General features: G+C 30.7%; 2 protein-coding genes and 1 long non-coding RNA gene across 4 annotated transcripts; 1 reads left to right on the top strand and 2 right to left on the bottom strand.

Annotated features, from left to right (window-relative positions):
- Positions 1-4,504: 4,504 nt before the first annotated feature.
- Positions 4,505-33,712, bottom strand: LOC122271448 (uncharacterized). 2 transcript variants are annotated; one of them, XR_011638083.1, is made up of 3 exons: positions 33,544-33,678; positions 10,035-28,357; positions 4,505-6,870 (listed from the first exon to the last, which is right to left on the bottom strand). It is a non-coding gene; the product is annotated as an uncharacterized lncRNA (long non-coding RNA). The 2 variants fall into 2 exon arrangements; XR_006226379.2 differs by lacking the exon at positions 4,505-6,870 and having other exon boundaries at positions 27,824-28,357; positions 33,544-33,712.
- Positions 33,713-35,265: 1,553 nt separating this feature from the next.
- LOC107456477 (uncharacterized) lies at positions 35,266-44,340 on the bottom strand. Its single transcript, XM_016074350.4, has 2 exons — positions 40,393-44,340; positions 35,266-35,850 (listed from the first exon to the last, which is right to left on the bottom strand). The coding sequence occupies exons 1-2, from the start codon at positions 44,226-44,228 to the stop codon at positions 35,847-35,849; spliced, it is 3,840 nt and encodes a 1,279-aa protein (XP_015929836.2). The 5' UTR covers positions 44,229-44,340; the 3' UTR covers positions 35,266-35,846.
- Positions 44,341-51,460: 7,120 nt separating this feature from the next.
- Positions 51,461-60,631, top strand: LOC107456478 (uncharacterized). Its single transcript, XM_016074351.3, has 2 exons — positions 51,461-51,505; positions 57,079-60,631. The coding sequence occupies exon 2, from the start codon at positions 57,169-57,171 to the stop codon at positions 60,484-60,486; it is 3,318 nt and encodes a 1,105-aa protein (XP_015929837.2). The 5' UTR covers positions 51,461-51,505; positions 57,079-57,168; the 3' UTR covers positions 60,487-60,631.
- Positions 60,632-61,209: the final 578 nt, after the last annotated feature.

The raw sequence follows: 61,209 nt of genomic DNA on the forward strand, positions 1-61,209 counted from the left end.
GCTTATGTGTCATGAGGATATTACTTTTCATTTGGAGTAATGAAACGAGGGAGAATGGAGAGATTATTCCTATTACAGATAAATAAGCTTAACTTAGGATTAAAACACGCAGAGAAGTTTTGGCCATCAGATTTCGTAAGAAGGCCAAGGTCCACAAAAGAGCTGGACCACTGGAAAGCTACAGAATTTAGACAATTTCTTTTATATCTAGCTCCTGTCTTCTTACGAGATATACTTACAAATGAAATATACGACTATTTTATGTTGTTTTCATGCGATAACCTATATGGTATCGAAAGAATACTGCATCAAATACGATAAAGCTGCTCAAAAGTTTTATCAGTGAATCAGAGGAGTTATATGGAGAGAATTTTATTTCCTATTACGTTCATTCACTGATTCACTTAGCAGATGACGTTTTGAATTTCGGGCCGTAGGACCGATTTAGTAGCTTTCCTTTTGAAAATCACTTTCAGATGTTAAAAAAAACTTAATAAAAACCAACCAGGATAGTAAAATGGTTTTTAGAGAAACCTGAAAACAAAAATGTTATCAATAATCGAGAAGTGTAGCTTCCTCTTTCAGTAAGAGAACACAAAGAATAATAAGTTCGAAAGGAAGGATTGCAAGGAGTCTCTAGTTGAAAACTGAAAAAGGGAATATTTTCTATCCAATCTGGCAGCAAAGATTTCTTCTTAATCTTGAAAAATAAAAATATGATAAAAATGGCTTTTATTTTTTAAGCATTTACTACGGAAATCTATGTTGTTGGAAGAAAATAGGAGGTACGACCATTTAAGAAGTGTTCCTATGCTGGCGGGACAAAAAATTTTCCTCCCTAAAAATAAGCAATGTGGAAGAAAATACGATCTTTTCCATAAACCAAATAAAGTGTGCATTAAGGCCTGTTTACACGGTCCAATTTCTTGGACAGAGATTGATTGATATTGATGGAAACTTGTTTTGCTTTGAGCTTGGATCGTGTAAACAAACATCCAAGAACTTGGACCAACTTCTTGGACGATAGTAGAGCATGCTCGACTTTTCATCCAAGTGTTTTCTCCCTTAACCAATCAGCGTCTTAGGTTTAATAACGTCAACAAGCCGGCATATATAATTGTTTCGTGTCAGTTTTCATATGTTCTGTTATTCTATATTCTGTCAGTTTTCATATATTTTAATCTCTCCCGATCGTTTTCGTCAATTTTAATCCTGTGGAATATAATTTTGTGATTGTTGCCTTCATGTAAGTATGAATTTTTAAAAATCTATTTTTTTTTTGGGAAATATTTTAATTTATAAATTAAATTATTGAAAGTACTTTCTTATTTTTATAGAATGGAATGGAATAAAAACGCCATTTACAAACTCATTGCTGAGTACAAGGAGCGACCGGAATTGTGGGACAGTAATATCCCATCATATTCCGATCGATACATAAGAGAGAAATCTCTGAATGATATAGCTAAGCTTTTTGGTACAGATGTAGATAATGCGAAAAAGAAGATAAACAATCTGAGGACGCAGTTTTTAGATAATCAAAAAAAAGTGATTGAGTCGAGGACAAGTGGAGCTGGTAAAATAAATATAATTTTCTTTCTTTTTTAAAGAATTTATGAAAATTTAAATGAAACATTCATGAAGCTAGCGAATTAAACAAAATATTTATCACTATAAGAGTTTTATTTCAATCTACTTCAATTTAAATATAAAACTTTAAAAGAAACGTTGTTAAGTTGTTCTTTTTCTCAATTTTTTTATTTCAATCTGTTAATACAAATAACATGGGATTTAAATGATTTTTATTTTTAGAGTTACTGTTTGCATAAAAAATTCCAGTACTTAACCAAATAATTTTATATATTATTAATATAATATACATTATTACCTAACTTTAAGTTAGTATTATTAAAATATTTTATTTTTGATGTTTTAGGATTATAAATAAAGTAAACAAAATATGTAATTTCAAAGCAAACGATTCTTTTCTTTTGCTTTCTTTAAACAGAAATATAATCAATACTTTTAATATATTTCTGCCCAAGTTCCAATCAATTAAAACTATATAATTTAAGCATTTTTTTTTTGTTGATAAAACTAAAGAAATTTTCATGAATTATTTCCCTGGACAATACGAAACTGTACTGTTCTTCAGGTACAAGTTATTGTCAATATTCTAATTAAAAAATATTTGTCATGATTTTTTCCAAGTACAATTTGCTGTTTCTGCATCTTTTATTGAACTAAATATGTAAATTCAAAACAATTACTTATTACTTTTATTTATATACTTTCATCAATATATATTTGCCTCAGTTTCTGTTCATTTTATAAAACTAAAATAATTAATTTAGATTTAATTTAAAAAAGAAATGTTGTTGAACTGTTTTCTTGGTGAAATTTTTTAATATTTCAGCCTCATAAATTTAATCTTGAATTACTGACATTATTTTTGCCTATTGTTTGAAGTTAGAGCATAAGTTAATACAAAGCAAATAATTATTATTCTAACTAAATTTGTGTTAAATGTATAAAATGAAAAGAATTTATTTGAATTTTTACTTAAAATTAGAGAAATGTTGGTGGAATTAGAACAATTATGAATTAATATAATTGTAAACAAATCTTCATTTCAGTAAAATAATTAGTGCCATTTACTATTAATTTCAGCTGAAGTTCAATTTTTAACAGCTTAATTAACTAAGAGTTTCTGAAGCCACATATAATTTTAAATACAGATAAGGTTATTATTATATTTTATTACAGGTCTCGACGATGTCNTTTACTATTAATTTCAGCTGAATATAATTTTAAATACAGATAAGGTTATTATTATATTTTATTACAGGTCTCGACGATGTCTTTGAACCAAAGTGGGTGTACTATAAAGAGTTGATGTTTCTAAAACAAAGTACCGTTCCTCGTGACAGTAGGAATAATTTAAAGGTTCGTATAAAAATAAGATTTTATCTTTAAAATTTGGCATTATGCTATTGCTTGAAACCCGATAAAATATTTGATTTACATCTCTAGTTTAAAACTATGAAATTAATATATATATTTTTTTTACTTAATTACAGCATAACTGTTGAAATTAAAGAAAAAAATTACTAAAATATCCTTATTAGTCCTATAATTTCTCACTATTGATTTTTTTATTGACACTGTAAAGTCATCCATGAGGAATGCAAGTTGTTTTGTTATGATGTTCGGGTAAGAATGTAATTAATCCTACTGATTTCAATTATACAAAAATTTTGTTGGGAATCTCTTATAAGGATTTTTCTTCATGGAACCACGTGATACCTTCTAACATTGTATTGCGAAATTCGGAGATACTTATATCTGAAAAAACACATTTCAGTTTTAATTGATGAAGCCTATATAAGTCAAAAGTTATTAAATTTAAGTGAAATCAACATCATTAACAAATTTACTTTTAAGTTAAATTATTGCTCCTTTAAACCTAAAAACACTATTAGTAATTTCCGTAGAAGCAGATTGATAAGTTACTTTAAAAGTCACATGAAGCTTTATTTCCTTACAGCAAAAACAGAAGGAAATTGAGAGAACGTTCGAAGATGACTCGACGGATGAAGATCCCTATTTGGAGAATAACCTTAACTCGCCAAACACCACGCCAACCCTGCAACGAAAAAGAAAGTGCACGCAGGAGGAAGATTTAATGGCTGCTGCAACAGCAGCCATTAACAATGTTGCCAGCAAAGATGATTTGGACTGTTTCGGCTCCTACATCGCAGCGGAGCTAAGAACTTTGTCACCAAGGAGCCGGACAGTTGCCAAATCGCGTATTTCTAATACGCTCATGGAGTTCAAAAATAATTAAATGATTTATTTAAATTCAGTTTTTTCCCCCATAATTTTAACCAGAAATCATATAATATCAACATTTTATATTGCCCTGGTTGTTGGATATCATTAATTTTCAGAAAAATAATGTATTGCAGACAACAAATTAAAAACAAATATCTCTATTAATGATGAATACAAAAAGCCAATATTAACAACAAAAAAAACATGGACCATTTAAATAATTGCAAATCAGGATAAAAGAAATGATAAACATATAAAGATTTAAAAAAGACTGGTTCTACATTTGCAATTAAACAAAAGATGATAGTGTGCTCAACTGTTGAAAGCAGAATTTAATCTGTCATGAGCACAATCTCAAACAAATGCCTTTATTGATCATCAATACTAAAAATTATAAATATATCAACCATTTAAATAAAAGCAAATCATAAAAATAAATGAATAGCATTTAATAATAAACACTTTAAGAGACTGGTGATACATTTGCAATTAAATAAAAGATGATAGTGTGCTCAACTGTTGAAAGCGGAATTTAACGGAACAAAAGGGGCAAGGAACAAAATTAAAGCTGGATAGGTTACAAAACTTAACAATTTAACATACAGAATTAACAATTTTAAAAAAAATGTAACATACTTCATTAAGAATTATTTTCAGAATGCTTGAATATTACTTTTTATTTCATAATGCTAGAAATTAATTAAAAAAAGAATTAATTCAGAATTATTTTTAGAATCTTTATACCTAACTGTTAAAAAAAGGAAAGAAAATTTATTTTTTAAACTTGAACATAGCTATGCTGGCATTAGAGGATATAATTTACCTAACGTTTTAAATAATTGAAATTTATGTAGAATTAAGTTAAAAATAAATTTAAATAAAAATATATGAATAGAGAATCGATTAATTAAACTGAATTTAATTTACATAAAATTGGAATAAAAAATAAATAAGATTTTAAACTATGAATCTGTCTTGCCATGGCACTTTGCCAACACCGTTGAAGTAAGAACAAAGTTCATCCCTTACTTCTCAGGCATTAAGAGATGCCTTGCGACACCTCTAATTCCAGCATAGCTATGATCAGGCCAGGGAGCCTGATTAATAGCTCCTTCCTGATTGTTTTCTCGATTAAAAAAGTTAGGCGGAGAGTACCTGCTGACAGAAGATGTTTTTCTTAAATAATTGTGCAATGCACAGCATGCCAGCACGATACTCTCAACTTTTTTAATATCGAGAGGGTTGACTCGTTGAAGGACTTTGAATCTGGCTGATAAGATGCCAAATGCATTTTCGACAGTACAGTCCTTCTAGCCCTACTCAAACAGTAATTGAATATTCTCTTTGTTCGCGTTTAATTCCGCTTGGGGTAAGGCTTTATCAAGTAAGATTTAAGTGGGAAAGCCTCATCTGCGACCATCACAAATGGGGATTCGCTATCATTTAATTGATTCACTAGCCTAGTAGGGCCTGGCACACAAAGTGCCCTGTTTTCAAGAGCACTAATTAAAGTTGATTTGGAAAGTATGGTGCTATCTGCTACCCTGCCATTTGTGCCCACATCTACATACAGAAAATTACAATTCGCATCAACTAGGGCAAATAGTACAATGCTGTTGGACAGCTTATAATTGGAAAATACTCTAGAGTGACCAATGCGCAAGCGATTTAATATTACTTCCTGCTTTCGACTAATGTTTAGACTTTTATAAGATTTAATAGAAGGTTTTTAATGTCTTGCAATTTATTATTTATTTCATTTTCCCATCATTTTGCCAGTGTAAATACTGTTCATTGTCAATTGCATTTTTGATATCTCTGTAGGTAAGGGGGTTGTTTGTTATATTGTTTGTTGACTTAGCCACTTTATCTGCTGCTTCATTACCCGAAATGCCAGCATGGCTTGGCACCCAACATAAAATTATGGCATATTCTTTGAGTAAATTGCTGTATAGGTTTAAAATATTATTTATAATAGAATGTGTATTCAGTTTTTTATTTTGCAAGGCAACTACGACACTTTTTGAATCTGAATATATCATCCATTTACTACAACCTTTGAGAAGAAATAAATTGAAGAGTCAGGTAAACCCCATGGCATTCAGGTGTAAATACGGAGCATTTTGAATGTAATTTTTCAGATATTGTGAAGATAGGGGTAACAACAGCGTTTGCAACATGGTCAAGGCCTTTAGACTTCCTACACGGACGTACTATGGAATTCCAAAGTGTTTCAATCACCTACATCCAATGTATGTGGACAATATTCTATTTACTTTTTACTGAAACGCTGTCAAGGCTATTCTATGTATCATATTTCAAATCAATTATATGAAAATGATTTTCAGATGTATCAATTTGTAAAGAAAAATATGGTGTAAGATTTGTGTTTAGAAAATTAAAAAAAAATTGAACTAAATCTAGTGTCTTTCATGTCATTATTATAAAATTTTACATTTATACAACAATCGTGAAGTAACCGTATCTCGACTCCGTTCTGTTACGAAGCATTTAGTAAAAGAAAACACGTTTAACGCATATAACGAAGTTTTTTTGAATTGTCAAAAGGAAGGAATTATTGAAGATCTTATTTCTTACTTTAGACCAGTATTATACGCATGATGGCATGGATATTAAGATTTATTCACAACTCAAGAGACAAAACCAATTTTCGAAAGGGAGAATTATCAGTAAAAGAATTAGATGAAGCTGAAAGTGTCCTCATAAAAAGAGTGCAAAAGTATTACTCCGCAATTTATCAATAGTCTAAAGACTTTAAACGTTTTTACAGATGAAAATGGAATTTATAGAGTAAAGACGAAATTAACTGACAGGCTTAACTGATAGAAAACCCAGACTGTTAGAATAGGCTATATAGTTAAGTTTGTTTCAAAAACTTCAGAAAAGGAGAAAAAGAAAATTGATCTAACTGCGGCAAAATTCTTTTATGCATGTGGAATACCATTTAATGTTGTTGAAAGTCGTGCATTTCATGATTTAATGCGTATCTTGAAACCAAGTTATAAATTGCCTTCACTTAAGGTGCCTCACTACCTTGAAAAGTCGAATTTCGATGAAATTTTCGAAATTGAGATTTTTTACTTTTAAAAATATTTGGAATCTTATCTTTCGATTGGCGGTAAAATTTCGTTGATACGATAATTCTAACCCGAGATACGTGCATTTGAAAAAGTATTAGTTTCAGTGAAAATCCACCGGAAGTGAAATTTCGAAACCGAAACTAATCATGTTTTTGACAGATTCAGTGCATAAATCATTGTTTTCCATTTTTTTTTGCTTTTAAAGAACTTTTTAAAGTAATTATAAACAATTCGAAATATTTTAATAGTCTGTATTGTTTTTATTATTTCAAATATGGCAACAAGAGATTGTTGTCATTTGGCTCTCTTGTGATTTCGATTGTTGTTTGGAGTTAGTTTTCTTATTTTGATTTGATTTATACAAGAATAAATAGCTTTATTTTGAATTATTTTATAATAATTTTTTTTAGCTGATATGGCAGGAAAAAATTATCGCAACAAAAAGCGAAAGTTCTATGGAAATAGGTATTCAAATTTACCTAACAAAAATAACGTGGATGGCACTGAAAAGGAGAAACTTTCTACTGCTAGTTTCTCTAAACTGAAAGATAAATTACAAACTGTCGAGTTTCAAATGCTAACAATCAAGGTAATAGAATAATATCGATTGAATTCCTTGTATGCTTACTTTCTGCCCTATCTTGTTCTGAATGTTTTCAGCAATCGCTATCAATAATTGAAGATTCAAGGTATGGACTTTTGTCAAACTTTACAGTGAAGTGTAACAGTTGCTCTTTTATGGTTCCTTTCCCAACATCAAAGAAAATTGATATATGCTCTGAAATCAACACTCTTCTTGTTTATGGGTTGCGATTGATTGGTAGAGGTTACACTGCAGGCAGAAAGCTATTTTCTATGCTTGACTTACCTTTCTTAGCGCCATACAGTTTTCAGAAACAAGTGAAAAAGTTATCTGATGCTGCTGTAAAACTGTCCAAAAGCAGCATGAATGAGGCTGCAAAAGAAATAATTGCAATGAAACAGTCTAATGAAGTTGTGACACCTTGTGGAATTTCTGTCGATGGAACTTGGCAACGTCGAGGTTATAGTTCATTGAATGGTTGCGTCTCTGTTATCTCCATTGATACCGGTAAAGTACTTGACTGTGAGGTGATGTCATCCTATTGTAGAATGTGCTTAGCATCAACAAATTCTACGAAACCTCATATTTGCCGAAATCATACGGCCTCTGCTGGAAGTATGGAGAGTGTTGGTGCTCTTAGAATCTTTCAAAGATCGGCTCTACTGAATAGCCTTGATTATAGAGAGTACTATGGCGATGGAGATGCAAAAGCATATGAAACCGTTAAAAACGTATATGGAAAAGACAGTGTTGTGAAGTATGAATGCATTAGACATGTGCAAAAGCGTGTTGGTTCCCACTTACGAAAGGTAAAAAAAAATACAAAAGGACTTGGCGGGAAAGGCAAACTGACAGATAAGTTCATAGGTAAACTACAAAACTATTATGGGATTGCAATTCGAAGCAATAGTGGAAATCTTCTGGAGATGCAAAGATCAGTAATTGCTGCTTTTTTCCACTGTTGTTCTAGCTCAAAAAAGCCAATGCATGTGCAGTGTCCTCCTGGCTTGGAGAGTTGGTGCAAGTACCAGCAGTTTCAGGCGTTAGGAAAAAACTATAAAGAAAATGTCCAAGGTTTACCTGAGAAAGTAATGGCGGCTATAAAGCCAACATACATGAAATTGTGCAATCAAGAGTTGTTGAAAAAATGTTTGCATGGAAAAACTCAGAATCAAAATGAAAGCTTCAATGGTGTTATCTGGCAAATCTTGTCAAAGAATGTTTTTGTTGGACTGGAAACTCTGCAGTTTGGTGTGTCATGTGCAATTTTGCAATTCAACGATGGGTCATGTGGTTTACTATCTGTTTTAAGATCATTTGGAATAAACCCTGGTTATTTCACTACTCTTGCATTCACAGAAATGAACAAACTGCGGTTAAATTCTGCTCACCGACATTCTTTACCGTCCACAAAAATTCAAAGAATAAAGTTACACGCTTCTAAAAAGCATAAACTTTCAAAAATCGAACTGACAGAAGGGGTTACATACCAAAGCGGTTGTTTCTAATATTTATAAGTGCCTTCTTTTGTTAAACTCTTACTTCAAAACTATTATGTTCTTTTTCTAAACTGTGTTTTTTAAATGTGTGTTATAATACTTCTAAGTCATTATCTTTTACGAAGTGTATGCTTGTTTTTAAAAATGTTATTGACCGAAACTATATTTTGTTTAATCTTGTAATATAACTAGCATTTCACTTTATAAGAAAGAAGTTCTAACTAGCAAATATATTAAATGTTTACAATGATAAATGATGTTTACAATTTAAAATAAAACATCAAGGTTACTCCTTATTCATATTAGTAAATCTGATAATTCTCATTGGTAAAAACTTAATTAATAAAAAGGAAATAATGTTTTTATGAAAATGTTTCTACTTGAATAACAAAAATGAAGGTGTAAAATATCATTGATATGATTTCCTTGCATATTTATTACAATAAAAAAAATTTTATGCAATTGTTTACTTTAAATGCATTTTCTGAAGTTTCGATTTTTCGCAAGCTTTGAGTTACGATTTACACCATAACTTAAAAAGTTTTAGTCCCAAAATCTTGAAATTTTGTGTACAGCTTTTTTATAACATTCTTTCAAAGATAGACTAATATCTTTTTCATAAATATGTAATTTTTTTTGTTTGAGCAATTTTTGTTTATTTTGAACTGTATTTTTTTCGAAATTTTTAAATGAAGCTATTTAAAACGCCATAACTTATAGTTCCTCTAATTTAGAGCTTAGCTTTTAGTCTGTTTTAAAGACACATTAATTACGAGCGTAATAGTGAAGAAAATTGTTCAATAACTTAACTTGAAAAATTTTTAGAGCGTAAACAGTGGTTTCATAAAAACAGCATTTTTTACCATATTTTTCCCCAAATTTACAAAAAATAAAATTTTTTTTGCTGAAACAACTGCAAAAAAGCAGTTTTTATACTACAAGGCACCAAAAAAAAAACCTTAAGGTTTCAATTAATAAGGATTTTTAAAAAAAAAGTTGTCGAAGGTGCCCAGATACCTTAAAGATTTATCAGGTGCCCTTCTACATTCAGTTCACTATGAAGTAGAAAATTTAATAGATGAAAGTTTACAAGGTAAAGAAGAAACCCCTGTTGTCGATGGGTGGAGTAGCATACACAACGAATATATAACTGCATCATGTGTTCAAGTTGATGGAAAAGCATTCATTGCTGATGTAGAAAATGCAGGAGCCCACAAAAAGACAGCAGAATACTTGCTGGCATAATCTACAGACACTATTACTGTAAAAAGGAAGTATAACTGTGAAATTAAAAGCATTGTGACCGACACTGGAAAAAATGAGAAGCGAATTAGAACAAAAATACCATGATGAAAATTTATATTAGGTTTCATATGGTTGTGGAGCTCATTGGCTAAATCTCCTTGGTGAAGATATTACACCTTCTAGTAAACATGTTGTGGATATTAGCAAATATTTTCGCAATCACTATGCTCCCTCAGCCAGGCTAAAAGAATGCGGTGATAGTTTTCTACCTCAGTTACCTGGAAGAGTTTTTTTTTTTTTTTTTTTTTATTTAGNTTGTTACTTAGATTTTTTTTTTTTTTTAAGAATCAGCCCGGACCTTCTAGTGATGGATCAGAGCACGTTAAAGGAGTACCGGCTCCAGCAGCTGAAGTGACATTTAACTAATGCTTTTTTTAATGTACTTTATTTAATGTTTTATTTTATAGACGGAGTTATATCTCATTTTTCTTTTGTATTCTTGATTATTTTCTTTAATATTTAATTGTTATAAAATTTTATTATTGACATATTTTTAGAATTAAACAAGCAGAAAGGGTCGGGTCACATTTTATTACTTTTTCATCATAGTTTAACTGTCCTTTGCTTTGTTTTTTATTATGCAGAATGGAAAACGTAAGACTGATGATGGTCCGCAGCCAAATACGGCTAAATATTTTGATAGATTGGAAAATGATAATGATGTAATTAAATATCTTATGATAATCGATATATAAAAATGAAATATGATGAATATAAAAAAATTTAATTCGTGTATTTTCATTTAGAATACGAAGCGGCGGAGATTGGAAAATATCGAGACCGAAGCTGAAAATGATGTAAGCATCATAAAATTAAAAGTTGAAAAAAATAAACTAGTAAAATTATGATTTTTATAGAAATTTATTTTAAATTATCCTTTTCAATATTGTTGAAAGTCGTAGAAGGATAATTCGAAAATATGAGGGGGAGGATGTGATCTACGACGTGAACTTCTCTACGCAATGACACTTGAGTAGGTTCTACTGATGTGTCATTGCGTAGAGTGCATGAAGGGATTGGCAAACTCTTTCAACGAATTATTGATCAAGCAACACGCGATCTGATCTCTCACGACCTGATCCACATAGATTTAAATCCTGGTGTTCTAAACAATCCCCTTTCCATCAGACTGACTCCCGTTTCAGAAATAACCCCTGAAAAGATCATCGCGGAGGTGGAGAAAGTTGCTCAGTCCGGAAAGGACATTAAATTCGACTCAACTTTAAAGATTGATGTCAAAACCATTCGAATACCAAAAAGAGGTAGCAGGAAAACTATCATAAATCTAGTTCAAGATGCTGTCTCAAAAAGATGCATTGTGCAGATAACCAACAACGACGATTTATGTTGTGCGCGAGCTGTTGTTGCCCTGGCTAATTTAGAGAATGACCTCAGAAAGAATTATATTCGAAGAAGTGCTAGGCCCCTTCAAAAACAGCTAGTTGTGGAGACGCACATAAGAGCAGATGTACCTTGTGGAACTGATGAAATCGAGAAGCTTGTGCAAGCTTTAAATGTTCAAATTCTCGTTGTAGATGCAGGAAATTTTAATAAGGTAAGATTTATAAACATATGTGTATAATATGCTGGCTGATTTAAATTACATTTATTAAATTTAGATACAGGTCTGTTTTTAATATTTCCACGTAAATTTTTTATCTTTTAGGTTGTGCATCGAGGAGTTGAGAGGGTTAAAAAGGTAAACATATGGAAGACTGGGGAACATTTTCATGCTATAAATAGCATGAAGGCATTATTAGGAACCGTCTATTATTGTTCAGTATGTGATCCAGGCTATAAAAATAATAAAGCGCATCGCTGTAATAACCGATGCCATACAGGCTTTAGCGACAATTGTGAGGTTGTATCGAGAATCACCTGCCCTGATTGTAACAAGATTTGCAAATCTAGAGAATGTTTTGAAAGGCATAAGGACATCGGAAGTAAACAAAATTCTCTTTATGACACATTTGGACTATGTAATGACTGTTACAAAATTTATAAAAAGAGAACACCCCACGTTTGTGGTCAAATGTTTGGTAAAAATTGTCATAAGAACTGCGACTTGTCTGATCATCTATGTTTCATAAAGGAAAAACAATGATTGTCTCATAATCATCATGAACATATTTTTTGATATTGAAGCGGATCAGTCATCCGGAGAACACAAGGCTAATCTAATTGTAATGCAGTATTTCGATGGTTCCGAAAAGACATTTTCAGGTTATGACTCCCTTGATACTTTCGTCAATCTCAAGGCCAAAATATCACCACACGACATGTAAGGCTATGACGGCATGTTTCTCATCAGACAATCAGTTAAACCAAAAGTAATCATGAGAGGATCAAAACTACTTTGCATCACCGTGCAGTCCTTCAGCATGAGAGTGATCGATTCCTTAAGCTCTTTTGTAATGGGTCTCTCTAAACTGCCGAAGAGTTTTGGTTTGAATGAATTGAAAAGGGGGTATTTTCCTATTTCCTCATCTCTTCAATTCAAGTTGAGTAATCTTCGCACTATATTAAACTCTGGTATTATGGCATAGGATAGTTAGAGTTTTATGACTCATATGGGAAGCTTCCCGGATTTTAGAACATGAATACCACTTCCTACACGGAAGTACTATGGAATTCCAAAGTGTTTCAATCACCTACATCCAATGTATGTGGACAATATTGTATTTACTTTTTACTGAAACGCTGTCAAGGCTATTCTATGTATCATATTTCAAATCAAATACATGTAAATGATTTTCAGATGTATCAATTTGTGAAGAAAAAATACGATGTAATATTTGTGTTTAGAAGGAAAAAAAAAGAATGAAATTAGTGATCTGAGTTCTGGAAAAGATTCCCAATCTCATCAATAATTAGTCAATTTAAGCTATTTCTGGACGAGAGGGGATTGATTAGAATTGGTGGACGGTTGCAACATTCAAACTTGAGCTATGAACAAAAAACATCCAATATTGTTAGCTGGACACGACAATTTCGCAGAACTCATTATTCGTAAATGCCATGAAAGAACAGGACACGCTGGACTATCGGAAACATTGACTGATTTAAGAGAAAGATTTTTTGTGCTAAAGGGTAGACCGAGAGTGAAGACCTTAATCGGAAAGTGCAACTTATGCAAAATTTTGCGAACAAAGCCAGCAACACAGAATATGGCAAGTTTGCCCCTTGATAGAGGTAGAGAGGCATTTCCATTTGAAGTGACTGGCATCGATTATTTAGGTCCTCTGTACACAAAGGAAAAGGAAAGTTCAGAATCTAAGAAGTGTTATATTTTATCATTTACATGCGCTGTCACTAGATCTGTCCATTTGGAACTGTCACCTGATATGACTGCAGCAACGTTCCTGAACGTTTTAAAAAAATTTATTACTCGACGTGGACTATGTAAGATAGTATATTCCGATAATGCAAAAAAATTTCATAAAGTTAAAGAGGAGCTTAATCTATTGAATGAAACTTTGAAAGAATCAAAATGCCAGGACTATTTTAGTGAGAAGAGAATAAAATGGAAAAACAATATTGAGAAAACTGCATGGTGGGGAGGATGGATTTTGGGGGTGACATATACGCTCTGTAAAGTCCTCACTCAAGAAAATTCTATTTAGATAATGCTTAAATTATTTAGAGCTTGAAACAATAATGATTCAAGTTGAAACGATCTTAAATTCTCGCCCTTTAACCTACGTTGAGAAAAAAACCTACTCTTTTCCCTTAATTCCAGCCCACTCCCTTACAGGAAGAAGAGTCCAATCGATTCCAAGTAAATTCGATTTACGTGCTTCAAGCTAAGATGTTTTGACTGGGCGACTTTTAATTAATTGAACTTTATTTTCTTTCTTCGCAGATTTCTTGAACCGTTAAGGAAATCCTGATGTTAATAGTCTGAGTGTTTAATAATTTTAAAGTGTATAAATACGTTTATTTTGATTAGATGCTATTGATAATTTGAAGTATTAGTGCTTATTTATTCAAGAATAAAATATAGACTTTTTCCATGGAACAAAAGCTCAAAATATCAAAATTGTCCACCAAAGAAAAGTTTAAATAGAAGCGGCGACAAATGGAGACCTTTGAGGAGATGGATTTAGTTCGAAATTGCTTATCTCCTTCCAATCAACGACTATATCTTCTTCTGAACTATCTTCAGAATCACTACTATAATTATCACTTTCTTCAGATCCACCTTCCGATAAATTTGCGAATTCATATTCAGATTCTGAATAGCTCATTTTCCCACATATATTTTACTTAAATATAATCTAAAATAAAATCGTTAATCGTCGACCACTCACATATGTTAGCGATGATAAATCAGAACTAAGCCCCTGACACCTGCTCATTTTTGATTTACTGGACTGCTGAACGATTATCCATGTAATTTTTCTGAACTTATTAATGTGACTCCAATGCGAGATAGTTTGATATAAAGAAAGCTTTATCAAATTCATCTTCTGAAACAAGTGTGGTCACGTTGAAAAGACGAATACTTGCTGACTTTGAGACAATATCACTTTTCTAACAAACCCAACTGTGAGAAAAACCTAAAAATCGGTGATGCAGTGCTTGTTCAAGGTAAAAGTATGTCCAAATTTTTATGGAACCTAGGCCGTGTTCTTGAAGCTTATAAGGGTCGTGGCAGACTATTTCGATCCTGTCTCATAAAAACTAAAACTGGTGAGTATAGAAGACCAGTGCAAGTGCTCTATACCTTAGAGCTAAACTGAAAACAAATTAATGAACATTCTGAATGATGATATTTTAATAATTTACTATTCCTTCAAATTTGATGTTTCTAATTATCTTTTACTGTTTTATAAATAATTGATTAATGTGTATTTTTATATTTTTAGTTTATATACAGGCCACGATTGTCTTTCTGCTCACTTATACCGCATAGGCCTTTCCACCACGCCTTTTTGTGCACTTTGTAAATCTGGAGAGAAATTGGGCAGGGGCCAACTGCTTCTATGAGGGGCCCTTCATGGACACACTGAGTCCTCAAGATATTGGGAAGCAAGAGAACTTTTAAGGCAATGACTTCGGTCTTCTTTCTTTGTTATCCTACGTACATTTGTATTTAATTATTTCATCTTTCTATTCGTACCTTTTGCCTTGCCTTTAGAAATAAAAAATAAAAAAACATTTTTAGTTTAAATAGATAATGTTTTGATATAATGTGAAATGAAGAATAAGTATTGTCTTGCTATTGTAAAGTTTTGTGATAATGTAGTTGTAAATTAGCTTAATTTTAAATCTCCCCACTAGAAGGCTGATATTCTGTGCAGTAGAATCAGTGTTATGGTTGGGAAATTATATAATTATTATTTTATTAATTGTAATATTTAATGTTTCTTTGTTGACACTAATTATTTTACACTAATCAAATTAATAATTGAATTTACATTTAATTATGACACTTAAATTAAAATAATATAATTTACCGATAAATAATGTTCTTATTAAAAAGGGATCTTTGATTATTTTCGTTTGGGGACTCTGTTCTTCTTTCATCTTTCCTTGAATAGCCTGACGTCACTTTCTCCCCTTCTTAAAAAGTAGGTTCGCCGACCAATCAGGCTTCGGCGACAGCAGCGCCACCAAAGCGGAGAAGGTTACAAATATTTATTGTTTAGCATATCTCAAGAAGCAGTGCCTTCTTCCAATGCCGCAACTGTTTTGAATTTTGGCACTACTGATAGTACTTATGCTGAGATAAGATGCGTTCTAAAGTGCGTAGAAAATAATTATTCTTTTAATTCATGCCAAACAATTGTTGATTTACTTAAAGACATGTTTAGCGACAGTGTGATAGTCAGATCTTTTTTCATGTAGGGCTAATAAAGCTTCTTATTACTTGTGCTTTGACTTAGCACCATATTTTAAGTCACAAGTTTTTGAAAGTTGCAAACTATCAGGTGACTATTGCGTAATGTTCGATGAGAGCCTAAATAATGGAGTTTCCATGGATGGCCTTAATGTAAATTGGAAGATCTCTGATTTACTATACAGGCCAAATTAAAAAAAATCAATTCAGATGCCAAATACCAAACGTAGGTAGCTGTAGTCTACATGTTGTAAAAAATAACAGCTTTAAAAGAGGATTTGTTGAGACGCAATGGTATCTAGATTATTTTTTGAAAAGCCTTCATTGGCTGTTTAAAGACGCTCCAGCAAGGAAAGACTTTTTAGAAGCTTCAAAGAGTAAATTGATGCCCCTCAAATTTTGTGAGCATGGATGGCTAGAGAATGTCACAGCAGCCCAAGGAGCTTTTGCCATTTTGGATAATTTTAAACAATACATTTCTTCTGTTGAAAAGGGGAAGTTAAACTCAGCAGCAAATCTTATTTGTAGTTGCTTCACGTAAGACATACTTCTTCCAGAAAAACTGGGTTTTTTTCGATCAATAATTAGAATTCTTCAGCCCTTTTTAACTGTGTATCAGAAGGATTGGTCGATGCTACCTTCTTTTTGCCTAGGGACTTGAGGAAAATGATTTTCAATTTTTTAGATACTTTTAAAGACTTAAGTAATGAATCTGTCAGTGCAATGAAAAGAGCACTGTGACTTTTCTCATTTAGATTTTAATAATTATAAAGGTACCATTAGCAAAGTTTCAATCGGATGTGTTGAGTGAAATATGCTAAAGAAACTACTTGCACAGAAGCAGGTAACTGATAAAGCAGGGCTAGACCTTCAGCATGACTACCAAAAGTGCATTATTGCCATTGTAAAGAAAAATAGCTGAAAAATCTCTATCCAATCAGTTAGATGCCTTGCATCCCTATACCCCAGGCAGATATATCACAGTAGAGATAAATCATATAAGAAAATATATATCATTCTGAAAGAATTGGCTAGGTGTAAAAAAGTCAATGATGCAAAATGTGATTCCATTCTTTCAGAATTTTTGAAATTCTACAGGAGTAAGTGTTGAGTTTAGGGACTTCAATCCCGGAACTCAACGATTTGATGAGTTTTTGAAGAAACTTTTGCTTCTCTCCCTTGGGCAAGCCACTGTAGAAAGAGGATTTTCAATCAACCAGCAGGTTGAAGTTGATAATTTAAAAGAGACCTACATAGCTAAAAGGCTTGTGAAAGATGCTTTCTTATCCTGTGGGAAGGGGGGGGGTACAAGGGATTGATATAACTAAGGAGATGAAAATTGCTGTTAGAGGTGCTAAACAGAAATACCGTCATTACCTTCACCTTAAAGCCAAAGAGAAAGAGCTTGAAAGGAAAAAAAGACCCAACAACGATCAAGAGCTGCAAGCAAAAAAAATTTGAGAAGACTGTGGCTGAACTCAGCAAATCAGCTTGCTGGAAAAAGCTGAGACAACCAAGAATATCTTGTTGGTAAAAAAGACAAATAGCTTCCGAAGGAGGGTAAAAGAAAAGCAATCAGAAATTGAAACCATCGATGAAAAAAATCAGTGAACTGACCGAAACTAAAAGAAAAAAAAAATTTGTGAAAGTTTTCATAAATAATTAGTATATGTTTGTTTGTCATATCTTCAATAATTTAAATCTAATTTTAAAATATTTTCATTAACACATGTTAATAGTTTTTTCTATTTTCAAGTCACTGAAAGTACGTATTTCAAATATTTATTAGATATTTTTAAGAGAATCTTAAACAGAAATGGTTACGAGCGATTCCAAGAGAAAATTTCAATGTCACAAAGAACTCGAAGGTAAGCAAAGTTAACTTTAAAATTTCCTGGAAGAAATATAACGTAGAATATTCCTAAAACATTCGAAAGCAGTTATTATAATAATAATCAAATCAGCAAAGTCTATTATATTAACAATCATTTGCACTTGGTTTTCTCTTCCTTTCCTTAAAAAATTTTGTTGAGAACAAAATGCCTGTAGTTAACTACAACATTATAAAAAATTAAAATTAAGGAAACATTTTATATTTTTAAAAAAATCGTGTGGTGGAGTAATTTGATTGCCTGTGATCATTTACATCAGCATGTTAGCAATGCTTATAACCAAAATGAAATCTTTTTTATGTTAATTTTTTTTTCTTCTTTGAATGTAAATATGTCTGTATGAATGTAATGTAAAGTAAATATGAATGTAAAGTCTGAAAATAATACACATATAACTGAAATGCTGGTTTGCTTACTTTTTCAAAACCTAATTCTACGACTCTAAACTTTTCCTATTAAAAATAAAGGATGATTCTACATGTATAACAGGTGCAGAAACTTCGAACAAATTTTAAAGTAATACACCCAAAGTATTTATTCACCCATGGTTATATCACAGAAAAAGAAATATAGTAAATACAGAAGAGCGCCGACTATCCGAACTAGTTTTTTTTTCTTTTTAAATTTTAGAATATTTAACTTATCGACTTATAATGAAAAGACTGGTGAAACCATATCTGCACCATTGAAGAAGTTAAAGTTGAAAGAAAACACAGTGGCAAGTATATTTCTTGGCTGCTCACCTTAACTTTCTTCATCATCAACATCAATACGTGAAAGTCCAACCAAAAAATGACAGTGAATAGAAAATGATCAAGTTGCACTTGCAGTGGCTAAAAGTCTAAATAGTCAAAAGGAATATGATCAGAAATGTAAATTTACAAATTTTGATGAGCTACAGAGCTACCTTCAAAACCATAATATTTTCAAACATTGGACTATTTTCGCAAAAGAGGGAGTTATGTTGTTCATTGATATTAATTTGCACACTGATATTCTCCTGCTGCAATATGCTGCATCAATAAATCGTGATTTAAACTTAAATGTATATTTTAAAGGTGAAAAACTTTAAAAGCACAAAAATAGTCTCCTACCTTTTAAAGTTAGTAGTATTAATGATATTCTACAAGTTCTTGATTTCTATGAAAGTACAAATCCACTTAGTTCGGCTAATCCCTTAAATGATAAAGTAAATATCATTGAGATTGAGTCTATTCTTAAAGATTCAGAAATGACTCTAATAAATTATTTTTTAAATTCTTTCTTGAGAAATTTAATCTTATTCAGTGTAAACCGGAAAGATATAGGCACTCTCCTGATTTGTTAATTTTTGCATAGCTTTTGTTTTATATTTTCCCTCAGGCGTATAAGTTTATCCATGCTTCACAATATTTGATTCTGACAGGTCCAAGTACTATAAGGAAAATTGGTGCAATGCTAAGAAATTCTCCACAAGAGGAAGAACATAAAAATTTTCTTTCTTACGTTAAGCATGCTTTTCTGAAGTTGGAAAATTACGATTATGATGTCTTCCTGATGATAGATGAAATTCATATTAAACTTTTTCTTGATTTTAAAGGGGGGAATAGTGTGGGGACAGCTTATAATAGCACTGATTTAGCTACTAGTGTACACGTTCTTATGGTTGAAAATTTATTTTCTCCTTAAAAAGATGTTGTACACATTGTCCCAGTACATTCATTTGATGCATCCAAACTTTATAATTTATTAGATAAAGTTGTAATGGGTCACGATGATATAGGTTTCAAAGTGAATGGACTGGTTGCTGATAATAATTCCATCAATAGTAAAGCTGTTAGTTATTTCGCTGACCCTCCACAATTACTAGTAAGATATGTACATCCAAAAGATAGTTCCCGTCCCTTTTTTTTGTTATCGATTCCGTCCACATATTTAAATGTTTTCGAAATAATTGGAGCACAAAAATGGTTATTATTTTTATTTTCCATCATCTGACAAAACCATCCCTCCAAAAATGACAGCATCTCTAAGTTCTGTACGAAAACTTTATGATTTCGAGTGTACAAATATTTTAAAATTTGGTTATGAGTTAACACGTAAAGCCTTAAGGCCTTCAAATTTAGAACGGCAGAAGGTGAAGTTGACCCAGAAACTTTTCACCACCAGTGTTGTAGTTGCTTTAAAAGAACTTGGTGAGAAGTACAGTCAAACTTGAATAATTCGAACGTCTTTAATTCGAATTTGTGTATTATTCGAAGCTTTTCTCCTTCCCTAGACACATGTATATTCAGTTAATGCTAAAAAATCTCGGTTATTTCGAAGTCCAACTTCTTTAATTCGAAGTTTTTGCCCTTTCAAAAATGACAAAATCTAGTTAACCAGGACTGTAGTCGATATTACTTGAGTTTTCTATATTGTGATTTTAGTTTTGTAGTGATAGTTCAGTGCAAGCATGTCGTTTAGTAAGCCCCGTGTCCCGTATAAAGCCTTATCTTTCGATGAAAAAATTGCTGAATTCGAGAAGTAGAAAAGGGTGTAAAAAATGCATCATCGCAAAAGAGTTTGGAAGAGCGCCTAACACTCTTTCGACTTTTTTGAAAAATAAAGAAAGAATTTTGAAATCTAATGGAAATCGCAAGCGAGCTAGAGAGCCTGATTATCCTGACGTGGACGAGTGTGTTGCAAAGTGGTTTAAACAAGCACGGGACAAAAACATTTCTCTCAGTGGAACTCTTGTTCGTGCAAAAGCGGAAGAATTTGCTACCAGTTTAGGTAACAGCAGCTTCAAAGCAAGCTCCGGATGGTTAGACGGATTTAAGGAAAGAAATGTGTGGTGAAAGTTCAAGTGTGAACCAAGGAGCAGCAAATGAGTGGAAAGAAAAAGTTGTCGAAATTATTGAGTATACACAGGACAGAGACATTTTTAATGTCGATGAGACTGGACTTTTTTTCAAATGTACCCCTGCAAAGACTCTTGCTTTTAAAGGTGAAAATTGTAGTGGTGGAAAAAACAGTAAAGACCGAATAACCTTACTTGTAGGAGCAAACATGGACGGCACTGAGAAATTACCATTACTGATGATTGGAAAATCAAGAAATCCAAGGTATTTTAAAAATATCAAATCAAAGCCTATAGAATACGATTCTAACACAAAAGCATAGAAGACGGCGAATATTTTTGAAAAATGGTTACTAGATCTCAATCGCACATACCAAAGAAAAAAACAGAAAAATCATCCTGTTTATTGATAACTGCACTGCTCATAAATCGATACCCACATTGTCTCCAGGTTGACACGATGGGAAAATTTAAAATCCAATAAGAAACCTTCCTTGCTGCTCTCCACACAACAGAGGCTTTTATTGAAGTTGTTAGCTATTTTACAAAAGACTTCAATAAGTCTTATGCTCTTTTAGGAAAAATTCAGATAAACAAACTTGAATCCAGATTTGGTCAATACAGGAGTATGACTGGAGATCAATATCACATTTCTGTTAGGCAAATTTACGAGACAGTTACGCTTATGCCATGAATTAAAACTGGCTTCACATACAAAAGATGCTATTAATGTTGATATCTTTCATTGCGATGAAACCATTGAAGATAATGACATTAAAGCTATCGAAAACAGTTTGCCAATAATAACTTACCTCGCAGGATATTGCTCTCATGCTGCATAAAAAATTTAAAAAAATTAAAAGGGCAGAACTGCGCAGAATGCCGGCAATCGTTAATTGTTGATAAAGACTTGGTCTCTGAAAACTATTTTAATTTAATTGAGGAAATGTAAGAGAGAACTGGAAATATTTTTGAAACACTGTTTTTTAATTTTTTGTTTGAAATAAATGTTTGTTTTTTCTGTGTGTTTTTTAAAACGTTGTCAATCATATAGACATGATGCCTCCTTCAATCATAGTCAATCCGGTTAGGAATGACATTTCTGGCGCTTGTCTTAAGGATTGGTAACGAAAGGTATGAAAAGAATTTCCATTTTGAAGTTATTATTGTAATAGACATATTTCTAACTCATTAGATATTGATTAGTAAATTAATGAACTAGAACAGATGGTAAATATGAAAATTATTAAAAGAAATGAAAACAGCACAGCGTGCTTCATTCACGAAAGCTTATTCTAAGTTAGAGAATGCGAAAAAACATTCTTGTAACATGAAAGTTATCGCTGTGGCCATATAGACACGATCAATTGTCTTATGTGGAATGCGTTACTCAACAATTTTGAGTGAAGGGGATTCGAAGACATTTACTTCATTAAATGAATTAAAAATCTATGCTGATGATCACATCATTCAAAAAGAAGATGGTGATGATCACATCATTAAATCTCTTTAGGCATCCTTGCTTGTTTCATGCCATCTCTTAAATTTGGCAGCTGAAAAGGAAGCAAAGTGCTTGCCAATATATATTGAGGAATATATTGAGGACATATTTTTTTATTTAGAAAAGAGTGTAAAGCGCAAGGAGCGCCTTAAAAAAAATTCCAAGAATCACATAATACTGAAGTGCGAAAAATATTGAAACTTGTTGCTACTCGATGGTTGTCTGTTGGACGAAGAATTTTTCAACAATGGGAACCACTTACTTCTTTTTTTAAAGAAGAAGTGAAGAGCACTCCGAGTGTTGCCCTTTCTATTTATGTTATTCCAAAGAAGAGTGGTAACCTCTCTCACACAGAAACAAAAAAGATTATCAAAAAAAGAGAAAATGACAACAATGTTATGCCTCCATCCAAAAAACTAAAGGTAGAGGACTTATCAGCAAAACAACTTAGTGAAATTCTTTCCAGAGAAGAAAGAATCTTCATGTTTTTGTCATCAAACCTGAACAAAGCCTTTGTTCATTTTTGCTGTATATAGTTCCTTCATTTGAAAACCTAAATTTAGACTAACATGACAGCAACGGAAAAAGAAGCCCTGGTTGCTTTCAAAGATGTCGTCGGTAAATTTCTGGGTAATTACAAGGATCCTAATTATAAGGAAATTGCAATGGAAATGGTGGACAAATTTAAAACGTTGGGTTGCACCATGTGTGTTAAAATGCATTTCCTTCACTCACATGTGGACTTTCTCCCTGAAAATTTAGCAGCAGTCAGCGAAGAACAAGGGGAAAGGTTCTATCAAGATATCAGAGATATTGAGCAAAATATCAAGGAAGATGGGACAAGAACATGCTCGCTGACTACTGTTGGATGATAGCTCGGGATAGACCTGAGCCGAAGCATAAAAGAAGATCATTAAAAATAAGTTTCAGAGAAAAGCGAGAATGTACTTAAATAGAAATTTTTCTCTTTTGATTTTTGCTTGTTTTGTTTCAAACTTATCAGTTATCCGATTTCGTATTTCTGCCCACCTTTTTGTTATCATTACTTTTCTCATCTTGGCAACGATCCATCTGTTAAGCACGTATATCGCTAAATCAAACCATATGTTAGGGGGTGTACCTAATCTGCCCTGATGTCAAAGCGGATACTGCAAGTCCTGCTTGGACAGATTAAACAAGGGAGGGTTAGATCTGCGACGTATGAGGAGTGAATTAAATTATCTTCACTCAAGTGATAGTACTTCACTTGCTCGCATGCATTTCGTTGAATAGCGTGTCTTATTGTTCTGTTAAGTTTTAAAAATTATTAAGTTTATATAACTTTTTTTCTTCTTCTCAGTTTTCCATTTTCACTAAATCGCTAGTTTCCTTCGATTCTTCTCTTCTTTATGGATGGAAACGCAATACTAAAGCGAAGGCATGATGATATTCAAGTAAGTACTCATTTTTTATTAAAATTTTATAACTGTTATTTTATTATTTTGATTTTAAATAGTATAATATGTTAAATAGTATTATTTATAAAGCTTCTGAGCTTACGTTAATCGACATCTTTATTTAACCAAGAGAACTTAAATTATTTTGTTCAATTTAATCAACCATTTCTATTTTGTTAATGATAAAAAAATTAATTAGTTATCGTAGTCAAGAAATGTAAATAGTTAATTTTTACAGTCATTACAATATTTTTAATAAAGCTTGTTAAATTAACTTTTTATTTTAATTACTAGTTAAATAAACTTTAGTAACATAAGCGTTTTAATTTATATTAGTTACTATATTATGTTTCTCGATTACTCAAAAATTCTTCCTTTTTCATTTGTAGGAAGGAAACAGAAAAGGATTGTTTAAAGAGGGGTGCTATCCTGAACATTATTATCCTATTGGGGAAAACTTTTTTGTGCTGGCGAGTGAATACCAAAAAGAAAGCAATACACATCTGAAAGTTTAACCGCTATGGTGACAACTACTACCCTTCAACAGTTGGACTTACGATTACACCAGAGCAGTTCACTGTAGTATTTAAGAATGGTCCTCCTACTTCGATTTTTGATGTTGTGGAAATAAATCTTGCCTTGGAGGCTGTAAACATTCACAACAAGAGAGAGTTCTATCTCCTCATGGCAGATGATGGGAAAGTCATCCTCACGCACGAGCACACGTGCCGCAGTGGACGCGTCCACAAGTTCCCAGTTAACATCACCTACTCCCAGTGGAGGGCTATTAAAAAAGTTTACGACGACGTGAACTCCAGCTCCATCGCCCTGAAATACAAGTCCCGGGACTTTAAGGAGACGTTCAAGATGGTGACCAAGAGAAGTCTGCCTGCAGAAAAGTCCTTATACAGCCGGTAAGCAGAAGCGGAGCAGGACATAAACAACTGCCTGGCATTTGTTTTGTTCCGCCACATAGGAGAGAATCGTGGACGTAGAGATATCGGAGCTATCGTCCGCTCCAGACTTCAATGAGTCGTGCATGTTCCTCAATGTTCAAGGGATTGCTCGGAACTTCGAAAGAGAGCTGGTAACGAACGAACTGTACCCAGCGAGGGTTCCCTTAATAGACTATTTAAGCGAGCAGTACTTTACTTTGTATGTGATGGCCCACCTGGATGTGCTGGTGCTTCTCATATATCTGAATGGATGACGGAGAATTTTTAAAAAATTCGTTCAGCATTTCGTTAAACATACTTGATGTTCAAAAGATAGAAAAGTTTTACTTTTATTAGATAATCAAGAGTCTCATATTTCAATTGAAGTTCTTAATTATGCAAAGGAAAATGGTATTGTAATGTTATCCTTCCCATCTCATTGCAGCCTCTTGTAAGAACTGTATTTAGGGCTTTCAAAAGCTGTATAAATACAGCTAGTAGTGCATGGATGGTTAATCAGCCAGGGTTAACCATGACAATCTATGGTGTATATAGCTGTAAAAATTTAAACTTTTAATGGAAAGCTCCGAGTTCGAAGAAAAAGATAGTGGATGGACATTATCAGAAATTCTTTTCTTAGAGATTAGAATTAATAAGAATAATCCCTTGAATGGTTCGACTTTCATTCAACTGCCAGCATGCATAGAAAACAAAAAAGCAGTCATTAATGTTTAGAATAAATATGATAATAAGTGTTTCATGTGGGCTATTTTGTCAGCACTTCACCCGCAAAGTGATCACAGCTATAGAATTTCAAACTATGAGCCTTTTAAAGATGAACTAAACTTCGTGAGTCTCGAATTTCCAATGAAGCTAGAAAGTATTAAAAAGTTCGAAAAACAAAATACTATCTCCATCAACGTATACGGTCTTATAGAGAAAAATACTTTATTTCCTCTACATATAACTAAAATTGAAAGAGAAGTGTACGTTGACTTATTATATTTAACATCATTGACTACCGCTCATTATTGTTGGATAAAAAATTTATCCAAACTTTTAACATCACAGCATTCATCCCACAATGGAAAGAAGTATATATGTCGCAGATGCCTGCAGTTTTTCTCAACCGTGAAAATTATGAACAATCATAAACTGAATTGTGATATGCACGACGCAGTACGAGTTTTAATGCCAGCAGAAAACGAAAAATATTTGTGTTTCAAAAATGTTCGACACAGGCACAAAATACCTCTCGTGATCTACGCAGATTTTGAATGCTTGACAAGAACTATAGATTCATATGCTCCTAATTCAGATAGAGCGTTTACGGAATTCTATCAAAAACATGAAGCGGGAAGCTTTTGCTACTATATATCATACTTTGGAGAAGCATATAAATCACCTGTGGTATATCAAGGTGTGGTGTTGAATATAAGGAGAGGCCTGAATTGTTGGATAGCAATATTCCATCATACTCAGACAGAAATATCAGAGATAAATCTCTTAACGATATTGCAAAAATCTTCAACACAAATGTGGATAATGTAAAAAATTAACTATTTGAGAACACAGTTTCTGGAGGATCAAAAAAGAGTGATCGAGTAGAGGTCAAATGGAGCTGGCAAAATAAATATTACTTTCTTTTCTTTTTTAAAGAATTTATAAAAATTTAAATGAAACATTCATGAAGCTAGCGGATTAAACTAAATATTTATAACTATAAGCGTTTTATTTCAATCCACTTCAATTTAAATATAAGCTTTGAAACAAACGTTAATAAGTTGTTAATACAAATAATATGGGATTTAAATGATTTTTTTTTTATTTTTAGAGTTACTATCTGCATAAAAAATTCCAGAACTTAACCAAATAATTTTATATATTATTAATATAACATACATTATTACCTAACTCTCAGTTAGTATTAAAATATTTTATTTTTATTGTTTTAGCATTATAAATAAACTAAACTAAGTATGTAATTTCAAAGCAAACGATTCTTTTCCTTTGCTTTCTTTAAACAGAAATACATCAAATACTTTTAATATATTTCTGCCCGAGTTCCATACAATAAAATATACGATTTAAGCTTTTGTTTGATAAAACTAAAGAAATTTTGATGAATTATTTCCCAGGATAATAAGAAAGTGTACTGTTTTTCAGGTACAAGTTATTGTCAATATTCTAATTAAAAAAATTTTGTCATGATATTTCCAAGTACAATTTGCTGTTTCTGCATCTTTGTTGAACAAATTATTATATTACATATATTAAAGACAACAAAATAAAAAAAACTGACAAAAAATACCACTGGAGTACCTCGGGTTTGTGGAGCCCGTGTTTACCTGAAAAAGGTAAACCCCCTGAGGAGTGGATTAGCCTATGACTGTACTCAGACTAAAATACACTGCATGTTAAATGGTTCAAAAATAATTTGACTATTAAGCAGCGCTATTTAGAATGATGAAAAGTTCTAATTTTGCTAACAGCTATAAGCTGATGGTATGAACTTCTTTCATCAAGCATTAGGTTATGAGCAGCTTTGTGTTTTTATTAAACTGTTCAACATAGGGTATGTAAAAATTGTGTTGGAGAGCAAAAAAGTATTTTTTCTTCAAAAAATGAGTTTTCTTCAAGTCAGAGGTTCCTAAATTGCTCCTAATTAAAATATGGTGCATTGTAAATAATAAAAAAATTCGAAAAAAAAAAACTGGACCTGATAAAATAAAATTACTTTCTTACACAAGCACTTTAATTTCCCATTTATATTGATCTGAATGTCCCTAGAGGCTCAACCAAGAGAACTAATGGGACCAATGACCAAATACAATAGCATGCGCACATTAAAAAAATGCTACCTCTTTTTTTAAAAAAAGCAAACATTTCTCCTGCTATACATAAAATAATTTGTGCTCATTGCAGTTATACATGACAAAACTCTGCATTTTTTCCCACATATTACTTAGCACAAGCTCTGTAATTTTCTATAATTTCTTCTTTCAGGAAATAGAGGTGCATTTAATATTTTATCATGAATTGTATTCAATGTAGAATTCATTGGCACACACAAGAGCAAGATTTTGTCTTTAATATATTACATAAAGGCAACAAAACTGACAAAAAAATATCACTGGGGTACCTCGGGGTTGTGGAGCCCGTGTTTACCTGAAAAAGGTAAACCCCCTGAGGAGTGGATTAGCTTATAACTGTATTCAGACTGCAATACACTGCATGTTAAATGGTTCAAAAATAATTTGACTATTAAGCAGCGCTATTTAGAGTGATAATGAAAAGTTCTAATTTTGTTAACAGCTATAAGCTGATTGTATGAACTTCTTTCATCAAGCATTAGGTTATGAAAATTTTAGTGTTTTTATTAAACTGTTCAACATAGGGCATGTAAAAATTTTGTTCAAGAGCAATAAAAAAAATTTTTCCTTCAAAAAATTAGCTTTCTTCAAGTCAGAGGTTCCTAAATTGCTCCGCTTCCACTATCAGCTCTTATTATTCTTTCCATTAAATGTATTTACGACAACAGATCTATGAAAAAATCTTTGGAAAGGATGGTTATTCCTTCTTTCACTTGCAAAAATTAAAAGTTGAACCTAAAATAAAAAAGTTTATAACTATTAATGATGACATAATACTTACATGCACTTAAAACATATAAAACTAATATTATAGAAAAATAAGTAATGCACACAGGTAAAATTATATAAAATGCCTTTTAGCCCTTAAGAAAGCTTTTTTATCCTTTAGAATATTTCTGGGTAAAGAAGGTAGCTAGTTTTTCCTCCTCCCTTTTTTCACTTTTTGTTGTTTTCTTTTAAGTCGCCTACCGTCCAGCCACCATGACAGGACGGCTGAGGGACAGGGTTTCTTCAAATTGCGAGCTGTGTATCAATCCAATCTGATTGCAGCATTAACGGAAAAATCTGTTGACCACAGCCTAACACAAGAGATTTTGGACAAATTATAGTTAAAGACTACAGGTCTATAGCAAAATAAGGGAAGAGTGCCCTAGAGCAGATTTATGACACTGTGCTTGTACCATCTGTCAAACTTCGCGAAGATTTGACAGTCAAAGTTGGTAATGTTACAGTTACCATAAAAAAGAATAGGACTAAACAAGCTATAAAACTAAAATTTAGACAAATAAATGATAACCAAACTAATCAAAAGCCTCTTGGGGTAGCAGGTTGGCTACTCAACAATCATTACGAAATGTTCACCAAACCTAGTATGGACACTGAACTATTAAGCACTTCCTCAGTAGATAGTTGTTAATCCAAGGATTGAATCGGTAGTGTCACATGATCAGAGACAAAACCCATCGAAAAGTGTCAAAAACAAACATACAACAAATTTCTTTATTGTCATTGGTGATATTTTATTAGAAGGCAAGTAATATAGCTGTTTAAATAATGTATAAGATGCATTATATTTACTAATTCAGTTTATATCACAGATTTAAAAAAAATAACTATCAGTTTTAAATTTTTCATCAATCTAAATATTGATTCTAATTTTTTTTATGCTAACATAGAATTAGATTTTTAGTTTAAGTAAAACTCAAGTGGTTGCTAATAACTGTCTGTTCTTAACTTGTTGAATTCTTAGTGATTCACAATAGTTGTCTTAAATAATGCATATATTAACAAACATGAACATTACCTATGTATCATAATCTTAATATATACCTTGGTAAGTAAATTAGGATTGTTACAAAATCTATAAGTGTTTGCTTAATCCACTACTGTAATATTTTTTTTTTCAATCAATCAATTCAATTGTTTAGTTATTATCAATATTTAGCTCAGTTATTAGAATGTCCTAATACAACAGTGATCTTGCAAGACTTAGGAAACTATAGCTCCTTTGGACCCAGGAATTCAAAATCTCTGAATCCTTTATTGAAGCAGGTCCGAATATAAAATTATATATATCTCTTCTTTAAAGATATAGGTACAGGATATATTTGAGATTAGAAAATTAGGTCAATTTGAAATTGATTTGAAAATAATTCAACTAAAAAAACACTTAGCTAAGAGTAAGATTAAACAAATATTACTAAAAATTCAACAATATTTTGTTACTCATATGTAAAAGAATTTGAAAAATGAACAAATAATACTAGGTTGCTTTAGTATAACTTAATATGAAATTAATGTTCTCCCACAAATATAATCAAATAGTAAATTGTTTCCAATAAATTTTGGTTATCATTTATTTCTAATGAAAATACTATTAGTAAGTTGCAACAGATTTTGAGTGAAAATTACAAATTTAATTGTAGCAACTGTTTTATCTGTTAAATTCTGAGTTAACTCATTTTATGAAATCTGTAGGGAAGAAATAAGATTTACCTTCATTTTTTCATTTTATTTTCATTTAATTTACCTTTATTTTTTTCATTTAATTTTCAATGGCAGCACTCAGTGCTGAAATAATAAAAATTGTTTTACATTTTCCCCCATACTTCATTCTTAGCATTAGCATGTATAATTTTTATCTATATTTTCAAACTACAGAAAAACTATGCAGTCCATACAATTTATTACTAAAAAGAAATATATGCTAAATAGATTAAAATTTATTGATTGAAAAAAAATTTTTTTGAAAAAATTCTGTAATATTTTCAGATTAAAAAATAAATGAATAAAAATTAATGAATATTAACTCTGGACGGTGTTAAAATCTTGATACATTGTGATGTATCGTTACACTAATATTTTACTTTTGGAATTATGCATTTTCAAATTCTTGCACTTTTAGATTGATTAATTGAAGCAATTATACTCTCTTAATTAACTTAATACTATAATTAACTCAGGAACAGGAATTATTAATATATCATGAAATGCAGATTCAAGCTCAAAAATATATGTTTATAAGCATCGCCAGGTATATCTGAAACTTTAAGCCAGTAGCCAAAGGCAGGTAGACCCCAACTACTTAGTGTAGTCACTTTTTCCTAAAACCCAATGAGTCGGTGATAATATAAATAGGTCCTTTTCATTTTATAGCCACTTTTTGTAAACTTATTTTTCTGGTTGGATTAAAATATATATATATTTTTCAAAAATTATAATAGAAATAATCAAAACCTATAAAAAGTTCATTCAATAATAAAAATACTACATGACAAAATTTGGATTAACATACTAACTTCAAAGAATTTTATTTTAAAATATTTGGTGACAGTAAAATATATTTAACAGACACATAACAACTTTAAAATATGTCAATTGTTTAAAAACTCCCCTCTCAAGTGAATTCTTCCACCACAAATTAATGGATTCTAAACGATCAAAATTTTAAATGGAGACATCAGACATCCTATTGAAAATTATGTTATCATTTAACAATTATAAAAAAAAAAAATAATAATAAAAAAACTGATTGGAAAATGTGATAAATAATAATTTAAGTCACCACTCACAATCAGCTGAATTAAGCAGCTGAAAATTGTCTAACCGGAAGTCGTGAAGGTATGGAGCACAAGACTTTATTTTTGTGTACATTTGTATTTTATACTATTACTATAGTATCCATACATTAATTTAAATTTCAACTTAACATGCAATTAAAAATTTAATATTAAAATGTTATATCTGTGATGCATGCAGTTTTCTTGTTTGTAATAAGCACAAAAAATCTTATATTTTAGCATTAATTAATATCATTAGTTAATTTTATTCAATTAACAACATTTGTAATATCCTAATAAATATAATGATCATAAATTTTTTCAACAATTTGAATTTAGACAAATTTGAAGAACATGAAGAAAAAAAAAAAATTGGTAAAGGTTTGTTTTATTACTGATGATCAAATAATAAATAAACAATGGTTATTTCTTTAACACAATGAAGTTTTAGGTAAACAAAGTTTCACTGATAGATTATTGGCTGATCGAAAAGTACCTGATGCTTGAAATATTAGTGCATGTATTGCATGGAAAAAAAGATGTTCAAATGTACATCTTTCTAAGATTACAAAAATATTATACAAAAACTAAACTTTTTGCTTCCCTCTTTTTACATGACAAGAAAACTTCTTTTTCGTATAATGGTATAAACGTTGTGGGGAAAAAATACTAGCTGCCTTCACAATATTTCAAAATAAATTAATACGATATCAAGCTCTGTACAATGTAATGAAAACTACAATCATTCAGACTTTTACATCTGACTTTGCCAAATCCATTATTAAATGAGATTTCAATTGGATTTATTATCTCAATATTGTAAATTAATTCCTTCAGTTCATGACAACTGGGTACTTTTCATCCCCCTTTTTTTTTACTTTTAAGTCCTTTAAAAAAATATTTAAAAATAATTTCAGAACTGCCACCAGGGGTCTGTCTAGGTTTTTCTGAGAGGTACCTATTTTGTGAAAATTTAGACCTAATTTGTGAAAAATAAAAATTATATCAAAAAAAAATCAACACAAAAATATGGATTTATCCTTTCTTACGGGATACAAAAATAAAATTTCTTAAGACTGAGTATTTTGTGAAATTACCGTTTTTCCTAAAGTTGAATTTGTGAAGGTACCGCTAAAAGGTAATAAATTTGACCTGGACAGACCACTGGCCACAGAAAGATTCAATAAGTAGTATATAAGTTTTACACAGATTTTTTTTAATAAAAAATATGCAAGCATTTATTACTATTATTCAGATCAAAATAAATTCAGTAATAAATACTAGCCAGTAACATGATTTTAGTTAGACTAATAAAATCTCACAGAATATGCAAGTATTTATTATTTATTTAGAAAATGGAAAATAAACATATATCATAATAACTGATATGCATGATTTATTAATTAATAATTTATTTTAATCTACTTAACTAGGTATTCAACATTAATGTTGTTGGTGATATTGTATTGCATGCATATCATGTTATTCTAGCATTTGGTTAGGAAGGATGCTGCATAAAATAAATTAACCTGAATCTATGAAGCGTGACTGATAGTAATAAATACAAGCTTGTAAGCCTTTATATTATAAGCTTATAAACCTTTTGTAAAAATATTTCCCTGATAGAAAAATTTTTAAGTTTTATTAGTTTAAAAAAAAAACCCTGACCTTAATAACCTACTCAGATAAAAAGCATTGTTATAAATATTTTTTTTTTAAAAATTGCAAAAATAGTACAATTTTACAGCTCTACTATTCAAACAGATAAATACTGTACTACACAGCAGTTAATTAGCAAAAAATAATAACTAGATGTAAAATATAAAAAATATATCTAGAACTTGTTATCCATGTGTTATTCCTGAAAACGGTATAAAACAATCGAAAAAGTAACAAAAAGATAACTTTAGCTTAAATAAATATAATAACATAAACAATGTTCAAAAATTCGAGAAATAAAAATCATTCTTTTTATTATATTATTAGGTAAGCAAGAACTAGAAATAAGGATAATATCAAACATAAAGTTAGAATATTTTAATTATTATTTTTGCATTCTATGAATATTTCATGAATTAAATTAAAGAAAACCCGATCGGATCAGATAAAATTGTGACTACTTAGCATGCAATTGCTACAATCAGAATGCGAAAAGTAGCAATTAGGACTCACCATTCAAGTAAATAATGAAGATAAATTTGTTTTGTTCCATGCTTAGTTAATAAACTTGGACGATAACACATACTTCAAAGAAAACTTGTTAAGCTAAGCATGGGACGTAAGAAGACTTTTTATATTGCTTGAAGCTTTAAGAATATTAAACATAAATTTCATTAAAATCAAATTCCAAAGAATGCTTACCAAACAATTTGATGAGCAACAAAATCCATACCGCTAATGAGAAAGTTTCCGGCTTAGTAACTTTTCTATAAGATAAAGTCGGAAGTGATGACAATCGAGAACGCATTTAAAATCACGTGGTTGAACACATGCACCCTCTAACGGCAAATGAATGAGGCTGTGTAAAAAGTCAAAAACTTTTCGCAGTAGGTCAATCATAATGCATACTAGTGTTCACAGCGCCCTATTATAAATGGAATTTTAACAATTGCGGTATCTTAACTAAAATAATAATGTTTGTTCAAAAAATATAGAAGGTGTTATTTTTAAATTCAGTTAAAATTTTTTAAAAAATTTTTTTGCATTAAACTAAAACTTTTGTTCGATAATTTAATATAAGTTTCGTTATCTTAATAAAAATAAAAAATTTAAAAATTCTATTTTACCAGCAAACTAAAAATTAAAAAGTATTTACAAAAATTTCCACACAGGATTTTCATGCTGCTGTCGACCATTTGCATGTTAAATAGTTAATTACAGCTGTTTTTCAGAATTGTTGACCATGTTATGAACATAAGGTTTGCTACATATACGGAATGAAGAATGTGGAGCACAATTTAGAGGCAAAAATTTATGTAACTGAAGCTATTCTCAGATTCGGCTGAGCTTATAAGGAGGATGCTTGGAAAGTTCGTTAATTTTATTAAATTTAAAATATTTAGTTACAATTATCTAGAAATCTCGATAATAAAAAGAAGAAAATTTTTTGAAAAGACAATCGCTTGTTGGCCTAATGAATCAGTAATAGGTTACCTAAACATATTTCTGCGGTTACAGACATATTTCTGGGGGGGGGGCAGATTTAAAATCGAAAGCTATGTAATAATACATTTTATTTTTGCCGAAATTGTGGCTCTGACATATTATGAAACTCGTTCGTTTCAGCGTAAACTGACACCACAGATGCTTGACTTGGACTTTTTTAAATAAGAATGATACTTGACAAAAAATTATAACAATTGTAGTTTCCCTTCCTATTTCTCCTCCTTATCACTTTTTTTATTCTAGAAAACATAAGAAAAAGAATGAGACGAATAACAATACTTAATCACAAAGTTGTACACTGAAATTAGTGAGCTTAAGATTAACTGTTGCAAGTAAACCCATTGCTTAATACTTTTTAGCAAATTACATTTTGTTAGCCCATGATTTAAAACCTTGGGAAATTTTTATTTTTTTAAAAAAAGATATTTTAAAGGACGAATTAAAAGACCAACCTTTTTGAACAAGCAATACACTATAAAAGAATTCGAATCAAATTACGGTATAAGGTATCGGTACAACATTCGTATAATCCATTTTATGCGTAAAATCAGTCTTTTCCATAGAATATTATATCATAATTTTTACAGTAATATTGATTGAATTAGAGTGATTCAGTGATTTTACGATAATCATTACTGTAAAAATTACGGTATATCGGATTTTTTGTTCCGTAGCATGTTCCTGTAAAAATGAATTTTACGGTAAAAAACACCGACACTCAGGGTGCCGATATTTTTTAACGTAATTAGATCTGGAATCTTTTGACCATGTAGCTCACAATTAAGTTAATAACTTTAGCAGTTAGTTAGGAAGTTAGTGGCTTTTCAATTGAAGTTAGTCAGTTCCAAACGTTTTCCTCAATTTCGATAAAATTATTTGAATCCTTTGTTGTGTAAGATAAAAAGATTAATACAACGATAATTTTCATTTAGATTTTATTTAAACATGAAACAATAATTACACAATTTATGCAACAAGTAAAAAATGGTAAATAGAAATTAAACAATGGCATTAAAGAACAATTGTCCATGAACATTCTCACCAGGTCAACAAACTATTTATCATCAAAAAAATAACGAAAATTTAAAATTATAATATAAACTGTAAAAATTTGTACATTGTTAATACTTTTGTATTTAGACATGATTTACATATTTTGTAGACAGATAAAATAGATAAAATGGCTTCTCAAGGAATTCTCTGTAATCAACAATTCTCTATGATCATGCTTAAGATGTGCGTAAAATTTTAAACATCAAAGTGATAAAAAACAATCCAAAATTACAAATAGTGAAATATCATTTATATCTTTTAACAGTTTACTTTCTTGGCAATTTTTACTTTCAGTAATAACAAAGATATCTCATTGACTTATCTATTAAATTATAATTTTTTTTAATCACAAAATACACTTGAAAAATAATTTAAAAACTTTTCTGTTTTTGAAGAAACGTTCACCAGTCCTTAGAAAATTTCACAGTTGATGAAGCATTTTTATTCTATCTAGAATAACAATAAATAACAAATTTTAAAAAAATAAGATTAACAGTTTATTAGGGAGATTTGCCAAAACTTACTTTATAGAGAGAAAGCCATGGCACGGTTTTATTTAGTAGTCAGTCCTAACGAACTTCAACTGTGCATTGGTCCCGCAGTGGACTGATCGTTAAGGCACGGTTCCCAGCAGATCACCGAAGTCAAGCATCACTGGCTGCGGTCAGTGTGCGGGTGGGTGACCCACTTGGATCAGTCTGCGTAGGGACCGAGGGAGTGCGGTATTGGTCCTCGTTAAACTGTGCTACCGTAAAGTGCTCGACTTCGCGTGCAGGTCGTTGGGCTACCGAAGCGGGGGTGCCATCCCCTCTGCAGAGGATCAAAATTGTGATGGCATGTCTTCGGATCATCCTCAGGGATGTTTCCCAGACCGTCGCCAATAGCCCATTGTGCAGCTCTAGTGCGAGGTAAATGAATTACAACAACAACAACATCAACTGTGCATTGGGAAGAAAATGAGAAAAGTGTTACAACCCTCAGACTACTAACTTCGCAGGGGAAGAAAAATAAGATAGATGTCACAACGTTCGGACTACTAAAGGATCGGATTTCTCGTTTAAGGCAACCCGTGTGGAGGCCTTCTCTCTTCTAAGAGGTGTTGGCTTTGCCCCTTGCTTGCATCGTTCACGAATGCTACGAGCACTTGCTAATTCTTAATGAAGTACGGATTTTTCTTAACGATGATTCAATTGAAACCCCCCCCCCCCAAAAAAAAAGCAANCCCCCCAAAAAAAAATTATTACCACAAATATCCTTTAACATATTTACTTCGATTGATATACAATTTAAATCTAATCATTCCGTTCAGTTATTAATGCAACTTTATCTACGATTTTGTTTGTGAAATTTCTTTTTAACCCTTAGTTACTAAACTCATGAAATATTTTTCGCTCAAGAGATTATTTAGCAATAGTGTGAAAACTTGAATTCTAATAATGTTTAGAATGGAAAGTAAAGCTTGTAATAAAAATAAATATAACTTTTTTCTTCTGTTTCACAATGTTAAAAGTTTTATAAGTTTAGATACCGATTTAAATAAGTTAATCGTACAATGTTGCACAATAACGTAATGTCATAAGATTATATTACAAGAAAATAATATAATAAATAAGAAGAAGTCCTTAATAACAAAACAATCAGAGTCAAAAACTTAATACTTGCAGAGAAAGGATAAATAAAGGATTAAAGGTAAATTTTAAATTAGGGAAAAAGTAAAATTAAACAGGCAAGCAATATCTTTATAACTTTTACTAATTTAATGCTGATGACAAGCGTAGAAACTTTAATCTTGATGTGAGAAACCAAGATCATACCATGTAATTTTTTGGAAATAGAAATAGGTTATATGCCATTATGGTTCTTATGTAATAGAATGGTTATGTAATAAAATGGTATGTATAAGGAGAAAATTATTTAGATACCAGGTGCTTGAAACTTTCAATTAAAACTTTTCATACTATCTTGATAAAAAGAATTGAGTAAACTGTAAAACTGGCAAATATTTTAGCAATAATAGGTAGGTACTTTATTTACGTCGTAATAGAGCTGCACAATGGGCTATTGGCGATGATCTGAGGATGATCCGAAGACATGGCATCACATTGTGAGGCCACTTCCTCAATTTAAACATACATTTGAAGGGGAAGGAAATTTGAAAACTAAAACAAAAACTAATTTGAAAATTAAAACTAAATTAGATTAAAACTCTTATGATTAGATGAAATCATTGTTAAAGCAGGACCTCTTTGAGAGTGATGTATGTGCCGTTGTTTTCGAAAGTGGAATAAGTCAATTTCGAAAGTTGAATGTACCCAAGGTTTTTTCGAGTTAATATTTAAATAAATTTAAAAATTATGACAAAAAAAATTGGTGAAACTTTTTGCACCATAATTTAATGAAATATTAAAATGCAACAATGATTATTAAAATCGTAAAAAAAAATAAGTAAATGAATTTTTAGCTTTATATGAATTTATTCCACTTTCAAAAATAACAGTTCATATAATTATATCTTTCTAATAAGCAGTTATTAAAGCTTATCCTTTCAATCTAATCTTCGTTTATTTTGTTCTTCAGCGGTGTTTCGATCTCATTAAAACACTCCTTAAAAAGTTTTTTTCCGTATATTTGTAACTTATTTTCGGAGGGGGGAGGGATTTAGTTCGTACCCCATGGTCTACTCTTGTTTGTCTATGTCACTATAACTAAGTAGACATTTAAGCAAAAGAATTATTTAAGGAGAGAAAGTCTTTTTTAGTGCCTTACTTAGTGTGTCTCGATTCTAGGAGAAGAGAACAAATATTTATGTATAAAAAAACTAATAAAAAAGAGGAAGAAAATGAAAGAAGAAAAACGACGTGCAACCGATAATTCAGGTTTTTGCCGTGGTATATACGAATTATTTTAACTTTGCATGTACTAAGAATGAACAGTAATTGCGATGAAACAAAATATAAATGTAAAAGACGAGAGAAACGTATGTAAGAAATAAGAAAAATAATATTTAATTAAGCATTTTATTGAGCTGCAAAGTGACGTCTTGAATTTATGTGTGTATTATTAATTATACATATACTTAAAAGTTTTGCATATTAGTTATTTTCATCAAGATTTGTAAGTGACAAAATGTTTCCAATGTTTGTCACTAGGTATATTTTGGATATTTTTTAGAGGCATGGTTATAGAAATATATCATAACAAAGCTGTTAAAAGACTTAAATTGGGACAAAAAAATTAATATTTTTTTATTATTGATTTTTTTTAAGAGGTGATAAAATTTTTTAACTTGCTCTTGGTCTAACTATGGTTTCTCTACACAATGAAGAATTTGAGTAACTTCATGAATGCTTAAAAAATTTGCATAACGCATTGCAAAAACACGTTTTATAAGAAAATATAGCTTTATATATATTGACATTTTGAGCCATATTCATAATTAGAATAAGCATTCACTTCAGAAAATAAACAAATAAGAAATAACTGTCAACATGTTACGAGCGCGTCAAAAATAGGTTATAATTTTCAAGACTTGCCAGTCGTGTATGTAAAGAAACAAAAATGATTTGAAATAAAAACGTAATGTTGCCACCGAAAAAAAATGGAAAAATAAAGGTGGGAAACAAAACATGAAAAGCTGCAGAAGCCGTAAGAGACGAAAAATGATAAACAGAACAAGAAAAATCACAGTGATAGAGAGTCAAATCTGGGTAAAATGTATTTCCATGTGTTATGGAGAGTCAGAGGAACTAAAGTCGTAAAAAAAGAAATCTACATTCAAATGAATAAAACAAGATTATAAGACATCAAGATGAACTGATGTAACTAATGTGAAAATAATTTTAGAATTTTTGAAATTGAATTTATGCCTAAAATATTTGAATTTATGCTCAAGATAATGTGAAGCAATTGAACATTTCTCCAATTCTTGATAACGGACATATCTATTGTGTTCCTTAAATCTAAATTTTAAAGTGCATTTAGTTTGACCGATGTAGCCAAGTCGACCTTGAACGACTGTTATTTCTTATGTCGAACACTCCGACCGTTATTTATTATTTGTTTATTTCTGAAGTGAATGAAGTTTTCAATCTTACCACATCAGTTTCTAGAGATTATTTATTTAGCATAGCATTCATTATGAACATAGTTGTTAAGTTCTATTGTATATGACAACATGGGTTGAGAATAACAGTCTTAAAATCAATGATTAGTTGTCAGTTTTTGCATAGTTTTATGAGCTGAAACAACGTAATAGTGTATCTCTTTCACATAGCATCTCGCATATTCACGTAAGCATGCTCTGCACATGCCTTGCAAAACAATGGTTCCCAAATGGTGTTCAGCTGAACGGTTAGGTTCCGTGGAAAGGTCACAGTGGTTTAGAAAGTTAGAACAACGTTATTAGTTACGAACCCCTGTTATAAAATGTATGTCTAATTAATTTTTCATTTGTAATTTAATATTGATCTGATAATTATTCTTAACGTTTATTTCCGTCCTTTTCATTTTTATTTAAACGAAAACGGCTTTTTCGCTCATGCATTTTCAGTTTATGCATACAGTAAAATGATAGTATGACTTAGACTAGATCCCACTTTAGGCCTGTAAATTAAACTGTCTAACATCAAACCCAATTGTAACAGTAGTATTGTTAAAACTAAACGATAAACGTATTTAATTCTTCATTCTTTCCTCTAATATTTTCAAATTAATTAATGAAATTTTAATTTAGAAAATACTTTCAAAATAAATAATGGTTTTTAGTAGATTAATATTTTTCACATTTGCTAATGAAATTTATTCTAAGTATCGGAGTTTCGTTAAAGGAAGGTCGGTCATTTAAGGTTCCGCAGTTGAAGAAAAAAATTGGGAATTGTTACTGTAAAGAACTGAGATTGTTCTGTGATAACTGCACAAAGCAGAACATACGTTCGTGAACTGGGATGCTACGTGAAAGTGCTAAATCTCTCTAACGTTTAAAAATTAACTTACCTATCTACCGGTAGTAGTGCCACGTACTGTTTCCAACGAGGTGAGCTCTGAATTTGTTTCCTGAGCTGTGGTTCCTTTTCTGCTTTTTCTTTCTCGACAAAATCAATTAAATCTTTTAATTGGCATATCTTATATGTGCTCCACAGTTTCGTTAAGCCTGCTAAAGCTTCTCTGTCTTCTATCATTTCAACAACTGCATCTACTAAAGCGGTGGGTAAATCTTTTGGATCCAAACAGCCAGCTGCTATCTCTATGAATGGATTTCCATGAGATAAAATATCTCTAAGATAAGCGCCTGAAAATAAATTTGTTGCTTTCTCCCACAAATATCTCATCTGTTCATTGTTCAAAATGTTCATGCAGTCAAAAAGTAGAGTTTCAAGAGCAGCTCGCGTATCTCTTTCCCTTAAGTAGCGTTGGCAAATCAAGAGCTTGGCGTGTTTTTTCACGAAGCCACTTTTCCCTTTGCTCCACAGATAAGATATAAGTTTATCTTCGTCGATTAAAATTGTTTTCAATTTATCGATTCTGTTGATTAAAAAATGAATTTTTTGATTCATTACTCGTTGAATTTTTTTATTTAACCCTGGCTTGTACTTTAATTTCCAATGAATATATTTGTACTCCTTTTTCTTCAAAATTTCAGTTATATTGCACCCCTCTTCCATTATTTTCACATCTTTAATGTTTCTAAGACGTCTTTTAGCATTTTCAGGCTGACTCCTGTAGTTGTCCAAAATATAAATCCGCTCTCTATTTGTCATTATGATTAGAGATAGATTTTGTTTTAATGAACTTTCAGAGAGGCTTTCGATAGATTTCAAACATACTTCTTTGAGACGGTTTGAATTTTCTACATATTCAACAATCATTGAACGAATTGTTTCTTCTTCACTTAAAGAAAAAAAACTGATTTTATGCATTTTCTCGTACACTTCCTTGATTAATTTACATTCGCAAAAGCGTGGCTCAAAACTATTTCCAAATGTATTCAAAATATTTACATGGATTTTGTGAAGAATATTTAGAATTCGCCCTTCCAAAGATAAAACAGAATCAAAATTTACAATACCATTCAAAAAACTTTTGAAGTTTTCAAAATTGTTTTGCAAATCAGCGTTTTCTATATTACTCACAATATATTCTAATAAATAGCTGAAAGCTTTTAACTGACCTTTGATTTTATTTTGAAGACCTTTAATTTTATCTTTGTTATCTTTCTCTTTATTGTTCTTTGTTTTCTCTGGATTTATAATAGTTTTCTTTAAAATGTTCTTCCTTTTCTCTAAATCGTTTTTCGTTTCTGCTGATTTGTTCTTCCTTTTCTCTGAATCGTTTTTCGTTTCTGCTGATTTGTTCTTCCATTCCTCTGAGTCGCTCTTCGTTTCCTCTGATTTGTTCCTTGTTTTCCCCGAACTGTATTTTGTTTCGAATGAATTGAATTCGCTTCTAATATCTTGTAAAGTTTTTCTAATGTCAACCATCATGTTTTCTATTAAAACTTTGAAATCCTCTTTATGTCTTAGAAATAGGGAATTCTGCTTTTGAGTTTTTGTGGACATAATACCTTTTAAATCCTTGATGATATTTTCTTTTATAGTTATCGTGGATATCATCCCTTTTAAATCCTTAACATTCCCTTTTCTAGTTTTCATGGAAATAATGGCTCTTTCGTAGTCAACGATAGCTTTTCCTAATCCGTTTTCAATCATTACCCCTTGAGAGTTAAAAAAATGACTGACTTGGATCGGTTGGAAAAATGTAAGCATTTCTTCTATCTCAGTGCGAAATTTTTCAAAATTCATTATATCGTGTTCGAATTCCATTCGCCCCAAAATAATGTTAGAACGATATTTAGACAAGCAATGATTTCGTATATTGCACAGTTGAGCCTCCAGACCCTTCGAAAAACAGGACAATAAAAGATACCTTACTGGACACTCGGTTACAGTTTCATTTGATATAAGTTCACCCATAACTTGTAAGACACGTTCCACTATCAACATTTTCTTAACTGATGGGCTTTTAGTTGATAATCTTACTACTGACGTTAAATAATTTCGAATTCTATCCGTGATAAATTCGTTTGCCACTTTTGGAAGATCAGTTAGGCTTTCCCTAAGGATGTCCGAAGATTTGTTCAAATCAGTTTGTTGAAGATCGTTCAATTCCAAAATCAATTTGTTAGCACTTTGCAAGAAACTTTCTCGATAACAAAAAGGAACAAAGCGGTGAAAGTTCAATTTTTTCTCGCATCTTTCTTTTGTGAGTTTACAGTTTTTGCAATCGATGCCGTGTTTCAAAAAAGGGAAAAACTTGTTGCTTAAGACTAGTAATAACAGAGAGGAAGCAGCGTCCTTAAAAACATCAACATCCACACTAGTCTTCATAAACGAAAGCGATAAGAAGTTATCAAAAAATAAAAAGGCAAAGAAAACATCTAAAAAATTGTAGTAGTCATTAAAATGCAAATAATCTTCAAATTTTTGGTCTTGTTCTTTAGACAATCGCGCATTTGATTCAGAGTGATTGTAATAGAAGTTATTACAATATTTCTGAAGTATAGATATCATTATTTGTTGAGTTTTAACATTTCCTTCTAAATCATTTTCAGTTATTTTCATGATATCTTCGACAATCTGTATTTGAAATTTATTGAAGTAGAAAATTTGCTTGTAAAATGCTAAAGAGGTGAATTTTTTATTCCCATGCTTCAAAAAGGAATTAGACCTTAAGATATCATTTTTGAATGTCTTACTTATGTTCTTAAGAGCGTTCAAAATAGCCGGTTGAGGTTTTCTAACACTGCACTCTGATAAGTGCGAATTATTTGAAGCATGATTGTACAGTAAGATAAAGTAGTCATTATCAGGCAGTAAGCAACAGTAGTAAAAAGCAGATAAACCTTTTTCATCAGTTTTTAACGGATCCGTATTAAAGCCAGCTTCATTTAACTTCATTGCGATGTAAGGAAACTCAAAAATCGCAGGCATAATACGTACAAACGAACTTTGCAACAGAGAGATCAAAAAGTTTTCGCTGTAGGAAACTTCCTTTCGAATCATTTCAACAAGTTCATCTGTAATGTTATCAGTTTTAAAAATCAAATATTTATTACAGGACGCTTTTTTGCGAATAGTTTCCAGAAGATCATTTGAAATGTTAACTGTTTTAAAAATTGAATTCCAAGCTTCTCGTCTAAGCGAAAAAGCGTGCTCGATGCTTATCCCAAACCCGAAATTATTTTGGAAATAATAGCATTCATCAGGGGCTTTTGTTTTGAGAATGCTTAGAAATATATATAACTTCCTTGGGGCAGGCCAAGTTGAATTGTTATCAACAAAACGAAAATATTCAAAACTACTGGAGTTATTTTCGTTAGTTTTGAAAAGAAATATTGAACATTTTAGCATATTAGAAGCAGCTTTTAATATATTCGAATAGTTTGACTCACCGATATCATCTGGATTCTCTAAGAAGGGAGTGAGCTTTTTTCTAAATGTGTCCAAAATGAAAGGTAAAATATCAAGTTTGAAGACAGGCTGCTTGCAGTTTCTAAAGGGATTGTGACTTAAGATAGCTCTTTCGGTTTTTTTAACCTTCTTTTTGTTTTCTTCCTTTTTCCGCTCTTCGTCAAACAATAAATTAATCCGGTGTTTTGTTTGCTGACAAAGTTCGCTTCGGGAAGAAGAAATAAAATATGCTGTCATGATGGTATTCAGGAAGCCATCTTTTTCGGATGTAAAAATTTTCCACAGCTGATTGGGTAAGCCGTTTGCACATGGTTCGCCGTGTGTATAAGTTGACAAATACAGAATTTCTGGATAGGTATTCATTTTATCATGTTACCGACTGCTCTGTTATTAGATTGAACTAACGAAGAACGATAGAATCCTTATCTAGAAGTTGCAATCCATATTTTTAGATACGCTATGCTTATCGGAAATGTTATCAGTTCAAAGTGAAACCACGTTTTTTTAAAGGAAGAAACAAGAAGCTCGGATGAAGTGATCAATGCGTAAGAGTAAGCAACTGATTCAAATAAAATAAAATTAAAATTGATCTTTATACTTTATACACACAAATTATAAAAGCTATTTGAATAACAACTTGAAGTCATAGAAATTTAAATTTTTCCTAGGTATTATTTTATAGAAAAAATAAGAAAAATCTTAGCAAATGTTGAATAAAGATTGTATAGTTTAAAAAAATATCTTGGATTTTTTGAAATATAAAGGTAATTGTTAAAATAATCTTAAAACTCATTTTTAAGTTATTTTGTTTCGGAAACTTTGTCAATAGCTAGCGGAAATACTAAAACTATTAAAAAATACTACGATTTAAAAATTTTATCTTTATTTATGACTTTTTAATAAATATTATAAATAACATAATGTTGAAAAACAGACCATTGACCTAAAGAAGAATTTTTTTTTTTTTTTTTTTTTTTTTTTTTTTTTTTTTTTTTTTTTNTTTTGAAATACTGAAAAGAATTTCCTCGTCTACTTCCTCGTTGAACGATGCCAGCGAATCCCGAATTTATAATTAACTCTCTTTTCCATAGAACAATCTATTTTCACATTCACATTCAATTCGGTGACACTGCGAAAAGGCAGCTCTCACCAATCATGTCACTGTTAAACTTATTTTCTTTTTTTCTATTAAATGTTAAGTTTGATTATTAAATTATTGTCGTTATGTCCTCTTATGCTCCACAAACTCCTACATGTATATTTATACAAAAAATTTTGTTAACTGTTAGATTTGTAGATCTGATTTTAGCGCAGGTTTATTTTATTTTACTTTATATTATCGATAAGTTCGTTTTTTTTTGTTTTTTTATTCATCTTAAACTCATTTAGAACTATATCTTTTTTTAAATTATTTACAGGCATAGACGCATTATAAAAACTTATTTTTTTCTTAGGATAATTATGTTCCGCAGTGAACTGATCGTTAAGACACGGTTCCCAACAGATCACCGAAGTCAAGCATCACTCACTGGCTACGGTCAGTGTGTGGGTGGGTGACCACTTGGATCAGTCTGCGTAGGAACCGAGGGTGAGCGGTATTAGTCCTCGTTAAACTGTTCTACCGTAAAGTGCTCGACTTCACGTGCAGGTCGTCGGGCTACCGAAGCGGGGGTGCCATCCCCTCTGCAGAGAATCAAAATTGTGATGGCATGTCTTCGGATCATTCTCAGAGGTGTTTTCCAGACCGTCGCCAATAACCCATCGTGCAGCTCTAGTGCGACGTAAATTAACTACAGCAACTTAGGAAAATTATTCTTTATTTTGAAACTCTTTCACGGTCGTAAAGGAATGTGCCTGATGAAAATCTTGCTTCAATCAAGTTTTTTTAATTATTTTTCAATTATATATATACATATAGTATCCGTGAGACTGTTTGTTTTATAATTAAAATATAACAAAATATATTTTTGCTTGTAATTAGAGCATCAGAAAAATATTATATCTAAAAAGGACACCAGATATCTACTTAAAAGTGTTGACATAGAAGATGGCAGGTTAGCATTAACAGTTCATCAGTACTAGAACCTAGTTTATCGATTGATTCCTCGGCAAGGTCGTTAATTTATTGAAAATGCATACATACCGAAGAATTCATATTTAAAGCTTTTTTTTTAGCTATTTCTATGAAAGCTACCTATACGTAGAAGTTGAAAATGCTTGCATAAAAATGAATTTGATGCAATTTTATACCTCGCAACTGATGATAAATGAATACTTTGCAACTTAAATTAAATATTGGAGAACATATTCTGTATGGATCTTTGGAAAAATTATATTATATTATATATATATACAGTCGAACCTCGATTTCACGAATTTTTCGATACCTCGAAGAAAAAAAAATTCCCTTCAAATTTCCTATACACTCAATGTTAAAAGAAACTTGATTACTCGAATTTTTTTTTCTAATCCCTCGATAACTTGAATTTTTTCCCATAAATAGTGCAGATTTTTTTTTCTGAAAATAAAAATATATTCCAAAAAAAATTTTGAGATTAGAATATCAATTCTCATAATCATAACCAATTCTCAAACAAGCACTTTCTGCAGTGGACACTGTAAGGAGATTTACTGAGAGGCAGACGAATTTGTCAGAGGAGACATTTAAAGCTATAGTCCACTTAGAAAGTGTTTTTGACAAACTTTCTTACACATCTCTAAAGCAAACAACAATTGAATCTTTTCAAGTGTAAAAATTGTTTTTAGAATAAATATGGAATAGTAAATCAGGTATGTAAAGAGCATTTTTCTTTATTCCACCATCGATTAAATGCGATTTTCTATTACTCGAATTTTCGGTATCTCAAATTTTTATATCTAGTACTAAAGCAAACATGTAAAAAATAGTTTATAGAAAGTTCAGATATTTATATTCTATGAGTTTATTAAAGGAAAACCAAAATTAATGAGGGAAAAAAGCTTGAAACGTTTTAATTTTTCGAATAATTAAATTCGGAATTATTTTTAAAATGTTTAACGTAATCTAAGAGCATAAACATCTGTTTAGGTGAAATTGTAGTCAATGTTTATAGAGCACGTTTTTAATTTCAAAAAATTTTACAGGAACCTATAACTTAAAGTGGGTACTGCAGAATTTAAAGAGAAATAATTTAAAAAAATTTTTTTGAACTTAAAGATAAATAAAATATGAGAGTACAAATAATCTCTTATAAACAGACAAACGATTGTTTCTGTATTATAATAAAACACGTTTTTCGGTATCCAAACGCAGAATGAACCATATTGTGTCGAAACACAGAATGAAGCATTCTGTGTTTTTATTTTATGTGTGTTTGTGTGACATAATTTGTAATATTTTCATGATATAGCTTTACTCAAATATATAGCGCGAAGTGAACTTTTTCTTTACTAGTTTTTTCTTGTTCTAAAACGGTTTTAAACGAAGTTATGAATAGTCAAATTTAAATCTCAGGGTTTCTGCACGTATTTTGCTGAAAATTGATTTTCAATGCTAAAATATTAATGAGACTTAGCAAAAGGGAGTAAACGTCATGATAATATCATAAATTTACAGGTCATAGCTATTTGAGAGTTTTCAAGAAAATGTTCAGACACAGAATTTTTGAAATGTATCAAATTTAAAGTTCATTTATCAGAATCTAATTTATATATGGTATCTATTGAAACTGTGCATTCAATAATCTTAACATCTTGAAAAATATGAACATTTTGAGTTAAGATACTTTTGATCATGGCGACATTTTTACAAACTACATTTTCAGAAAAATCCACTGAAACTCACTGTCCATTATATGGGCAAAGAGCCTTTTAGCTTTAAAATTTTTAATCAGTCATAATTTCCTTAAAAGACATCACACACGATAAAAAATCCGAGATCAAATTACGGTAAAAAGCACAATTTTACGAATGTGCCACCCTGCGTGCCACATTTGTAAAATCCATTTTTACGGTAATTTTTACAGTAGTACATATTTATTTAATTAGTGTGATACAGTGATTTTACAATATTTATTACTGTAAAAAATTAAACCATATTTTTTTTGTTTGGTAATGATTTTACCGAAAAAACGGATTTTTTAATTTGTTTGCGTCTAAGGATGTAGATAAGGATGTATTGATGGAATAGACACACCATTGCGTTAAGATATGAAAAGTATGCTATGTGTTATCAAGGCGAAGAATCAGCCTCTTCGAAATTTTTCTAAAGATTCAAAATCACTAAAAATCTTCGATTTTAAAAACAATTTTTAGCGGTTTTTTCCACTGCAAGATTGGTAAATAATCTTATACTCAATAAATAACTTTTTAATAACAAGCAAAATGCGCCAAATAAAAGTGAATAATTTTTCTATAAAAAACAAAAAAAAATTATAATTTCAAAGTGCATTTAATATTCAGTAATCATTTCTTCCTCAAATTATTATTTATCTATTAAGCTCCTTCGACTTAATGAAGCAAAACATTAATTATAAAAGAATTCTGTCTTCGTATTATTTCGTAAACGTGATCTTGTCAACAGCTTGTGCAAAATTCAGGACATCCTATTTTAAACAAAATAAATTTTTAAAAAATGTTTTTAACATTTTTTAAGCTTACAAAGATATTTTGATCAAGCAAAATGTGCAATTTCCTAACAAAAAATTTTTTAATAGTAAATCATAAGTTTTAAATTTTGGCAGTGTTACAAACTAAAAATTTTATCCTTGACGACCTGATATTTTATAACAATATCAATATTATGTATAATATTGAAGTAACAGTATATATTCTAGTTCAGAGTTTCTCCAACCCATTTTACTCGAAGGACCGGTAAAATATTTCGTGGACCGGTAAGGTCCGTAATTTTGACTATTGGTATTATTTTATTAACACAAAATTGTGGCGAATAAACACCTTTTAAAATATTAAATAAATAATCCTAAGAAACTAAAGCTGTTAAATGTTACCTGATTAAAAACTTGATTCGATTCAAAAATATATGAACAGGAAATAACAGTCGACATGCTTCAAGTGCTCAAAAATAAACTCCCTTTTTCAAGACTTGCCAGGCGTGAATAAGAAGAAACAAAAGTTATTTGAAATATAAAACGTAAAATAAAGGTAAAAAACAAAACTAGAAATACCCCATTTGCTGAGAGGGGGAAAAAAAGAACAAGAATAACCACAGTGACCGACAAGGGTAAATCAGATTAAAATACGTTGCCACGTGGTATGGAGAAGTATGAAAAACTAACGTCGTTAACAAGGGAATCAGCATTCATATGAATAAACCAAAATTCAAGAGCTGATGTGACTGGGATGGAAATAATTTTGTTATTGTCGAAATCGAATTTATGTCCAAGATTCCAACAATGTGCAGCAATTTATGATTTCTCGAACTCTTGATAACGGACATATTTAACAAGTTCCTTAAGAGTCTACATTTTAAAGCGCGTCCAATTTGCACGATGTAGCTAAGGCCACACTGACAAGGATTGTAGCGATTATCAAAGCTAATAGGAACCTTAAAATATTTAAATTTGATTTTATTACAGGCCTGAAAATGACTTTAAAACCAAAACGGGAGAGGATATTAAAAATTTTATAACAAACAGCAGATAGAAAACGGTAATGTAACAAGTTCTTCGTAAGGATTAGAAGAAGAGGGGTGTTTAGGTCTAGTGAGTTTAGCAAGAGCTGAATCAACTATAGAAGGGTTAAATCCAGGGTTAGCAGCAAGCTAGCAGAGGAAGTTAAGTTCTGAGTATCAAGAAGAGTCAGAGGAAAGGTAAAGTGGGTGAAAACGAAAGTATGAAATGCAGATATTTTCTGAGGGTGATTCAGAATGACATAAGGGAGCAAAATGTTTACGATAAATAAAGGTGGAAAAATGATCAGGGTATTTAGTTACAAGAACATCGAAAAAAGAAAAAGTAAAATTAATTTACCTGCTTAAAATAAGCTGAATATTATGGTCGACCGAGTTGACAACAGAAAATAACTCTTGAAAATCAGTATCACTGTCTACTAAGACATGTATCGTCAATATATCTTTTCCACCATGAGAATTTGAACAGTTTAAAAACTTTATCTTCGAAATATTGCATGAGAGAAAGGGGGTTGCCCATGGCTAAGTCCTCAATTTGTTTATAGAAATCACCATAGAATTGAGAAGCAGTTTTCTGAATACAGAAATTGATAGTCTTATTTTTGAGAGCTTGAAACATGCAGACTGTTATTTACTATTTATATATTTTTGAAACGAATGAAGTTTTCAATCAGGTGAATTTTTAGGTGCAGTTCGTTTCTAGTCATGTACTCTCTACAATTGACCTAGCCAACCTATTTAAATGGAAATAAAGTTTATATTAATTCTAATACAAAATATTAACCTGTAAACCAGCGGTTGAGAAATACTGCTCTATCTTGTATAAAACATTCAAATTAAGTTTTTTTTTAAAACATGTTTGAATGAAATAAAAAATATTTATAAAAAAAGCTCCTTTTTTTACGTTTGAATATTTTGTCATTTGCTATAGGAAAATTTTATAAATATTTAAAAAAGCTGAAGACTTACAAAAACGGTCTACATATATCGTACTTTTTTAATAATTATATCAATCAAAATTTTAATAAAATGATTATTATTATTTTTTCAACATTACGTACTTCAGTTTCTACAACAGTGCCATGTTAAGTTTACAAAGTAATGTTTAAGACATGATCGTAAAAATTATTGAAATTAAATTAGTGAACTTATCTAAACTAGCATAAAAGGTAATTTTAATCTTAAATATTCAGTTTTCGTAATCATGTCTCAAATTTATACATTTTCCACAATAATTAATGGTACTGTATTCAATATCTCTTCAACTTGGTACATAATATGTGTATATATATGTTTAGCTGGAGCACACAAAATGAGGTTTCTATCTACAGGGGAAAATATGATTTTTAAGGTCGATACAGTTCTTTTAAATAGATCATTAGTTTTTCTTTCAAATTTTTTTATGGAATCAATGCAAATTGGAAGAGTAAATAGTAGTCAGTTGAAATGTTGCTGTGTCTAATCCCTAAGTGGTCTAACCCAACTAGACCGTTTCCCTTAACTCCCAAGAAGTCTAAAAACAGATGTGGAAAAAAACTTGTCTAACTTAAAATCAATACAGTCTAATTATATTTAGTCTAATTCTAATTAATTGTAGGATCCGTCTTCTCAAAGGAATTTTTAAACTTTCGGTTTTACTTCTTTAATTTTTAAATTGTCTCAAAAAGTTTTTATGATTGCAATTTTTTTTTATTTGATTCTATAAAGTTGAATTTTCCGGGAACACTATGATGTTTCAGAGTTAATTAATACGAAATAAAATAAATTTTCGACAATAAATGGAATTTACTTCGATTTAATAAAACTGTTAATTCTGCATCGCACTTTCTTTTCGGGGAAAATACCGCCGAATAATCTATTGTCTTAACTGCTACCAAATATGCGATAATTATCTGCTGAGCTGTCTGTTTAAGTGATAAAAAAATGATTTATCTTCTATAAATTTGTTTAAACAATTCAATTCTACTTCTAAGCTTCCCTTACTCATGGCAGATACCAATTGATTTCTCCGGTAAGTGCTTTTAAAATTTTACAAAGCTTACGTTAATTTTAAATAATAATAAAATCACAAGAAGAAACTGATAGGGGGAAATGGCATTCATTTTTGCCCATTCCCTACACTCAGATACTGTAAGAGTATTAATATTTTAAGTTAAAAAATTTTTTACGTGGAAATATCTTTTTCAATTATTTATCGTGAGTGACATGATATCTTTTTCTGATTTTTTTTTTATGCATTTTTTACATTTACGTGTGCTGTAATATAAATAATAATACTAGGCTGTAAAATTTAAACGTAACAAAGAGCAGTAGAAATGTTTTAAGATAAGTTCACGCTGAAATTACGAACCGATCTAATAGGTTGGCTGAAAGGAATTTTCCCGGTTGCCACATCAATAAAACGGGGAAATCCCACGGGCCAGTAATATAATACAATAGTAGAAATGCAATGGCATGGCACTATGGAGATGATCGTCAATTTCATTATAAATTATTAAATTTTGCGATTTCCACATACCGTTATTTTATTAAAAAATTAAAAATAAAACTAGAATAGAATCTAAATCTATATTTATCTATAAATATTATCGTCTTTAGACTGAATATGATATATATGCATTGAAATATTTAATGTATCAATAGTAATAAAGTGCAAAAAAATTTATTTTTATTACGAAGAATATAATTTTAGGGTTAATGTGAAAAGAGACAGTATTTTTGTTTAAATAAAGACTCAATGTCATGTAGTGGTGGCAGATCTCCTCCTAAGTGATCTTAATTTCGATTTGGTGTTTTTTTTTTGTCCAATTAGTCTTTTTAATGTTTAATTTCTTTGATTTTAATGAAAAAATTCATTCCTCTTACAAGCATCAGCCACGAATTTTGCACTACTAAATTATCTGATATAATGTTATGGCCTTTTTCATTTTCCTAATGATTTATTGTTTTAAACTGTGTGTGATAATTCAGCGAGATACTAAAATATCATTGGCGAGCCCCTAGTGACCAGTGGGACACATGTTTTCTACATCATACTGTTGTTTCTAATTATGTTGCGAACTAATAAAATAGATTAAAAGCAAATTTATTATGAAATGTAATGTCAAATTTATTTTAAATATCATTCGAAACTACAATTTTACACTGAGAGACAAAGTGTGGTCAAACTACCTGAATATGGTAAAATTCACCCTGTTTCTGGCTCTGTAGGAACATCAAAAGCTCGATAATTTTTACCGTAGCACTTTGGTAATGATTTTGGTAAATTTAAAAAAAAATATAATATAGTTTTATAGTATGTGATAAAATTTTGTAACTGTGGTACAATTTGGTAATTTTATCATAGCATATCATAAATACCATTTTAATTTACTTTTCAGATTTGTATTTTTTACTAAATGTGTGGTCATAAAAAAAATAGTTTTGAAAACCAGAATTTCTGGTAAACCATTACTATATGCATGGAAAAATTACCAAATGAATGGCTTAAATACCTTAATATTTGTTTCATTAAAAAGAACTTTTATTTTGCTTTTATTTTTTTATCTGAAATGTTATCATCATATACTACGAAAATTTTACAAGATTTCTCTTAAAATTCCAGTTATGATTTGGGTTAAATAATAATAAACAAAATTTTATTAAGATTTTTATTTTCCAATTATTAGTTTTTTTTCACATTTACATTCATATTCAGCCAGAAATACATTTCGCAATGCCAAAATGGAAGCACATATATCTTTAACATTGAATTTACAACCACTTGAAACCGTATTTAAAATTAAGCTAAGATGGTTTGTGTGCTAGCTCTGAAACTTTCTGTTATGCTTTAAATTTGTGTTAGTTATAAAAAATATGTTTTATTTTATCATGAACTTTCCAAATTATTAATAGTTGAATCAATTGGGTAATATGACTTCGTAATACGATATATTTTTGTATTTAAATTTGCCATAAATACTTTTTTTAAACATATAAGATAATTTGAACAATATACATTACGTAAACAATTAATTAAATAATGAAATGAAAATAATAAAAACAAATACAAGTTTATTAATATCCATAAAAGTATTGTATTAATAAATAACTCATATTAGTAATAAAAACAAATTAAATTATATACTACTAAAACATAAAATTAAAAAGACCCATTTTTAGTTGAAAAATTAAAAAGTTGTTAAAGCTATTATTCTGGAATTCTCAGTTCTGCTCGTAGTAATCGTATTTAACTGCATGAGGGTAATATTTTCTGCAAATTGTAATATTATATTAGCTGATAGTTCAATTCCTATATTAAAAGTATAGATAATATAAATTAACCTGAACAAAATAATTATGCCTGTTGATAATAGTAATAATTATAAAAATGAGATATTTCTTAGAAAATAATGATGCAATATTATTTTGTATTTAAATTTGTAATAATTTAGTTCAAACTACTCAAAAACTATAGATAGAATGAATAAAAATAAACCAAAAAGAATGAAAACCAGGAACATAAATATTAAAATGCGATAATAAAAACAAATTAGAATTAATTAAATTTATATCCATCATATTACTGATAAATTATTCATAATAATCATTCATTATATCACTGATAAAATATTCATAATTTTTTTTCTTCAGAAAATACTAAAACTAAAATCATTATTATTTAAAAACGAGAAATTTTCAAAATTTTTTTTTACTGAAATTCTGAGTTTCTCTCTTAGTCTATCTTTATTTAATAGCATTTGAGTAAAATTTTGTTGTAATTATGACTTTAATAAAATGGCTCTTTAAATATTATCAAAGAGGATTTTTTACTGATATTTAATAATTTTTTACTTAGGTTAAAAAGTTTTGACTGCTAATACCTGCAGAGAATCTTAAAATTTCTCGAATGGCAAAGTTTGACTTGTTGTTGAAGGACGTGAAATAAAACCTCATTATCTTAAAAAAGAAATTAAGAAATGGAAATTACTAATATTCTATATAATAGGTATTTTTTGTATTTTTGAGTCCAAAAGTAACTGGCAACTCGCAAAAGTATATTGCGAAATAATATTTGAAATCAAAAGTTACCTTTATTTTTTTATAAATAATAAGTTTATGTAATGAGAATAAATAAATTTTTGTAATAGTTTTTGATTTGTAAATAATAAATTTCCATTTTTCTATGTACATATAAATTTGAATTTCATCACTTTTTCATTTGAGTTTTTAGTGAAGAGATAATATCAACTAATACATAAAAAACTGATTTATTTAATTTTTAAAGACATGTGTCATGCATCATACTAAATAGTTTTTTTTAAATCACGTTTTTATAAAAGCATGAACTAGAAACTCAATTTTATAACTTTTAATCCTGCTATGGAAGTCTTGACTCTATACACTATGTGGACAAAAGTATCCACACGCCCATCTAAGGAATATAGTGTAGGGTTGTTTTTTATAGATTAGTTTGGCTCCTTTAGTTCCTGAGGTTGGAAACATGAATTCTGAGATGCTTAAGGACAATTCTGCTGTCTCAACTCAACCACAATATTTCAGGGAACTCTTATTTCTCTTGTAATTGGATAATTGCTCCATTCGTTCTTTGAGAATTGTGCTGTTGTAGTTTGAAGAAATAGTTATTCAAAAACTGGACAGCTTTCTTAGAGCCCCTGATGGAAATATCGTATAACAGGGCTGTCCAACTGGCGGCCCGCGGGCCGCATGTGGCCCGCCAACACATATTGTGCGGTCCGCCAACTTTTTATTCAGGCTGATCGGCCTCAGTTTTCCCATTAAAATGTAAGCAAATTGTTTTATAATCCTTCTGTTCCTTTGTTTTATAATTAATAATTCAACTATTAATTGTTACTAGGAGGCTCCGCCCCCTGCTCGCTAACGCTCTCCAACCTCCGAGAATTGCTACGCAATCCCATGTGGTTCACGCCGCGAACCATGGCTCGCTGCGCTCGCTCGCCAATGAACACAATGTTCTAGCACAAAGACATAATATATTATCATCAAAGACATAGTATTTTATCATCAAAGACATAGTATTGTACTTATGTAGAAGAATTCTACCAATGTTCTTATTGGCTTTTAAAAAAGTATATTAGCTATTTAGATTGTACATGGTGAAAAAATCAAAACATTAGCTAAATAAGAAACATATTAGCAAAATAAATTATCAAATATTGCTTCACTAATATTCTGCATTTTAAAGCGTGAAAATTCAATGCATAAATAAACGCGAAATATAAAAAAATTCAATGCATTCAATACAAACACTTAAACGTTTTTTAGACGTTTAGGTAGCTCCCAGTAGAAAAATATCAATTCAACAGCGGCCTTTTAAAGCATTCTCACTTCAATTAATTAATTAATTCCTAATTGAGTTTAAATTAAATATTGTCATGTTTTTAGTGCATGAATCTGAATTGAACAACCTGATAATGCTTACTCTGGTTATTGTTATCTGGTTGCTCACTACGTGCTCTTGCACGTCAATTAAAAATGAAAAGTGTTGCCAGCGCGAGAAAAAAAATATCATCGGTTTTATTGATACATACATACATACGTACGTATTAGCGTTTTATATAATATAGATTGTATAAGAGGTAAGAGGATATTGTTCAACTTTTATAAACTGCGGCCCGCCAGGTGATCAGTGACCAGAATTCTGGCCCGTGGGCTCCTTGCAGTTGGACAGCCCTGTCGTATAACACTTTTAAGTCGAATTAGAACGTAAATTATGTAACCAATGAAATCAACCATCCTCATCGCCAGCACTTACTTTAGCTGTTATGGAAGCCTGGAAGTCAATTTCTATAGCCTATCAGAAATATTCTATAGCCAACCTTCTATAGCCTATTCTACAGCCTGCTTAATTGTCGTCCTTTGGTGTAAGACAAAAGCTCATTTGGCCTTGTCACAATATCTTGGTAATCAAATACAATTTTAGTTAGGTTAGATAAGCTCACTCCCTTTGCCTTTGTCCAATCTCTCTGGGAGTCTTCAAAGGAATCATTGAAATCTTCAGGGATGGAATCAGTCTCTGATTCGCTGTCCATTTCAAATCAAAGGTAAGTTCAAATGAGCTTGGTTATTGAGGCTCATAAGACAGCCCGCAATTCTGTCTTCGGTCTACCGCCCCCTCTGTCTGCGTTGGCCACCTGATGTACTGGTGTTCACCCTCGTACACAGCGTTGAGGTGCAAAGCAAATTGATATTTGCTATTAATGATGGTAGTTGGTAGACCTTTTAAGAATTCGACGTGGGGAATAGACTCTAAACCCTTGTTCCACGGCGAGTATTCGTTCTCGAATTACTTCACAAAAGCAAGACAGTCTCTCCAGGCGTCTATGGACTGGCATCGATGCCAAAGTGTGATCAACATAATATTAATACTGCCTAATATACTCCCCGAGTTCGTAATACTGGGTATCTGGATGCTTCTGACCAGATAGTGTATTCCATGTTCTGATTAGTTCTGCCAATGTTCTGCAATGATATTCCTTAAATTTCTTGTAGGGTAAACATATAGTTCACAATTTTATATTGCTAATTAATTCACTAAATACTCATTGCATTTTTTATTTTCAGATTGGAATTTGAATAATGTTAAATAAAGTAGGATAGTTATTCGTGGTTTAATTCTTAGAGGGCTCAATTCAACAACAGTGAGCAGATAAGATGACGCTTAAACCACCAACGAAGAAAGATTTGACAGCATTTCCTGCTAATGATAACCATGAAGAGCCAGATGAAGTATGGAACATTAGCGCACCGAAAAAGAATAGCTTGTTTTGGTCAATACTGATTCCTTACTTAATAAAATCTGTTGAAAATGGAACATTTCGTCAAAACATCCAATTACTGATTGACGAAAAATTTAAAAATCTGAGTAAAGAGTTGAAATTTGATGTAATTGAAAAAAGAGTAAAGAATATCAATCCGTTTAAAAACATTCACACTCTTTATTCTGATAAAAATCTCATTACGTTAATGAGAATGTTGAAAAAGAAACTGAATCAAAAGGCAGGTAATTTGTTGAATAACAGTGAGGGTAATTATCGAAAACTCGAGGCTGCTGCTAATATGCTAATGTGTAACATCGATCTTTATGAGGAGGAACCAAACAGGAAAAGTTTAAAATCGTTTATTTCCCCTTCTTCAAGTCAAAAGGGTACACGTTTGAAAATAATCATTTTCAGTCAAGTTGAACCATCAAATGTAATTTATGGATTCGGATTAAGTAGAAGTTATTCTTCGAATTTACAAACAAATTCTTTAAAACACATTTTTAAAACAGCTGGTTTACAGCAGACTGTAATATCGGATATTATTAAGCTACTTCCTTGTGAACACTTATTGATTACGCTTATTGAAAGTTCATTTGGACATGTTATTCCTACACTCTTTAAGTCGCCATACATATTAAAGAAGCTTAGTGATGCTGGTTATGAGCTAAATCCTTTGACAACAGATGTAAATGGTGTTTCAGCATTTTATTACTGTATACTTTTAAATGATTGGAATCTCTTTCGCGTACTTTATAATCAGGCTTCCAGAAAGGATTATTTTCATCAAGAAAATGCTCCCGAAGACGATACTTTAAAAAAATTGACAGCCATACATGAAAGAATTCATGACGATTTCCGATCCAAAGGTTTTTCCAATACCTCTCAAAGAATGTATGATCTTCTAATGCGTTTTAATGATTATCATATTGAGATTGAAAGAGATGTCACTTCTATAGGGCATGATTCAAAAGCACAAGTAAGTGAGAAACTCACCAAAACTATGTTGTTTATCATAGATAAATACTCCGAATATTTCCACTACATGAATGCAAAAACTGGACTTGATAAGTATGAAGATTTCCTCCAAAATTATGAATATCACAGAATGGTGGATGATTTAACTTGCATGTGTTTCTTTGATCATTTCTTATCATTAAAGGTTGAAATAAATGAACAAAATAAAAATATCTTCATTGAAGTACTAGCTGCTTTGTTTCTGTATTTTTTGAGCAAGTTGAAATTTGATAGAGACATTTTCTTTTCAGATTTTGTAAATTACAAGACTGAGACGAAAGCTAAATATTTCGTTATTTTTTGCTATCGCATGAGGTGGCATAAAGCATTATCATCACTGTCTAAAGAACTAAGTAGAGGTCTACCAGAATTAAAAGATTCAAACATAATTAAAATTGTCGAAAACTGCTTGTCTGATTACCCTTTGATTAAAGAAGAATTTTCGCTGGCACGCCTCCAGATGTATTTAAAAATATCGGAAGAAGTTGATTTTTCAGGCAACGAAATAAAATCTGCATTAGCTGTTTTACGCACGCTGCAAGTCATCGGAGAAACATTTTGCAGCTCAAAGAAAGGTTGCAAAATAACCCCATTATTAGAATACAGCATACCTATCAATGTTGTGAAAGTACTATGTGATATTCGAAATAATTGTTTGTCCCATTTGCATGCAAGCTTTACTCAAGGCAGAAAAGAACTTGAACAACAAAGTTCGTTTCTGTTAGAAGTCCAAAAAGAATTAAAAGACGTTGCTAAAGCATTTGAGCCCATATTTGTGATGCAAATATTTCGTGCCAGGGATTTCATGATTACTTATGGAATTGAAGAATCAAAAAAGTACGACAATGATTTGTTTAAAAAGCTTAACGACATGAAAACTGAAATATTTGATTTGAAGCAAGAGCATTATGGGAACCATGAGGACAAATACATTGCAATATCAAGTACAATGATAGACTTGATACCAGAAAATAATCAAATTAAATATGATCGATTACAAGTTCATTGTGAGGGTCTGAAATATTTATTGTCATTTATGTTTAAACATTCGAATCATTGTGATATTGATGATTTTAGTCAAGAAGTTGAAAAAATTGACAATCTATATTTAGACGGCAAACACGAAATTTTATCTAAAGACTCGATAAAGGAAATCATTGATGTTTTCTCTGAACTTAAGCAGATGTTTATTTCAAAATTTGGAGGAGTACAGAGAAATTCGACTGAAACACCTTTCCTAAACTTGAATGCTATTTTCAAAACCGTAAAAGAGCACGAAATATTTTCTCCTTCAGATCAGGCGATAATAAGAAAAAGTTTTTCAGAGTTTTTAGACAAAGCTAAGCAACAAATTATTGATCATGTAAACGGCACACAATCAAGCACTGAATTTGATGAATATTTAAAATGTGTAATTAAAGACAAAAATGTAAGAAAACAGATTAAACAAAGCAGGAAAAATGCAGAAGAAGTCTTAAAAATTTTACATAATAATGCGTGTTCAGTTGAGACCATATTAGGTAAAGAAGAAGAAACTTGCTTTAGACTAATGACTGCTTTGAGTGATGATATATATAGAACTGTAATCCCGAATCTATGCCTTACCAAAAGCATTCATGATAAATTGAATAACTTAAAAACCCAGAAACTAGATTTTCTATTGGGGAGAATGAAATATTTGGAAGAAATATTAATTAACGATGATGATTATTTAAAGAAATCAAGAATTTATGGAACGAGTTTAGAGTACAGAGATCATACGAAGCGACTCCTAATGCTCCGCTACACTGAGGAAATGGACACTAAAGCTGCTTTAGAAATGCTTCTCTTGGACTGTCTTGAGATCTTGAAGAAAAGAGATGCGTTTAAGAATCTATGGCTTAAATCTACAGATCTATTCTTTGGTATAAATATTCGAGATACTTTGTCCCATGGTTGTCCTATTTTGGAAGTGTCTAACGATCTGCTTGATGCTAACAATTTACCAATGGAATTTATAAACATTGCTTTAGAACTTATCGAAGATCAAAAAGCTTTAAAAGCATTATATGAGATCTCGCGAAAAACAGGATTTCAAGGAAAAGAATTGCAGTTGTTTGTAGAGAACAATTTAGATGACAGATTTCCAGATCTTAAGAAAACATTACTACAAAGTGAAACATGGGAGCGTTATTTATTTCTATTTTCGAACTGAACTACCCTTGTAACTTCTAAATTTAAATTATGCAAAAATTACTTTTTTTTAAAGAATAATATTTTTAAATTGTATTTTGTATTTGGGGTAAAAATTAATTTTTTAAGGAAAAAATAGCCGAACAAGTGATTTTACAGTACTTTAACATTTTATTTTGTCTATTGCATAATAGATTTTTAGGCAGCGTGTGTAAAAAGTTCTAATATTAAGAATGTTCTTCGAAAGCTCTTTTACCATAAAGCTTTTTAGCAGAAAGTATGCTATTTTTGTACGTCTTGTGAGTTCGTAACAGTTATTTATAACTATTTTAAATTTTATATATTTACCTAGCTAATTTTATTCATCAGGGCAGTATATAATGTTTAAAATTGAAGCATTGTGCAAGAAAATCAGACCGAGACTTTTTTCTCATTAGAAGAAAAATAGTTTGAAAAACTCCCTTAAACCTTTGAAGCAGAAGTTTTATTAAGCATATTTTTCATACTTTTTTAAAATTATTTTGTATTAATTTAGGCAAAAGTAAATAAAAATATATTTAGCATTCTAATAATCTATGGGTTTCTATGCTATCTTATATAATAATCTATGCTATCTTCCAAACATGGCTCACCTTTAAATTTTTTCCTAACATAGCTCACTGTTTTTTTATAGTTAAAAATACAAAAGTATATTTTGGTTTGAAATGAGAGCGTCAGAAAAATTTATATATATATTACGCTTATT

This window comes from Parasteatoda tepidariorum, chromosome 10, assembly GCF_043381705.1.
Source record: "Parasteatoda tepidariorum isolate YZ-2023 chromosome 10, CAS_Ptep_4.0, whole genome shotgun sequence".
Taxonomy (NCBI): Eukaryota; Metazoa; Arthropoda; class Arachnida; order Araneae; family Theridiidae; genus Parasteatoda; species Parasteatoda tepidariorum.

What these genes read in the sequence shown, in the direction of transcription:
- LOC107456478 (XM_016074351.3), top strand. Translation starts at nt 57,169, where the DNA reads ATGACGCTTAAACCACCAACGAAGAAAGATTTGACAGCATTTCCTGCT.
- LOC107456477 (XM_016074350.4), bottom strand. Translation starts at nt 44,228, where the DNA reads ATGAATACCTATCCAGAAATTCTGTATTTGTCAACTTATACACACGGC.